Source organism: Eleutherodactylus coqui, chromosome 2, assembly GCF_035609145.1.
Source record: "Eleutherodactylus coqui strain aEleCoq1 chromosome 2, aEleCoq1.hap1, whole genome shotgun sequence".
Taxonomy (NCBI): domain Eukaryota; kingdom Metazoa; phylum Chordata; class Amphibia; order Anura; family Eleutherodactylidae; genus Eleutherodactylus; species Eleutherodactylus coqui.
Genome location: NC_089838.1, coordinates 29,558,978 through 29,631,066, shown reverse-complemented (window position 1 = coordinate 29,631,066; position 72,089 = coordinate 29,558,978). Strand labels below are relative to the sequence as shown.

Sequence of the window (72,089 nt, the reverse complement as noted above, 5' to 3'; positions counted from 1 at the left end):
GGGAGACAGAAGAGTTGGCTGTCATCTCAACTATTGTATGGTCAGATATTTTAATTGATCATTTGGAATTAGTGCCCCCTGTAGGTACAAGTCCCAAAAATCAGTTAAAGTGGGGAGGTGAGAGCAGGGGCTATGCATTTAAAGTTGGGGAGAAGTGAGCATGAGCTACTCATTTTTATGACGTTCTCCGTGAATCTAACTACACTGATGTGCCAAAAGTCATGGAATAGCAGTATGTAAATTGAATATAAAGTGGTGTTACTTCAGGGAACGGCTTGGGAACGCCCACACCTGTATACGTTTTTAGGTGTTATTTTGTGAGGTACTCTGGTCAGTGAGCTCATGGCAAGGTAATCTGAATTCTCAGAGTTCGAACGAGGCATAAAAAGTGGGTGCCAGATATGGGACATTCCATTTCTGAAGTTGGGCGGGCATTTAATATTCCTTGATCCACAGTGTCACATGTGTACCAGCAAAACCTCATTGAAAGCATTACCACCCACAGTGAGCAGAGTAGTGACCGCCCAGGGGTGCTTAATGATCCTGATTGGAGGGGTCTGGCTAGAATTGTCCGTGCGAACAGAGAAGGAGAAATCACATCCCTATTCAATGCAAAAGGTACCACGTGCATATCCGGCAGGTCAATGTAGCGTTCTTTAGCTTTCATGAAATATGGGGGCAGAAGACCACTTAGAGCACCTCTGTTATTATCACAATCGACACAGCGCCTCACCTGGGCTCATGAGGTTGCTAAATGGACCCAGACAACTGACAACATGTGGTGTGGTTGAATGAGTCACAGTACCAATTGTTCTGGGCTGAGGGTAGGGTTCATGTTTGGCGCAGACCTCATGAAGTCATGGACCCCACTTGGCAACAAGGCACTGTGCAGGCTGGTGGTGGTTCCATACTGGTATGTGGTGTGTCCTCATGGCATGGGTTCGGTCCACTGGTCCACCTAAACACGTCATTGACTGATGCCTGCTACATTTCACTGCTTGGTCACCTTTTGCAGCCCTTCATGGACTTCATATGCCTCTACTATGATGGGATATTCCAGCGGGATAATTCTCTGTGCCATCAGACCCAGGTTATCCACAATTGGTTTGAGGAGCATTAAAAAAATGGCTGCTGTAACTTGGCTTCTTCCTGAACTCATCTACGAGGGGCTGCTGATAAGTCTATGGCTTTGTGTTCTTTTTTTGTTTCTATGGTAATGAATGTTACATCACATGAAAGCCTTATGTGTCTAATATATGTTTTTTGTGTTTGTAGCTTATGGCAACAGTGATCTAGGCACGCGAGAAAACAAAATGGGGGAGCTAAGGCGATATTCACAGCAAATGAGAGCAGAGGAGTGATAAAATTCTTGTTTCTGCAAGGAAAGTCCGCGAAGGATATTCATGGTGATATGTCGCAGACATTGGGGGATCAATGCCCTTCATATTCTACAGTTAAGAACTGGGTTGCCAAATTTAAAGTGGGCCACTTCAGCACCAATGATGAGGAACGTCCTGGACGACCGAGAGAGGTTGTTGTTCCGGAGGTCGTCGATGCTGTGCACAACCTCATACTGGAGAATCGGCCAATTTCAGCTAAAGGAATAGCAGTCATCATGGGGATTTCTCGTTAACGTGTTTATGTCATGATTCATGAACATTTAAACATGAATCAGCTATCTGCAAAGTGGGTCCCCCAATGTTTGACAACAGATCAGAAAAGCATCGAGTGAAAACTTCCCGGTCCATTTGTCAGCGTTTCCAGACTGATAAGAACTTTCTGGATCGACTGGTCACTATGGATGAGACCTGGATTTATTTGTATGACCCTGAAACCAAGGAGCAGTCAAAAGAGTGGAGGCACAGTGGTTCTCCTCACCCAAAGAAGTTCAGGGTGCAAAAATCAGCCACTAAGGTGATGGCGTCTGTGTTCTGGGATAAGGACCGCGGCAAAACTGGTGGAGCTAGGCTTCTAACTGGTAGACCACCCACCTTATTCACCAGATCTAGCTCCCTCCGACTATCATCTGTTTCCAAACCTGAAACACCTCAAGGGTACCAAATTTCACACCATTTCTGATGCCATGGCTGCTACGGATGACTAGTTTGAGGCACAACCGAAATCCTTCTTTTTGCAAGGCTTACAGAACTTAGAATACCAATGTAAGAAGTGTGTTGACATCAGTGGAGAGTTTCTTTCTGGGTAAAGCCAAAGACTTATCAGCAGCCCCTGTACAAGAGGAGGAAGATGTTAGAAGCATAAGTAGATGACAACAGAAGATGCCACCGCATAGATAAAAGAGTTAAGTGTTGGGTATCCGAATGAATGCATTTTAAAGACTTTTATGCCAAAATGTCATATATTTACGTCCCATCACCTTGGATCTACTTGGAGTGCAGATTCCAGTAGAGGGAATCATTGCCCATGTCTTAAGTTCAGTGAGTAGACTGTGTAGTTGCAGCTGCGCACGTATACTCATTGCCTGACTGTCGGTCACCGTAAATATCCCAGACATATAAATCACTCTACAAAAACCAACAAACTGGACTTCTTTTTTTTTTTTTTTATTCAAGGAAGCGTATTATCTGGGGATCTTGGGTACAATAAGGATTTCCTGTAATGCTCATTAACCTTAGTGTTGGGATGTGAAGCAATGACATTAGTGACAATAATGTAGGCAGACTAAGAGACTCTTAATATTTGGAGTAAGAGACCCAATTCCCCCCGCAGCACACTTTATGTATCGTTTGGCTAATAAAATCTGACCCAACTACTGGAATTGTTTCCCAAGAGGTTGGCTGACAATGGGCTGCTCTTGGTGGAGTCAGCTAAGTCTGGACTGATCTGGCTGAAATAAAGGTATTTAGAGGAATCTCGGAGCCTTTAATGGGCCAGTCAGCGACTTCGGGTCACAAATACAGCCTCCCTTGCTAACAGGAAGCCATTGCTGTCTCATATGTGCATGTTGCTCAATGTTCTTAAAGGCGGAAATAAAGTCCATTATAAGGTACAGTAGCATTCGTCTGTTTCTTTTAATCTGCCGTACATGAGTGGTTATAATATTTTTTATATGTAATATTCCATATATATTTCTCTTGACTATCAGGAATGGGATCAGCCATATTTTTTCCTTTACGGAAGGTAAGTATGACAGCCCTTCGCATATAGCAGCAGCGCCACTTACATGGTCACAGCAATTTAGATGACCATGCAGTGAAAGGTTCTCTTGTAATATAACGTTCACTTATTAAAGAGCACCTTCAGTTTCGAGGGGGGTCATAAAATATTAGGAGATTGCAACTAGGGGGACAGAACAACTACTGGGAGGAATCACAACTAGAGATGAGCGAGCATACTCGCTAAGGGCAATTTGCTCGGGAGCAAAGATTCGGCTGCCGGCGGTGGGCGGGGAGCAGCGGGGGAGAGCGGAGAGGAACAGAGGGGAGATCTCTCTCTTCTTCTCTCCCCCCGCTCCCCCCTGCTCATGGCCGCAACTCACCTGTCACCCGCGCCGGCAGCCGAACCTTCTCTGCCGAGCGGTGAGATACTCGCTAAGGACAATGCTCGATCGAGTAATTGTCCTTAGCGAGTATGCTCGCTCATCTCTAATCACAACCCTTCCATGGTAAACAGTAAAGCTTCGGCATTCCGGAGTTCAGGACTTGGTTGCTCATTTCTAGCAGACAGGTAATGCCTGCCCCACTATTATCTCAAATCAGGGGTGTACACAGAATCCTATGGCCCTATAGGAAAGTCTAGATTGGGCCTCACATTAAATTTACTCTCCACTATTGTGTTTTTAGGTCCAAAATTCATTATTGACTCATTTCATCATATATCTTTATAGAGAGTTTTGTTTTCTGACTTGAAGGTTTATATTATTCTGGTTGCCTGCAGCCACCACTAGGGGGAGCTAAGTGTGTGCAAATGCATCTAACTAAAGATGAACTTGCTGGAAACTGTATGTCAGGGGCTCCTTCTAGTGGAGACTACAGGTTGCCACTGTGACAATATGCATCCTTTGTGGCTCCATAGCTGTTACATGCCACATCCATAGACACATGACCATAGACACCATGACATAGATGACTTGGTTGTGATTTACTGTCATACTCTGTTAGGAACTAAATTTACATTTTTTTATTTCACCATTATAAGAAGGGGTCTTCTATAAATAAAGCTAAATCCTTCTATAAAGTTTTGCAACTTTCTAATAAAATTAGGGCCCATTCACCCAGGCGAATTTTCTGTCTATAGTCAGTTGGCATGTTTACTGGCTGAATACGGCTCTACTGGATTAACCCTTAGTGACAGGCCTGTTTTGCTCTTTAATGAACAAGATATTTTCATTGTCACATTGTAAGAGCTAGAACATATTTATTTTCTCGTCAACAGAACCAGATGAGGGCTTGTTTTTTATGTGACAAATTGTATTTTTGTAATGCAGCTACTTTGGGGTTGGTAGAATGTCTTGTAGAACATATTCATTTTTTTTTGGGGGGGGGGGGGGGGTTGAGAGGGTGTGATGTGTGTGTGTGTGCAATGTCAGGAGACCCGGCTGTCAGAAGTCCCGGGGGGAGGGGGGGGGGTGCTGTTAGTGTACTTGTGTGTGGGCACTGTAAAGGGGGACTCTGTGGGGGAGGTCACAGGGGGGGCACTGTATAGGGACGCTGTGGATGGGTGCGGAGGGCACTGTGGGGGGGGGGGGGGAATACTGGGGGGGGGCGCTGTTGAGGGGGGACTGTGGAGAATGCTGTGGTTGGGGGGAATGAGGAGGGCTACTTTGGAGGGCACTGTAGGGGTGACACTGGGGGGCATGTGTAGGGGGTACTGTAGAGGGCACTGTTTGTGGCACTGTGGGGGATCATTAGGGGGGCACTGTGGGAGAGTGCACTGTGGGGGGGGGGTCATTGTGAGGGGGGGTCGCTGTGGGAGGGGCACTATGAGGGCATGTGAGTGTGGGGAAATGTTTTGTTTCACTTTAGCAGGGTGGGGGGGGGGCAGTAGGTAGCCTTGTAGTGGGGGGCTGCAGGAGAGTTCTCTCTCGGCTCTCCCGCGCCCCTCTCCATTCACTATACACAGTAATGCTGTTTACACTCATGCCAGGATTTTATCCTGACATGAGTGTATAACGCAGTCTCCCCTGGCCACACCCCCTCTGATTATAGTATGCAGTAGGGGGCGGGGCCTGGGCGGGGAGAGACTGTAGAGCAGTTCAATAGAGGTGGGCGTGTCGTGGGCAGGGCTAGGGCTGGGGGAAATCCTGCCTTTTCATGTCTCTTACTGCCATCGAGAGCGTGCACACAGAAGAGGGAGAGCGCAGAGCATGTGAGAAGGCAGCACAGAGGCGCCATCTTTGAAAGCTGCAGTGAAGATCAGAATCTAAGGTAAGAAACTGACATTGCAGCTGATCTGCCGGCCAGTTTGAGCTCCTGTATGCTGTGTGTTACTATCCTTACTGAAAGGAAAGCAGCAGCATTATAAAAATTTTTACCCTGTGTGGCCGGACAACCCCTTTAATTGAACTTTTTTTATTTTTATTTTCTCAAAGGAACTTGAAGGGGGTAATCATTTGATTGCTAGCACAGTACACTGCATTACTTCTGCAATGCAGTATATTGTGCATATGCTATCAGCCTATCAGACACTGCTGGAAGCAGGGTCTGATTGGCTGAACCACAAGGCAGACATGGAAACGTTTCTGGTGCTGATGGGTGACGGCAGGAGCCCTCCCCCCCACTGTCATCTCTTTACATGCCTCAATTGCTACTGATTGTGGCATGGAAGGGAAGAATTAAAAGGTTGGGAGCTGAGGTTCTTTAATTGTTTTCTGTGGGATGTGACTACACTGGCATCAGTTGAGCCTTCTTGCGTTCTTATATTTGCATGCATGAAAAGTGCAGTGAACAGGAAAACAACACGGACTACTTGGACTTCACACATACGCACCAACACCCCCCCCCCCCCCCCGCGCAAATATGCATTGAAAATGGTGCGTTTTATAATTCTGCGTTTTCTCTCGCTCTCACATTGCGCAATTTTATCGCAAATGTGCAGGCACTCTTATTTGAAGCCAGTTTTACTGGGAGCTACACTGGCATTATTTTGGACAAATTTGTTAAATGTCACATGCTGATGAGAAATTAGTTGCATCTTCAAATAGGTCTAGCAATGCGCAGTTACTTTTTATACCACCCAGCTACTGGAGTGAGATTGCAACAACTTTTGTGGCTTTAAAAAAAAGTCACATTCCTTAATTCTATGTAAAAACCTCCCAACTCAAACCACGCTCCCTTTTCAAGTTGCACAGAATTGATTAGCAAAGTGTAGTCAGAGGGGGACAACAGTAAAAAGTCACAAAACATTTGAGCAGAATCCTACTTGTACAACCGCAATTCCAAAAAAAGTTGTGATTCTGTGTTAAATGTAAAGAAAAAAAATTGCAGTAATTTCTTGCTTAAATATGAAACTTTTCTTGAAAGATGTTGTCTGGATGGGAGTATGTGATGTTCTAAAACCTCTATACACTGCTCAGCATTGATAGTGTCTTTCAATATGTGTTAGCTATCTATGCCATAGGCTTTAATGCAACTATAGTGACCCAGTACATCATCCTTGTCCCCTCCATAAATGTCATGTATGTCTTATGTTGATGCATACCTGTCTTGTCATTCCTAGTACCGTATGTGTCTTGCACAGCTGTGGTGCTTGAGAGGTAAAATCCAAAGTCTGTATGTAAATGTATCAAGTCTGTCATGTCATGTGGTATGAGAGGAGGTTATAAGGCCTCATGTCCACTAGGAAATTCGGGCCTGCGCGGATTCGCCATGCAGAATCCCGCAGCGGGTCCCTCCTTTCCCGCGGACATGGGCCTAAAAATTGAATTCACTTACCTGTACGGATGCAGCGGATCTTCCCTCCGTCGTGGCTGGATCGTCTTTCTTCGGCCTGGCGGATGTGCTCGGTACGCCGGAAGCGTGCCGCGCGCATGCGCCGTGCACTTTTTTTCTTTTGAACTCCTGCTCTCCAACGCCGGAGAGCAGAAATTCAGTTGCAGGTGTGCCGCGGATACAGACGGCTTCCATAGGCTTCTATGGAAGCCTGTGGGAGACCCGCAGAAAATGGGGCATGCTGCGGGTGTTTTCCCGCACGTGCGATCCGCGTGGCAGGGAAAATTGACATCCGCAGGTATTTACTTACCTGCGGGTGTCCAATGCCTCCCTATGGGCGCGGATCACGCGTGTGGGACACCCGCGCGGATTTGGTAATTCTATTTATCCAGTGGATATGAGGCCTAAATGTGAGTGTTTGAGAGCGGGAAAGGGTCCATGTCTTCAGGAGTTTGGTGGTCCAGGTGGTCCAGGTACATGGGGGCACCTTCAGCCCTCAGGTACTGAAGCTTGGAAGAGAAGGAGAGATTTCCCATTCTGCATGTGATTGGATGTTAATGGAGTGAGCCCCAGGAGTGCGAGAGAGAGAGTCTGTGAGTAACAACTTTCCTTCAAGGCCAGTGCAGAGGTACTATCTAATCTTCTGCTTTTCCTACGCCTCCGTCTGAAGTCTGGATGAAGCTGGGTGGAGGTGCTACAAGATAATAAGCTCTGTTCACACATGTGCGTCTTTGAGCCTGTAAGAGCCGTGTGGAGGTACTACGTTCTGAAGTCTATTCATTTGCCTGCACTGTGAAGTCTACAATTGACCTGCCTTGTATTATCTGTTTGCAAGTTTCAAGTAAAGTTTATGCCAGTCTCTAACCGTTCCTAGAGACCCGTGGTACTTAAGAACTGTCTGTGGCTAAATTTCTTATCCGCCGAGGGTCATACCAGTGTGTGTAGGAACGGTGGCGTCACGCGTGACAATTTACATCCTGTTCTTCAGTTTTGTGGGCATTCCCTATCCTAGGGGTGTCCTAGGTGGACTGCAGTGCTACTCTGGCCTTGGCTGCGTGTGTCCTTCTGGGAAGGAACATGGTAAGTACCACCATGACAAGTCAGCACTCTATCCTTCCAGTTCCCCATGTATGTCAGTTGTCCAGGGTCTCCCTATGGGAAGCTGCACAACCCCAAATTATCTTCCTCTCAAGTCTGCAGGACACGGCCTCAATGGTATCCAAAAAGAGTTTAACATTTTGATTCATCTGACTACACAAGTTTTCCATTTTGCCTCAGTCCATTTTAAATGAGCCTTGGCCCACAGAAGATGCTGGCGTTTCTGGATTTGTTTTTATATGGCTTCTTCTTTGCATGGTACAGCTTTAACTTGTATTTGTCGATTGTATGGAGACCTGTGTTCACAGGCAATGATTTCTGGAAGAATTCCCGACCCCATGCAGTGATTTGCATTACAGAATAATGCCTGTTCTCAATGAAGTGCCGCTTGTGGACCCATAGCATCCAATATTGACCATTAGTCTGGTCCCTTGTGCACATGATCGTCTCCAGATTCTCTGAATCTTTTGATATTATGTGCTGTAGATGGTGGGATGTTTCAAGTATTTGCAATTTTACATTGGAGGGACATTTTTCTGATATTGTTCCACACTTCTAGATGCAGTTTTTTTTTTACTGATTGGTGAACCTCTGACCATCTTTGCTTCTGAGAGACTCTGCCTCTCTAACATGCTCTTCTTATACACAGTCATGAATTAGTAGAAAGTTGACCCTCCAGCTGTTTTTCATTAGTGCCACTTACTTTTCCAGCCTTTTGTTAACCCTTTCCCAACCTTTGATAAGATGTGTTGCTGCCATCAATTTCTAAATGTGCTAATTTTTTTAATGAAATGGAAAAAGGTCTCCCTTCCACCTTCTGGTGTATTCTATTGTGTATACACTAGGGTCTTCTGAGATTTCCAAATGACTGCATTCTTTTTTTTTTTTACATTTATTTAAATACAGCGTATTTACAATACATTTATTGAACAGCGTTCATCTTCTTTGACAGAACTCGCCAGCTATTTGCATGAAGGGAATACTAGCGGAATAAGTTATATATAGTTTCAATGCATTTCCCAGCCTTAAGATCTTCATGTGGCAGTTCTATGGTTGATGCTCAGCTGCTGCACTGTGTAGATCAGGCGCAATATCCAGATACATTTCACTGTATCTGCAGTTCTCATTCTCCTCTTTGAGAATATTGAGAGTTTTTAGGGCATTAGAGAGGAAAATGATGAGATATGACCAGATTGTATTTCCTGGGGGGCAGCAAAAGGGCATTTGCTCTGTTGAAATGTCTGGATTGTCATGTAAAGCCGCCATTCACAGCTCTGGGCAGTGCCACATTCATCTTCTCAGAGTAATGTCCTTGATCTGTCACATTTTGGTCAATCTACCACACACTGCAGTATATGGGGGAACCAATCAGAAGCTCCAGCTGCAGATCAGCGAACAATAGAGGCTCATGAAAAGAACGGCGAATAATTGAGCTTTTGGGGGGAAACCAGCAGGGGGGCACAGCACGCCAGGGAAATTTACATTTTTTGGACATAATCCCTTTCACATTTTTTTTTTCTACATTTCATAATGTGCGTGTCAGCTTAACTAGTGAATGGCAGAGGTTAGATCACTGGCCACCGGGATATTGTCCATACTAATATAGATGACATCATCAGTCACCATTCCAGGAAGTTCTCACGTTTTTGTTTTTCTGTAAAAGACGAGCATTTGAAGTGGTTGTAGAGATTTAGTTTCTAAGTTTCACCTATGCTGACCAATCTTTCTTTTCTACATTTCAGCTGCTAACAGACCCCTTGTGAGAAGTGGCATTACCCTGTAAGTCATTAAGGTAGTATGTTGTACCCATGCTAAACGGGGTTGCATGAGAAAGGGCTACTGCCCACGGCCGTATATTTTCTGCAGAATCCACATTAAAGGAGTTGTCCCGCGCCGAAACGTTTTTTTTTTTATTCAATAGGCCCCCCGTTCGGTGCGAGACAAACCCGATGCACGAGTTAAAAAAACAACAAAACGGATAGTACTTACCCGAATCCCCGCGCTGCGGCGACTTCTTACTTACCTTAGTAAGATGGCCGCCGGGATCTTCACCCACGGTGGACCGCAGGTCTTCTCCCATGGTGCACCGTGGGCTCTGTGCGTTCCATTGCCAATTCCAGCCTCCTGATTGGCTGGAATCGGCACACGTGATGGGGCGGAGCTACGAGGAGCAGCTCTCTGGCACGAGCGGCCCCATTCAACACGGAGAAGACCGGACTGCGCAAGCGCGTCTAATCGGGCGATTAGACGCTGAAATTAGACGGCTCCATGGAGACGGGGACGCCAGCAACGGAACAGGTAAGTGAATAACTTCTGTATGGCTCATAATTAATGCACAATGTATATTACAGAAGTGCTTAACCCCACTTGCTTTCGCGGGACAACCCCTTTAAATAGCACCCATAGCATGCTATGGGAAATCGATTCTTCCTCCAGACTTGCGGAACCAAATTGCAGTTTCTGCAAGTGGAGGAAAATCACAACATGCTCCATTTTTTTCATGGAATCTGTGTGGATGGCTTCCACTGAAGTCAATAGAAGCAGTCCATTCCACGCCCCTTCGGCAATGACATTGCTGAAAGGTTGCGAATTCTGCAGTCAGCCTACTAACAACGGTGTTTTCCCAAAAATAAGACACAGTCTTATATTAAATTTTGCCTCAAAAGAAACAGTGTCTTATTTTCGTCTACTAATACTTGCCTACCAGCCGACGTTCGGGTCCCTCACGATGGCTGGCAGATCTACTGCAGGCTGCCGTGTCCTCCTGCACGCCGACAGAGCAGTTCTTTCTAGAAGCAGGGCTTAAATATCCCGCCTCCAGCAAGATAATGCTCTGCTTGGTTAATCGAGCGCCACGTCAGCCAATAACTGCCAGCGCTCCATTAACCAATCACAGCTATTCATTAAATGACATCATTGAATGGCTGTGACTGGTTAATCCAGCGCCGGCTTTTATTGGCTGACGTGGCGCTCGATTAACCAATCAGAGCATTATCTTGCTGGAGGTGGGGTATTCAAGCCCCGCTTCCAGGAAGAACTGCTCTGTCGGTGTGTCAGAGGACATGGAAGCCTGCAGCAGCGCGAGGGACCGGAACGCTGGCTGCTAGGTGAATTTTTTTTTTTACATGCAGCCTAGCTAGGGCTTATTTTCAGGGGGCTTATATTTCAAGCCCCCCTCTAAAAATGGGGTAGGGCTTATTATTGGGGAAACACGGTAGCTGCAACGACCAATGACAGCGCTCAGCAATCAACACTGAAAGCTGTCATTGGCTGCTGCTGCAGGTCAATGAGGTCACAGAAGCCAGTAAACAAAGACACTCGCTTGCAGACTTGCATAAACCCCTTGCATCCCACTTGCAAACACATATATATCACAGAGTCACATGACATACAGCAGGATACATTTCTCAGACATAACACAGACAGACATTCACTCATTCAGTGCTGCAAAGGTGCAATACACTTCAAACGTACACTACATGTAAGACACTGACAATACAATAAGCGTGAGACAAACATTTAACATTATGGAGGGGCACATGACCGCCGCTCTATTCATACAGTCATCCTGTTTTCATGATCGTGGTGGTCCCAGTAGTTGTACCTGCTCTGATTTTTGTGAAACAACCACTTAAAGGGGTTCTTCAGTTGTAAACTACTTGCAGCCTATCCTTTGAATAGGCCATCTTTGGGGTCTGCCGACAGGGATGCATGACGATCAGCTGTTTGCTGGACTGGTGTGCTCATGCACTGAACTGATTTCTGTAAGAAGAAGACAGCTTCTGTTCCCACTGCAGTGGCCAGGCTTGGTATTGCAGCCATAGTTCCCATTCACTTCAATGCCTGTAAAATCAAACATGGCCACTGTTGATAAAAAAAAAACAAAAAAAAAAAAACTGATGCAGTAAACGGAGCAGGAGGGTCATAACATATTCCTCTAAATATATTAGGTGTGGGTCAGGGAAAACCACCGATGTGTTGGTGCGACCTTTCAGACACGTAAGCAGTGGTTTGTGTTTTTAAAGGAGTATCTCTTTATGCGCCTATTCCTCAGTCTTACTGCAGACACAAAGCCGATAGGGTAGGCTAGCAGAAGGCTCGTGTCTGGGAGGAGGGGGAGAGAGAGAGAAATGTGGAACGGCCAATTATGTGGAAAGGATGTCGGCTCGTTCAGGGAATTGTCAAATATATTAAGACATTATGGTCCTCTAAATTGGCTTTTCTAAAGTCAACTAGCAAAGCGATGCTCATGACCGGTCAAAGGTTTAACTACATGACCATCAACTAAAGAGTTCACCATTTGCCAATTATATCAGACTTGGCCTCTAAGCCACACTAATTCCCTTGCGAGCAGTAACCTCTTTGGGCCAGATTTTATTAGGGGAGTCAAGGGCAGGTACACAGCTGAAAAATCCCTTGCGAAACTCTAAAGTCTTCTTTTTGAAAGAAGCCTACCTTAGATCATTACAGAACCACCACACCCGTCGCATTCCTGTATCACTCAGTGCGAAGGTAGGTCATCAGACCATTCAGACCATAAATGTGATGGAAAACAGGTTCAAAGAGTCTCCAGAGCCTAGATCCCGTTCTAGAGAAGACTTTGGTTCAGGGGAGAATATCTCGCAGGAGGGACAAAAAGGATGGATGTCACACCGTTCCCTAGCAAAATTGGAGCAATTAATAAGGAAACGTTTACACGTAGTGGAATAATCTGCATCAAAATCCACAGCATTGGTGCAGATCTGCAGCAGACTTCACCGAAAATCCACAGCATTTCCAGTAGGTGTAAACGTAGCTTAAACAAGTTTTTAAAGCCAAAAAGGAAGGTATTTCAGAACTCTGTTCCCACTAGCCGAGGGATGTGTTCCTCATAAAAGGTGGCCTTGAAAGATGCGCTCCCCACCATCTCTATACCCTACAAACACGGACACCTGCTCCAGTTCAGATGGCGGAGCAGGCTCTACCGATAGACCATCATGGTGCAGCCAGCCTCTCAAACGCTCCATACACATTCTTGTACGAAAGTTGATCTTCCTCTGACGATAAGGGTGGCTGCTGCCTTTACCCATCAGCTTTTGCTAGGTGCAAGCAAATATTGTTTGCCGATCAGAGATTCCTGAAAACGGCGTTTGGCCTTCGAAACCACCGCAATTCATTGCGGCATAGACTCCGCTAGATGCTTAAATCATTCTGTGGGAATGTTAGCAGATGTATCAGGAAGCTTCCGCAGTTACCGCAGATTACTGTAGATGGAGGTATTGGCATGCTCTGAACAGCTGACAGGAAGGGTTGTTCGATTAATGCTGCTTGCACCAGTTCCTGACCCACAGCACAGGCCTCTTGCTAGCCAAGCCAGAAACCTACTACAGACTGATGAGGGGAAAATACCCCAAAACAGCTGTCTGTGTATGGATTGTGGCTTGGATTTTAGTTCCCCGTCATTGTTACAAGGCTTGTATATAGAGAGTCTAACATTGGCTTGCAGGAATGCTGCCTTCCAATAGGTGGGGCTGCAGAGGTATTGTTCCATCTCCATTATTTGCATATTACCCAGAGGAGCATGAATGCCCTTATAAGTCTCCTCAGTCACTCACCTTCTATTACTACTGGGGCCACTGTGGGTGGGGTGGGGTGTCGTCATTACTACTAGGGCCACTATGAGGGGTCACTATTACTACTAGAGCTACGGTGGAGGACACTTACTACTGGGGCCAACACAAGGGACGCTATTACTACTGGGGCCAATATAGGGGATGCTATTATTACTAAGGCCAGTATAGGGGGTCACTAGGACTACTGGAGCCAACATAGAGGGTCACTATTACTACATTTGCTGTGGAATTCACAGTAGTATGTAGCAGCAAAGTGGATGACATTTTGAAAATCTCATCCACACATTGTAGAAAAAATCTGCACAAAACCCGTGCGTATATTGACATGTGGTGCGGGATGTAATTTCGCAGCATGTTAATTTTAAATATAATGTATATCAATAGCCCCTCCAGCGTTCCTCCGTTTTTTTTCTTTTTAAACGGCCCTGTCCTTTTTCTAACGATGGAGGTAAAAATAACAAGTTGTGATAAGCCCCACCCCTAACCCCTCCCCTGACCACACCCTCTGTCTCGCTTTGGGACTCCATGAGAAACTTTTCCTTCAAAAAAGACTCCATGGCTGAAAAAGTTTGGGAACCATGCCTTAGAGCAAAAATAATACTTTTGTACATAACTATCAGGGGTGTTAAATTATTGGGTTAGCAAATAATGTACTTTTGACATTTGTCGGCCGGGTGATTTTATTTAACTATAAATAGAAAAGAAACAAAGACTTAATTAGCAAAATTACCAAATTTGCTAAAACTATATAACAATATTCAGAAAAAACCTGGATAAAATCAGAATTGAAGAGTCCTGAATAGAAGCTGCTGTGCCAATTCCGTAGATGAAAGGGGCCCGCACTCCCCCGCATGTTATCTTTCCTCTGTGACACCAGGCATCCTATAGTCCTATCTATAAATATTGTGCAGGGGTGGCGATTCAGCCACCGGTCACTAGAGCCATATATCAGCAGGATATAAATGCTTCTGGTTGAAGGGACTGTTTTAGCATCCCATAATTCTTATTTACCCACAGAGCCAAGATTGGAGGAGTGCAGGCAAATTTATGAAAATATCAATTTCACATCCTTAAATACATCTTCTAAAATGAAGATTAAAAAAAAACAAAAAAAAAACAAAACGCACAGTTCTGAAGACAAAGATAGAAGGAAACAGGATTATGTACAATATCTGGAGATTTCCTAGGTTATACATCCACATCTGTAGTAATAAGGCAAGAGGAGGACGGATTGACTTAAAGAAGGGTTATCACACTAAAGTAAGTTATTCCCCATCTATAGGCTAGGGGATAACTTACTGATCGGTGGGGGTCCAACCACCAATCTCAAGAGCGGGCATTCAGAACATCTCTAAATGAACAGAGCGGTGGTCGTACATGTGCCGGCATTAGTTTCAGTGGGACTGCTGGAGAAAGTCGAGTGCTTGAACTCTGTTATCTCTTGTAATCCATTTGAAATAAATGGAGCATTAGTGCACAGTTGCGACCACCACTCCGTCCATTCTAGGTCAATCTGGATGACCGTTCTCAGGACTGATGGGGGTCCCAGCGGTCAGACCTCCAATGATGAATAAGTCCTCCTCAATCCTGTGGATAAGGGTTAACTTACTTTGATTCTCCCACCATGCCTTTTTCACAGCCACCAAACACCTTCTGTGCTGGGTGGCAAACATTTGGAGCACAACGTTGCCCTGTCTATGTACTTCACTGTGTGCAAGAACTATTCCTCCATCATGTTTTGATAGCATAGCCTCAGCTGTTTATCCAATAGAGGACACTAAAAAGCCAGCTTTTGCCATTTATTGGATAAGAGCCAATTTGCATACCCTTTTTCCCAGGGAGCATTGCCTGGCCTACAAGACTTCCTATGTCAATTTGGTGGTCTCCACAAGGAGAAAATGTACTTCCCCACAGCTACAGACATTTATCCAGAATTTCATATAGAGAGATGTACACAATGAAAACATATAAATCACATAAGAGGGTTTCGGTTTGACTATTCCATTCAGAGAAATGAATAAAAACCCGAAAAGAGGAGTTTGCTAGTTCCCAGGGAGCATGTGGAGACGATCCTGCCCCCATATCTCAAGAGATGCATCCAGTGTGGCTTAGACAACCTAAAATACAACGCTCATCGGTTTTAGGATATGCTTGGCCTTCAATCTTCTCACTCATCGTATCTGTACAGCAAGGAGGAACATGGAATAATGATAGTCTATATGATCAATCATTTTTATGGAATGTTTATTAGTATTTTATATCACCATATACATGTGGACCACACTGTGCGCCAGTGGCGCCTACTAGTGCCCATGCTGGCAACTAAGTTTAGAATCCCACCAGGTTGTCTATTCTGCTTTCCCATATCCCTATGTCCTGGGAACTTTGTCACATCCTTGAGATAAATAGGAGCAGATCACCACCGATGACTGCACTGTCCTTATTCCAAAAGGACTACTTCCAGATGGGCCATAACATTTCACAAAGACCACGTCTTATCCGTAGCTTCAGCGTTTAGAAGTCAGGGTGAGTGTGGACGAGACTCTGAAGATCTGAGGAAGCATGTTGCTCAGCTGGTAGAACATTTCTTCGGAGATGTTCTGTAGATAAAGAAGTGGATAGTCAAATCAACATTTTTGAAGACACGATGATATTATGGAGGTCCAATTTTGATCTTAAAGGGCTCCTTCACACGGGCGTATTTGTGCGTGCCACGTTCAGAGAATAGAACCCACTGATTACAATGGGTTCATACAAATTTCTGTATTTTGTGCTTGCAAACGAACATGCCCTGTCGGTGCAAAGGGTACAGTAAAATAAGCAGATGTGCGCTCAAAAAAGATTTCTTCACGGCGCAAAAACGTTGTGCTCAGGTGTGCGCAAACCTGTGTGAAGCCATCTGGTCCAGCAAATCCCCTTCCCCTGAAGAAGTTGCAGGGCCAATCTCACATTTCAGAAATTTTCACTACTGAACGGCAGACGACTGCTGCAGCTTCTCCTGGGATTGGAGGTGCAGACACTGGAGGCAGGAAGGGGTCTTTGGGAGGCGAGTAGGACTTATTTTTTCCATCATTTCCTGTCCAACTGAATTATATTTTTTATTCCCAGAAAACCCCTTTAAAGATTTAGAAATTAAAATATTTCAGAAATAGCAAAAGTCACCAATAATTAATGCCTTAATATACCATTTTGGACTTTGGAGACTCAGTCTTTATCATACTGCAGCTCCGCTGTTTCACATTGGCTCCTGTGTATAAGCAAAAGCCCAGCACATATCTAGGAGGAAATCTGCTTTAATTAAGGGGGTTGGGGAAGCCGCCTCCCACCACAATGTGAAAGGGTGACCACGGAAGACATGATCACTACAGATGAGCGAACCTACTCGGCCACGCCCCTTTTTCACCCGAGCGCCGCGATTTTCGAGTACTTCCGTACTCGGGCGAAAAGATTCGGGGGGCGCCGTGGGTGAGTGGGGGGTTGCAGCGGGGAGTGGGGGGGGGGGGGGGGGGGGGAGAGGGAGAGAGCTCCCCCCTGTTCCCCGCTGCTACCCCCGCTCCTCCCCCGGCGCCCTCCGAATCTTTTCACCCGAGTAGTAAAGTACTCGAAAATCGCGGTGCTCAATCGAGTAATTACTTGAAACGAGTACGTTCGCTCATCTCTAATGATCACCCTTTACAGACATAGTGACCGATGACCAATCTGATGCCTCATCCTTGTGATTGGATATCTGATACATCTGGGTGACTATTTAAGGGCAACTAATTGAACAATCAGTATTTCCCTGATGAAGCTGACCTAGAGCAGAGGTACACATGGGTGGTTCCCGAATACCTTGTGATGGTTGTATTTTGGCGCATCTATCCTTATTTCTATGGATGGGTACCTTGCTAATATCACTTTGATAAAAATACTTGTAACATTGTAACTTTGTGGTTTGGCTTGGTTACTCCCTGGTTTCTACTTTGACTTTGGAATCTTTTCTGAGGGACGATTATCTAAGACCGCTTTCACACCAGTATTAGGACTCAGTTCAGGGTTTCCATCTCTCTGCTTCTTTTTCAGTTTCTCTCCTCAACAAAAAAAAAACATGGAAAACAATGGATCAGTTTTTTTCCCCGTTGATTTAATGGGGTTTCAAAAAATAAAAAAAAACAAGAAAAAACCAAACAAAATACTGAAAAGCAAACTGAAAGGCTTCACTTTGCTTCCGTTCCTTCAGGTTTTCGTTTTTTTCGAACAAAAAATAGCGCAGTCTGCAGCGTAATTTTTCCCCCCTCTGTGCTCCTGCTCCTCTCCCCCAAACAATGGTGCTCTGGGCTGGTTTCCCTTTCCAAACAATAGTAGTCCTGTGTGCTCCTGCACCCCCAGTGATGATGGTCATGAGTGTTCCTGCTTTCTTCCAGTAAACATGGTCCTCTGTGCCCCTGCTTCTTTCTCCATTCCCCGTTAGAACGGTGGCACCCTTACCCCTGCGCCGCAACTCAAGGTCTTCACTCACCGCTTCCTTCTCTCAGAGTGCTGCGGAGCGGCCCGCTCCTCCCCGCCGTCTCCTGTTCTCAGTACAATGTGAGCTGGAGAAGGAATGGGCCACTCAGCCAGCAGCACTGTATCAGTGAAGGAAGGAAGTTGTGAGTGAAGACATTCAGTTGCGGAGCACATGTTTGGGTCTTCCTGGTGAAGGGGCACTCTCTAGCACAGTGGCGAAGGGGCCCGGTTGCAGCTGCGACCCCTATAGCTATTCCACTGGTCATGGAGGGCATCCTCTATGATGTCTATATGCCCGAATACGCAAATGAAAGATTCTCATCATCAGGCAAGTCCTTTTGCTCATTCACATTGGCGCTTTTGGGTTCAGTTTTCCTGCTCCATCATGGAACAGACAAATGGCACATCATATGACGGACATGAACAGATCCTATAGAATATAATGGTATCCATTCAGTTTCAGGCTGGGCTTCAAGTATTTTAGATGTCAAAATAGTGCAGCATATTGCGCCATTTCAGCACTTATTCTTTATAGGTCGCCGGCTCATATAGACATAGATGATGATTTGAAAATATAACATGAAGGTACTTCTATATGTTCGGGCCACTGCTAGAGCTGCGCAACCACCAGGTAGTATACTGTCCGCTGATCCATTTATGCATTTACCGCTATATGACACCAACATAATCTGTAACGCTGTTCACAGATGGCAATCACTAACATAAGTCTTCAGCAGAGCTTACAATCTAATTTCCCTATGCATACACATGGCTGGCGGATTTTTATGTACAGTCATCACTTCCATCATATCCCGAGTGCTGAGACCCCTAAGGGTTAATCCCCCCCTGTAAGAATACGTGTCATTGTGTCACACGTCTCTGAAATGACTTTTCCTGTTAATATAGATGATCCCACTAGACAAAGGCATAGCGGCACATTGTGACAAGAGGTTTTCCTTTTCATCTTCGGCACCGTGTCGCCTGCTAGTAACATAATGACCGCTGTGGGAACAGATAGGACCGGTCGCACCAAACCAAATGCTTGACACTTATGTGGAGACGATGGCTTTCAAGACGCTAAACAAATACTTATTGTATAAATATAAGATGATGATCAGACCACCAATAAGATGTGACACATTGGGTGCAGTCATGAAGGGTTCAGAACTTCAGCCGCATGCGACGAACCCCGTAGGGGAACTAATCGGACACCTCTATTGAGATTTTCTAATAGGAATAACGCCACCCTGCAGCAGTTGGCAGTGTTACAACCTGTATAGTAACATTATCTACATAGGATATCAGTATGTAACCACCGAGAGGCGAGTCATCGCGATCAGCTGCAGGTATGTGGCCCTTTATTGCAGTATGGGCACAGCATGCATTCATGTGCCCGTCATCTGGTACTGCAGCTCAGCGCCATTTACTTGATATGACCGGCATTGTGATTTGCAGTATCTAGTGATCAAAGGGAGCTCCACATATCCCTATGAGTATATGCAGAGCAGACTGACGCACTGATGATTTGGAGGTGGATGGTTCGATCACCCCCCCCCCCCCCTCCTTCTTAAGTCATTTAGGACCTTAATCTATGGTCGATCGTAAAAATACGGCATGCAATCTAGCTGGAAGAGGTCGAGTGCTCAGCTGCCAAACACAGCCGAGGACCCAGAGGAGAAGATGAGAAGGCAGAAGTGGTTTAGAAATGGTTCAGCATTTTTTCTCCATCCTATATAGCACTCAATGAGTGCTATGTGGTGAATAGAGGAAGGAGCAGAGCCAATTCCTCTACTGGACCTGGCAATCAAATGATCACAGGCAAACTGGCATGGGAGAGCTGCTGGACCCAAATCAGTTCTGGCAGTGACTACTGTAACATTAGTGAGGTTTCCCCCTATAACTGGGGCTTATATGGATGCTGCCACTATGGATGCCCCAGTTACAGTGGAAAACTGTGAAATTGACAAATCTGAAAAATTACATTGTGAATGTCTCCCAGAGGTCTTACACAGTATGACATCATGGGGAACATAAATGTAAAAAAAGGAAGAAAACAGAAAAAAATCTGAGCAAAGGGCATTTTAAAAAGCAGCCGTATATATGACACAGGGGGTGGGGTGGGGGCGGGGAAACCTTCGACAAAAATACATTTTGATAGCTTAAAGGAGATGTCTCGAGAAAGCAGTTAAATTTTTTTTTTGCCCAGTCCCCCCCATTAAGTACACATTACTAAGCCCCCCTGTAAATGACATTTCTAGCTGGTTCGTACTTACCGTTCCAGCGTTTCAGCAACTTATAAAAGTTTTCTCAAGATGGCCGCCGGCTCTTTCCCCGTCGCTCGCTGCAGCCCGACGTGCGCGCTCCCGAGACGCCGCCAGCTGTGTCTCCATGGCAACCGGACGCATCGCAGCCGCCGACCAGACGCCCCGCAGCCGCCGACCAGACGCCCACCGCCAGGCAGCAGGTAAGGCGCTAGCCCCCGGCTCCCCAGCGCTAGACCCTCAGCCCAGGTGAAGGCCCCGGAGCCCAGCGCTAGGTTCCGGAGCCCAGCGCTAGTTCCCCCGGCCTAGCGGCGGCCCCCCCCCGGCCTAGCGACAGCCCCCCCCCGGCCTAGCGGCGGCCCCCCCCCCGGCCTAGCGGCAGCCCCCCCCGGCCTAGCGGCAGCCCCCCCCGGCCTAGCGACAGCCCCCCCGGCCTAGCGACAGCCCCCCCGGCCTAGCGACAGCCCCCCCGGCCTAGCGCTAGTTCCCCCATCGCAGCGACAGCCCCCCCCCCCGGCGCAGCGCTAGTTCCCCCCCGACCCATCACTTACCTGGGAGGCTTCTCGGGGCTGCTGGGCTGGGCTGGGCTGGGCTTCTCCGCTGGGCAGCTCCAGTTTCTGCACCTTCCTCTAACAGAGGAAGGTGCAGAATGGCCGCTGCAGCGCGCTCCCGAGCAGTGACAGCTCGTCTGCGCATGCGCAGAAGAGCTGTAGCGGGGAGCACACTGAAGCGGCTCGTGCTGAATAGAGAAGACCGGACTGCGCAAGCGCGTCTAAAAAAGCAAGCTGCCAGCGAATTTAGACGGAACCATGGAGACGAGGACGCTAGCAACGGAGCAGGTAAGTGGAATAACTTCTGTATGGCTCATATTTAATGCACGATGTATATTACAAAGTGCATTAATATGGCCATACGGAAGTGTATAACCCCACTTGGTTTCGCGAGACCACCCCTTTAAGAAAATAGGGCCATAAAACCACCATATGCCTAAAAATCACTAAAAAGTGTCGGCTCTTTAGGACCGAAATACTCTTAAAGGGGTTGTCTCGCGAAAGCAGGTGGGGTTCAGCACTTCTGTATGGCCATATTAATGCACTTTGTAATATACATCGTGCATTAAATATGAGCCATACAGAAGTTATTCACTTACCTTCCCTGCGCTGGCGTCCCCGTCTCCATGGCTCCGTCTAACTTCAGCGTCTAATCTCCCGATTAGACGCGCTTGCGCAGAAGGGTCTTCTGCCTTCGGGTCTGCCCGGCAGCAGCGGTGTTCTGGCTCCGCCCCCTTCTACGCGTCATCGCGTAGCTCCGCCCCATCATGTGTGCCGATTCCAGCCTCCTGATTGGCTGGAATCGGCACACGTGACGGGGCAGAGCTACGCGATGACGCGTAAAAGGGGGCGGAGCCAGAACGCCGCTGCTGCTGAACCGAGCCGAAGGCAGAAGACCCTTCTGCGCAAGCGCGTCTAATCGGGCGATTAGACGCTGAAGTTAGACGGAGCCATGGAGACGGGGACGCCAGCGCAGGGAAGGTAAGTGAATATCTTCTGTATGGCTCATATTTAATGCACGATGTACATTACAAAGTGCATTAATATGGCCATACAGAAGTGTATAACCCCACTTGCTTTCGCGAGACAACCCCTTTAAGTTAGGGGTTAGGTTTACCTGAGGCACAAGAAATTGCACCGTTCTCGAAACGCCTCCATCCCAGGAAACCATTTCCATCATAAAACCTACAACAAGAACAAAAAAAACAGACATTCCATTACTTTACATAAAGAGATTCTGGCCCTCAAGCTTGTAATCTATAAAAGGTGGCCACATGCGTGAAATGACTAGCCAAGAGTTGCCATCATCCAGAAGTGTAACTTGAAGTTCCTGGCCCTAGTGCAAAGCTTGTATCAGGGCCCCAACCTAGCAGGCTTCATTTATAATGTGCAGGAAGGCTGTTAGACCCGAGTAGGACGGTGGTTTCACTAGGGATCAGTGAGTCCGGGAGGAGGGTGGTTTCACTAGGGATCAGTGAGTCCGGGAGGAGGGTGGTTTCACTAGGGATCAGTGAGTCCGGGAGGAGGGTGGTTTCACTAGGGATCAGTGAGTCCGGGAGGAGGGTGGTTTCACTAGGGATCAGTCAGTCCGGGAACGTTTGTTGCTGGCAACTGTACCATTATTGTATGATGTGTAATATGTATAGCATTGGCTACCGACCTGGGGCTCTCCATCCGGCACGGCCTGACTGTCACTACAGCTCCCACAGTGCTTATCATCTACCCCTTCCTGGTTGTGAAATGATACCTCCCTGCTACATGAATAAGCAGGAGTACCATTTAGGAGTTGGGTGAAGCTGGACAGTAACTATACTGAAAGTTCTATATGGTGGCCATAGACATTGAATGGCTACTTTACTAGGGGCCGCATCCAGTAGCGTATTGGACCCTTCTTTGGCCTTCGGAACTGCAAAAATTCATTGTCCAACAGGTGTTGAGATAGTTCTGCTAGATACTGGCCCACGTGGACAGGAAGCCTCTTGTAGTTGCCGCCAATTAGATACAGGTACTGATATGCGCTGAACAGCTGACCACCTATTTCTAGATATTTATCTATATGGGATGTAGAATTGCCATTGGATTTTCACTCTAGCTGATGCCCCTCTGAGAACCACAGATATCAAACTGGCATGTCTTAGCCTTGGCAATGGTAGCAAGATTTGTAGAGCTTCCCTTGTGCCACAATAACAAACCATGGCTTACAAGAACTCCAGGCTGTTAACACCTAATCCTGAGAGGTCGAAAACAAGTGAACTCTAGGAGACCCCTATGAAGTTCGATTAGGTCAAGAATCACATTGATTCATGTCAATGTTTAGTGAAGGCTGTGCAAGAGTATCTTGATGCATCGGGTCCTCACAGACAGGACATTACAAATCTATTCCTTATTTCGAGACACTCTTATTGGATGACCTTCAATAATACTATTATTAACTGGATGCCATTTGCCATGAAGACACCACAATCTTCTGCACTCACTCCATCAGAAGCTTCTCGTGTGGCGGCTAAAGGAGTGTCCTTCCCGACTATCCTTACAGAAGTTTGATGGCCGTCTCAGAGAGCATTTGTTAAATTTTACTGGTGCCTGTCTGAAGCCGAATGCCTAGAATTTATGAAGGCTGCCACCAGATGTGTGCTACCCTACTCTGGACAGCTGACTGGAAGGGGTCATCTATTCACGCTCCCTGCAACAAATTCTGACCTCTCATGCATTTCCAATAGAAATCTGGATTCATCTAACAAGACAATCTTTTTCAGCGGCTCATTGATCCAATTTTTGCACTTTTTTGGCCACTGGAGTCTTGCCTTTCTCTTTGACAACAATGGCACTGGTCATCTGCTGTTATAGCCCATCCGTGTTAAGGAACGACGACTTGTACATTTGGACACATTTGTTGGGAAAGCAGTGTTAAACAATGGGACCCAGCTGCTACATAACTGGGCACTGCCTGTTCAAGAACAATTCTTGACATCCTTCTCTGACCCCTTTCATCTAGAAGTTGTTTACATCCACAGGAGACCCTTTTGCTGGACGTTCACACCGTTATCAGTATATTCTCCAAACAACTGCATGAGAAACATGGCAGTGTATAAAATCCTGGCCCTGACTAGTCTAGTACCAATGACCCGGCCTCAAGGGAAGTTACTAAGACTGCTCGATTTTTCCATTCTAATGTGAACATTGTAGCTGATCAACCACAAACAACTTGCTTACTTGATTTTATGCTGCCCTCTGGGGGTCACGCAACAAAATTCCAAATAGGAAAGCTCCAATCATGAAAGGGCCATAGTCTCTAATCAAGTGGCCATTTAGTGTATATTTTCACCCAGATTTCCAAGAAATGTGTGAAAAAGAATTTTAACTGCTTCAAGCAAGGGGGTCTATGAAGCCCACTCCATATGTGGCAGGTACCGCTTGTCTTTGACACCTGGCTGCAGCATCCTTGATCAGAGATAACTCTGATCACGACTATTAATCATTTAGATTCTAACAGCAGCTTTTAAATTAGATGACAGAGGGAGGGAGCTCCCTCTGTCTCCCAAACAGCCTCGCTGCAATAAGATCACCTGGTGCTATTCGGGTATCATGGCAGCCTGGGGCTTTGTGAAGGCCAGTGAGGGCTGCCATGCATTTTTGCCTATTGTGAAATACAATATACTACAATACTGTAGTATTGCAGTATAAGTTCACTAGTTCAAGTCAGGAAAAAAAAAAAATACACAACTCCAAAACTGCACTTTTTTTAGTCACACATAAAGTGATCAAAAAGTTGTATGCACCACAAAATGGTACCAACAGAAACTGTAGGTTGTCCTGCAAAAACAAGCGTTAAATACAAGACCCTCCCTAAAATGGCAAAAACTTATATTCCCCCCCCCCCCACACACACACTTTGCCCCAAGTTGTATTTTTCAATGGTACCATTTAACCCTTTCCAATCCAATTTGTATTCTGGTTTTCCTAGGGGGCTTACTCTTTTTCTGCTGTTATACAACGGCGCTATCTGCTGGCTAAAGCCAGTACTGCATGAGGTGACACATTGGATAGGCTCTGACAGCAGAGAGGCTGGCAATATTACAGTAAGAGAACCCAGACGGACGTCTTCCAACATCGGAGCTGTCCACCTATAAATCATAATGTCTTCACACGTCAGACAGTGGATTGGAAAGGGTTAATAAAAATAAAGGAGGTTAAAATTTGTTGAAAGCAGGGAGGTAAAAACTAAAATGAAAAAAAAAAAAAAAAATGGCTTGGGAGTTGAAGAAGTTAATCATAAAGAACCCCAACTAAACAGACCCTATATCAACAAACGGTGCTCCCCCATTGGCCATGGGGTACAATCATCAACCTCATCTGACCTGGCTGTACGCAAACAACCTACGGTACTAGATGTCCACAGGAAAGCTGGAGGAGTCGGCGATGCGGCCAGCATTCTACAGCTGACTACGCTGCTTACGTGAGCTTCGCTGAACAGATTCAGGAGGAAACCTTCCCAGTTTCATTGCTTGGAGCCAGAATGTGATTTCTCAACTTATAAAATATGCCTGGATTGTAGAGGGGAACAATGGGACCCAGAGACGTGTACACTACGAGGTCGCACGTGTCGTTACCTTTCACACACTTAAACACCAGCTCGGCTCTCTTCAGGCACCATGGTATAGTCATTTCCTAAATAGACACAAGAAAAGCCGTCAGGAAGCGCTCACTATTATTATAAGGTCGCGCGTGTACGTGTGGTTGTGCAGGTGACTTGTAGTAGAATGGATCACACAGGTCAGTGAAACGAAAGAGCAAGAATGGAAAGGATTTTCTGATTCGCAAACTGCATGCATTCTTATGGGTCACAGTCTGTGGCGATTTCACAATGCAAAGTTGTTTTTAACTCTTAAAGAGACAGCAAAAATGCATGCGATTTTCTACGATGGCATACTGAATAAATAGGACATTCTGACTACAGGCTGCATGTGATCCATCACTGTGGAGCCATGACTTTAGGGGGGGAATGAAAAAATATTGCCTGCAGTTCGCGATCATACAGACGTTCCGTTTGTTAGAAGGTGACTGATAAATGTACTGCGACGAGCTGAGCACCTGTGTACCCATTATATGGACAGGACAGATTTATATCTTGGGAGCAGTCAAAATGGATATCCACATCATCAGGGGCACGTTGCATAACTTTTCATTATATAAAAGAGTAACATTTATTTTCTCAAACTGGAAAACTATAAATCCTTTGTAAATGCATAGCATTACTTATCCTGTACTGGTCCTGAGTTACATTCTGTATTATACTCCAGAGCTGCACTCACTATTCTGCTGGTGGAGTCACTGTGTACATACATTACTTATCCTGTACTGATCCTGAGTTACATCCTGTATTATACCCCAGAGCTGTACTCATTATTCTGCTGGTGGAGTCACTGTGTACATACATTACTTATCCTGTACTGATCCTGAGTTACATCTTGTATTATACTCAAGAGCTGCACTCACTATTCTGCTGGTGGAGTCACTGAGTACATACATTACTTATCCTGTACTACTCCTGATTTACATCCTGTATTATACTCCAGAGCTGCACTCACTATTCTGCTGGTGGAGTCACTGAGTACATACATTACTTATCCTGTACTACTCCTGATTTACATCCTGTATTATACTCCAGAGCTGCACTCACTATTCTGCTGGTGGAGTCACTGTGTACATACATTACTTATCCTGTACTGATCCTAAGTTACTTCCTGTATTATACTCCAGAGCTGCACTCACTATTCTGCTGGTAGAGTCACTGTGTACATACATTACTTATCCTGTACTGATCCTGAGTTACATCCTGTATTATACTCCAGAGCTGCACCCACTATTCTGCTGGTGGAGTTACTGTGTACATACATTACTTATCCTGTACTGGTCCTGAGTTACATTATGTATTTTACTTCAGAGCTGCACTCACTATTCTGCTGGTGGAGTCACTGTGTACATACATTACTTATCCTGTACTGACCCCGAGTTACATCCTGTATTATACTCCAGAGCTGTACTCACTATTCTGCTGGTGGAGTCACTGTGTACATACATTACTTATCCTGTACTGACCCCGAGTTACATCCTGTATTATACTCCAGAGCTGTACTCACTATTCTGCTGGTGGAGTCACTGTGTACATACATTACTTATCCTGTACTGATCCTGAGTTACATCCTGTATTATACTCCAGAGCTGCATTTCTACAGGCTTTAGAGCTAAAATCTATAGCATCCCCTGCTTGTCCAGTGTATAAACAGAGCTTGCTTGGGTTGCTAGAATACAACGGACCCGTCCCCGTGCAGTAATAACCTACCCGTCTTCCCTGCAGGACAAAAACGCTGCATCCAAATGTTACTTTAAATTCTGGAGTCAAATATGAAAAAGGCGTCAGGTTCCCTTTAAGTAAATGAAAGCTGTGCTGAATTTGGTTGCTATGGGCGACACGGCCAATTTCAATTTTCCAGCATGTTCATCCCTCAGATTTTTCACGTCGTTTCCATGCTGAAATCAGCTTGAAGTGCGCCTTTTCAATGGGAATCCCCACTATAGTACATCAGAGCTCTGTCCTGCATGGTGTAATCTACATATGCAGGACAGCCTCCCACATTAGAGCTCTGTTCTGCCCGACATAAGAGATATGCAGGGAAATCTGAATGTAGGACGAGGTCCCACACTGGATTGGAAATGGTTAAATCTGCATCGTGCAGGAAAACAAAATAACTGGCATATCAATTCTTACCGCGGAAACAACAAAGTGTGGTGGCGATTGAATGGGGCCAAATCAGTGTGTGGATCTCTGGTATGTCCTACTACCAATTCAAGCCAGAAATCCAAGGGTCAGCCTCGGATTTCTGATACCAATAGAACAATCATCTGGGTGCGCATGCCCTTAACCCTTTGCAATCCAATTTTGGATTCAGGGTTTCCTAGGGGGCTTTCTCTTCTGCCATTATACAATGGCCATCTGCTGGCTAGAGCCAGTACTGCAGTATGGGACATGCTGGAGAGTCCCCCGACAACAGAGTGGCCAGTAATATACAGTAAGAATACCCTGCCGGACGTCTTCCAAGATCGGAGCTGTACAGCCTTCAATCAGAATGTCTTCAGATGTCAGACAGTGGATCGGAAAGGGTTAAGACCGTTTTGATAAATACGTTGACTAGATCAGCCCTGCGGATCCAGACCGGATATAGATGACGCGCTAGGTCCCCCAGAGTGAGAGCCACCTGTTGCATCGGCTACCAGTCTAATTAATAGAAAGGGGTGTCGAAAAGAGAACCCCTTCCATGAGGTCCATATTGCCTAGAAGGACGTATGAAAATGTTGTCTTGTAGAAATGACCCCGTTAATGAGCAAACAAATAACAATTATTGATAATCTTCCGTTGTTGGATGACACATGGCTATTGCCATGTCCATGTCACCCAATCTTCTGGCCACTCATCTTCTGCCGTGTGACCAGTGATGCATATAATTACATATGGATGATGAGAACATTATTCTTGTAACATGGAAACTCCACATTGGGAACATCCTTGTTGATATGTCTTTAAAAGCCAATTTTGGAGAAATAAGTGCTTAGAGAATCCCTGGAGGCCAAGAGACCCATAATTCTGGGAGCGATATTGCTGAGAAGCCGGGCATCATCGTAATTTATCTGCCTACACGGAACACAATCGTACATTTCATGCTGTCAACAGTAGTGTAGGCGTCTTGACAGTGGTTTCAGCCCTGTGTTTTGGATAATGATTACAACCCATCTCCTAAAACTAAAAAGAACAGCCCTTTGTATATCTTCCGCTCATTCGTGAAGCGCCGGAGATGTACTCATGTCATCTGTCAAGGTAAGCAAGTTCACTTACGACCATTGAGGCCGAGTTTACACATCGCGGAATGGCTACGAAATTTCAGCTGTGGAATAGGAGGAGATGAAATTCTGCATGAATGTTCAGTACAATGGAAATCGATGAGGTTTTATCAAATCCCATTCACTTCTAGCAGAAAAAGAAGTGCAGCAGAACATGGGCAATTGTCATGGTGGGATTCGTTTACAGCAGTGCAATGTAGTGAACGTATTCCTGCACCAAAAATGTAGATTCTTTCTGGGATGTGCGATTGTAGCCCTGAGTAAAAAGGACCTCTGTCACCAAGACAGACCCCTCTCAAGTAGACATTACCTTAGTTGGTCCATGTGAGATAAAGACTTCCAGTCCTTCGCTCCAAATATAAATTCTCATGACATTATCTTTGTCCATAATAAGGTCGACTATTTTAGCTGCGCGGTTTTGGCTTGGTTTTACCAAATCCCGTAGTATGGACTCACTTTGTGCCCATTAGGTCATTGAAGGGGACTGAGTATTACATGTATCTTAATAACTAAGGGAACAGCCCTCATCATTGATGTGATGGGCACAGAGAACAGTGTCCATACCACATGACAGTGTCAGACCTGGTCAGGAAGGGGAGGTTTCTACTTCATAGGTCCAGGTAAGGATTCAGCTTCCCTGGAGAACCCCTCTAAAAGGGGTTCTCCAGGCATAAATACTAATGATGACCTATCCTGAGGATCGGCCGAGGTCTGCCAGTTGGGAACCTGGACGATCAGCTGAGCAGACGCATGCTGTCAGCGCCACTACACACAGGAGCGGACCGCAAGAGGACCCGCTCCCCTTTCCTCTCTAAGGATAGCAAAAGGGCAAAAAGTTACAAATTATTGCATAACTGTGGAGTCATAGCTTTCAACTTTTTATCACACAACTGTGGCTCATAGCCCTTGCGTTAATTCTCCCCATTGCCTTCAAAAGGCTTATCCCATCAAAATAAATTTATCACCTATCCATAGGACAGGTGATAACGGATTGATCAGAAGGGTTCGACCATTGAGATCCACAGGAATAACAAGAGCGGTACACCCAGAGTCCACTAGGTGAATATTGTAGCAATGTCCACTCCATTTCTATGGGACTGACAGAGATAGCCATCACACTGATAGGTCATTTCCATAGACAGTGAATGAGGGGTGCTCATGTATGTATATCACCGCTCTATTTACTAGGGGGATTCGTGGTGCGCACTTTTCGTAATCTTTGGGGGTTCCAGGAGACAAACCCCAGCAATCAATCATTTGGCACTTTATCCTGAAAATAGGTGATATATGACTTTAGTGGACTAATCCCTTTATGTCTAGCTGTTTAATAATAGCTATAGGCCACAAACCGTTCCACTCCTGAGGCCACAAACTGTATTATTGACTTCAACTAGTCAAAAGAGCTATAAAGTTTCCGTTTCACTAGGTTTCTGTTCAGGTCTGTTATTTCTGGAGGACAGGATAGCATAGTTGAGTACACTATTCTACCCTCCAAAAGCAATGGAAACAAAAAGGAAACCCAAAATGGAAAGACCGAGCTTGCAGTGTGGATCCAGCCTTACTCTTCTAGGACTCCTGTTTTGGCAAAATCCTCATACAGGTCTTGGGTTGATGTGACATATGAGTTCCTGACATGAAATCCCATCATCTCTTTGATTCCCAAGAACTCTTGAGAGATAGGGCATCCATCAGCATGCAGAACCCTGCAAAGAATTATAGAATGGTAGAGTTGGAAGGGTCCTTCAGGGTCATCGGGTCCAACCCCCTGCTCAGTGCAGGATTCACTAAATCATCCCAGACAGATATTTGTCCAACCTTTGTTTGAACACTTCCATTGAAGGAGAACTTAGCACCTTCCGTGGTAACCTGTTCCACTCAGGAGATGGTGAGCATAAGCAGTGTTCCCATGGTGGACCAACATAGTGTACACTGGCATTAAGATTTATAGTCAACTTGGCCATATTAAAACTGCACTTGAGTCGTACTACTAAAGGCCTCCATATGCATTAGATTTTAAAAAGAGAGCACAATCTTCCAACTGTCTCATGTACGAGATGCATTAAAGTTCTCGGGTCTCCTAAACACTTTCTACAAAAACTACTGTCCTCTTGATGTACACATTTTTCAAAACATTGACATGACTGCATGGCTGTGCAAAAGCTTCTTTAGGGGTCTGTTTGGCCCACGTGAAAATCACTGATGCAAAAACGTGCATCTGTAGAGAGCACTGGAAAAAGTAAAAAAGTGCTAGATGCTAGGTCAGGCGGGTATGGAACATGATGAACCACTTCAAAAGTTGTCGTCATGAAGAAACCCCTAAATAAGAGCCGACCGATGAGCAGACCACACATGCAGTCTTTTCCATCCGGTTTTGTTTGCAATGTAGGATGGATGTTCTTCTTCAAAATATCTTCGTAGCATGCAGCCATCATAGCTGTGCCCTTTGGAACACAACAAGTAAGGAATTATGCCTTTGCTGTCCCAAAGTAAGCCCACCATAATTTTCTTCACACTGGTGGTAACCCAGAATGTCTTCGGTGGCGGTAAGTCAGTGTGCCTCCATTGCACAGACTGCTGTTTGGCCTCATGATTGAAAAAGGTCATCCACGTCTCATCCATTGTGACAACTGACGGAATGAAGGCACCATTCATGCAGTCATCACGTGTCATGGTTGCCTAATCCATTATCCCGCAGGCTGTCTTATGATCATCAGTCAATATTCACATCACCCACCTGAAGGAAGCTTTTTGCATCTCAAGGTCTTCATGCATGATGGTGTGCACATATACTACAGAAATGCCAACTTTACGGGCAATCTCTTCTATAGTCAATTGGTGGTCTTCCATAGCCACTTGACCTACTGTTGTTGAACTTGCTGGTACAGGGCTGAGGCTTCTTCTTTGGTTCGTTCAACATTCATCAGCCTTTGAATTGTTGCGTCCACGAACACACATTTGTTTTTTATGCCCATGACACTTTCACTGCGTGTCTCACTCAACCACCAATGAATGATCATGGGTGAAATTCCACACCAAGTAAAGAAATTGACTGATTAAACTCTGTTCTAGGAAAGTGAACGTTGCCATTTGAAGTACTGAAGCCACCTCTAACTCCAGCCGCTGTTACGTGAGGTCCTGTGCACTGGACAATGCTGCCATCTGTCCCCTTCATCCCCGTAGAATGACCGCATCATCTAAAATGTGTCCCATGCTTCTATTTGCTCCTATTCCCGAGAAAAAAAAATATGGAGGCTTTAGAACTTGTGCACATCATATGGTGGGCTTCCAGAACCCCAAGGCATCCAGTTTTAAAAAGGTTCTCCGAATTCCTCTTGTTAAAAGGGTCTCTTGAAAATAACCTGATCACAAAGTGTCCACCAGCTAAGACCTCCAGTTGTAATCTTTGAGGAAACCTAACAGTAACTGTTCAGTTTCCCCACAGCGCCTTCACAGGGGAAATTAAGTATTACACAATGCCAGATCAAATCAGTAGGTTGTCTGCTTAATACGAGACAGAAAAGGTCCTCAAGAATGGCAGACGTTAGCTAAGAGACAAGGATCCTGGACAGAGGACCTCCTCTATAAACTCAGAATTAACTAACAGTGTATCTGAAAATGGGTTTTCTAATCTCGACAAGACTTTTAAGGGCTAGTGTGCATTTCTGTCTAAACATCTGAATTAGACTCTTACTAAACTTACTCTGTTGACCCCAGCAACCTACTAATAGGGTTTTCTGAAGATCACTAGACTGAAATTTATGATCTTGAACCATTTGGATGCCCAACATTTGGGAAGGGAGCTGTAGGTTCATGCAGAACACTACCATTAAATGGCCATAAACCATTGGGACATCCTTGTCCAGGTCATGGAGTTTCTGTGTACAGGCTACGTGCAGGATCACCTCCTACACATCCTTCCTTACGAAACACTTTGGTTTCACATTTGGCATCTTCCAACGCTCCTTTTTGGCTTTGCAGGGAAAAGTGATTTAAATTGCGGTGCTGGTGCTGAAGTGAGGGGGGCAATAAATTAAACAGCTCAAATCCATATGTTGCTAGAAACACTGCTGCTCTCTTTATAACACCCTGTAATAGAAGGCTTCTCTGCTTGCCTGGTGTAAATATCAAGTTCAGCCACAAAAGAACACTTGCAGCAGTCAACCATTAAGGAACCAATTATCACCCTATTACAAGTTAATTAAAAGAAAGAAATTTACCAAAAATAAGTTAAATTTAATCAATTCTTAACGAAGTGCAAATGTTTTTCTATGGCTGTTAACAATTACTGTACAGATGTTGCCTACCAGCAATGCAAATACGAATGCTACCGAAAAAAGTGGGTGCTACATATTAATTAAAAACATACAATCAAATCTACCTAAAGTTGTGCTTATATCTCCTGTTCCCTCTCCGTAGTTAATGGGGTTATTCTATCAGTTCCATCATTGTCCATATACCCTGAGAACATCATAGAATGGGGTCTTAGGCGCAAGACTGCCCTCGCGAAGCCGGAGCTGAGGACTGTACTCATTTGAATGGCTGCATGTAATACTCTATTCCCCCTCTAGTTGGCCACTGTAGGAGAATTGGGTAGTCAAGGACAACTTCTCTGTTAAAATCAGCTGTTTGTCGGGGGTCTTGTGAACTTTTGCAGATTTCATGTTAAAGGGTTAATATGTGATTAGACAAGCCCTTTAATAAAAAGTTCTGACAGGATGAAAACATGTCTACTGCCCATGGGTATAACATGAAGATTCTGGGCCCCGATACAAAGTCTGTAATGGGCCTCCACCTACCATATGCCGCTTATAATACTGGGCTCTTTTGATGTGGGAGAGGGGCCCGTAGATCTGTCAGTCATAGGGGCTCGGGTGAACTGCTACCTCTTTGTACCGCTTATTGCTGCATCCCCGATCTTGTCAGCCCATACGTTATCCAAGGTCATGGAAAATCCCTTTAAGAAGATTTAAAGTGACCCTCTAGTTTTGGGACAAAACAGGAGGAGGAGGAGTATATTACCTGCAATTGCTCTTCTTGGATGTCACTTCAATCGGTCGGTTTTGGGCCCCATTTACAAATGACGAATGGCTGAGGCAGTTTTCGAACTACCTAATGCGCACTGTTCACTGCTCTCTGATTGTCAGGTGCTGATCATGTGAGCGGCCCTGGCCAATCAGACAGCAGGTATAGTGTATGAGGAGTCTAACACTACCAAGGCACGGTGGGGATTAGGCGGTCAAAATACTTTGTCAGCCATCTTGGATGGCCCAAAAAGGGACTTAGAAGCAGCGGATTGGAGGGACAGAAAAGAAGAACAAATGCCACTAATAAAAGCTATCCCCCACCTCTGGTCATTGGTCAGAAGTTTGTCCTGAAGCCGGGTGACTTTAAGGAACAGCCTGATGTCTATGGAGATAACAGGACAAAATGAGGTCTGGATAAGTTGGATTTTTAGCTGTCCAATCCTTTGTTTCCCTATGATAAGAGGTGCCTGACAGAAGCTGATCTTCCTTCCCCATAGAGAACAGGACCATTGGGCTGTGTTGAATGGGTAAGTTAATGGAGGATTCAAAAAATAAAATAAAATAAGTGTAAGCCATATGATCATTTATCTTAAATTAATGCTAAGCTTTAAATGGGTGGAACGGCATTAGAAAAAACATGGTTGCTTTCTTAAAGTAACAGCGCTGTACCTATGCATAGGTTGAGCCCGGTATTGCAGTTCAGTTCCATTGAAGTGAATGGAGCCAAGCTGCAATACCACATACCAACCAATGAATAGGAATGACACTTTTTGGAATGGAGCAGCCATGTTTTTCCGATCTCGTAAAACCTGTTTAAAAGGCGCTGTCCAACCAAAAGAAGTTATCCTCTAGCCACAGCATAAGGGGATACAAATTCGATTGGTGGTGATCTGATCTCTGATCATGCATTGAACAGTGATTCTGAAGGTCCCCCTATGAATGGAGCGGCGGCCAAGCATACTTGACTTGCTACATTCGAGGACCTTCTGGACCCTATTCTCATGGTCAGTGAGACTCCAACCAATCAGATAATTACCCCGCTATCTGTGGATAAGGGGGGTATTTCTTTTGGTGGGACGAACTTTTTAAAGCTAGAAGCAGACAGAGCATCAGAGTCTATGCAAACACAGGAGTAAGATAGGTGAGCGCATTCGGGGTGTACACAGAAATGAGGGGGCTTCATAGTAATAATCAAGGACCCTCATGGTCCATATTCACACCATCACACCCTTACATCCTCCATTCTTCCTCTTCCTTGAAAAAGATGAGAAAGATGAAAGTAGAAAGTTAAATCCCAGTGCGGGTCCTCAGTGCCGAGGGATAGAGGGCTACCCTGGGCCGGAGCCCCTTTCCACTGAGCCCTGCAGCTGCTGCCTATATAGCACATGCAGTAATGGTTAGTAAAGGTGTAAGTAGACACGCTCCTACCTCAGACATTTCATGGACGAGCAGCAGAGGGATATTGATAGTAGTGACATCGTGGGTACAGCACACCTTCAGGATATTTCGTAAGCCCATAATTGCTGGATCGCGGGCAGTTATATTACCACTTCTTACGTTATCGTCCACACAGAGGTGAAAAACCACATGAGTTTCAGAAAGGTTCGAGTGCCTCGTCACATAAAATTCCCCTGGAAGAAATGCAGTTTTAAAAAGCCTCAGTGACAACCACTAAGGAATCTAAAGAAAGCCGCCGTTACATCATCCGATGAGATAGCAGCCAATTACCTTACTACTTATATGAGGCCAATGTATCAATGTGGGCAGCAAAAATCTATGCCATGTGCAATTCAGCTGGTTACTCACACAGAGGGCACTAACTAAAGTCCCTGCATGTACCCCAGCAAAACATTAACTGAGCCTTGAGTGTTAAGGCAGCAGGAATTATATATTTAGTTTATATTTTTGTATTGCTGCAGCTTTTTTATTGCTTGTATTAGAAAGGAGATACCTTGGATTTCCCTGATGAACTTGCATAATTAAAGGGGTTTTCTGGGCAAAGGCTATTGATGGCCTATCTTAAAGGGGTTGTCCCATGCTGAAACGGTTTTTTTTTTTTTTTTGCATAGGCCCCCCGTTCAGCGCAGGACAAACCCAAGGGATGTGTTGAAATTAAAAAAAAAAAAAATTTACTTACCCAAATCCCCTCTCTGCAACTTCTTCCTTCTTTTCCTCCAAGATGGCCACCGGGATCTTCACCCACGATGCACCGCGGGTCTTCTCCCATGGTGCACCGTGGGCTCTGTGCGGTCCATTGCCGATTCCAGCCTCCTGATTGGCTGGAGTCGGCACACGTGACGGGGCGGAGCTGCGCGATGACGCGTAGAAGGGGGTGGAGCCAGAACACAGCTCGTGTCCGGACCGACCAGAAGGGAAAAGACCCTTCTGCGCAAGTGCGTCTAATCGGGCGATTAGACGCTGAAATTAGACGGCACCATGGAGACGGGGACGCGAGACGGGGACGCCAGCGCAGGGAAGGTGAGTATATAACTTCTGTATGGCTCATATTTCATGTACGACGTATATTACAAAGTGCATGTATATGGCCATACAGAAGTGCTTAACTTAACTTGTCATCGCGGGACAACCCCTTTAAATAAACAAATCAATAAATCTTGTTATTTGTATAGCGCCAACTTATTCTGCAGCGCTTTCAGGTAATTTAGCGCTTTCAGCGCTTTCAATCCCTGAACCATGCAGGGATTGAACTTGCAACCTTCAGGTCGTGAGCGAGAGCTTAGGACTGCATTTCTGCTGCCATAACACTCTGCGCCACGCGACTTATCTTCAGGACAGGTCATCAATAGTTGATTGATGTGAACCCTGGCAAGTAGCTGATCACCTGTCCTGCTGTTAATGCAGCAGATCAGATAAGGTCATCGGGGTCAGAGGCAGAAGTTTCATAGAGGGCTTCACTTCCATTGAAATCAATGGGAGAGCTGCCTTCTATTACACTTCCGCGGCCCGCCACAGTGTCGTAGCCGGAAGTGCAACAGGAGGTTTCAACTCCCATTGATTTCAATGGAAGTGAAGCCTTCTAGGAAGCTTTCTTCTCCGATGACTACATCCACCCTCGCTGCACTGACAGCAGGCAGGGCGATCACTCGATCACCAGGAAAACAGATCGGCTGGTCTCCAGAAATCAACTATTGATGACCTATCCCAAGGATAGGTCATCAATAATATTTAAAAAAAAAATATATATATATATATATTTTTTTTTTTCACAGGAACTACTTTTCCCAGAATTAGGCCAAGATACAAGAGCCTGTGGGTATATCAAGATCTGTTGTGTATCACTTTACCCACACTGAATGGCCACTTTATTAGAGACACCGATACTTTCACAATTGGAGCTTGTCGGTATGGATATCAGACCAGTGACCCCGGGGTGCAGCAGAAAATCAAGTGAGCATTTTTACTGTTGATCAGTTTCAGTGTGGAATCCACATTAGATGGGAAACTGAGCGATCTGAGAGGCTTCCAACGAGGCCCGGTCATTGGCGCTAGACCACCCAGGGCCAGGATTTCTTATACTGCCAGCCTTGAGGGGTTTTCTCATATAACGGTGTAGAGAATATTTAGAGAATGGTACGATTAAGGAAAAAAATCCAGTGAAAGGGGATCCTGTGGACGTAAACAAGTCGTCAATGAAAGGGGTCAGAGGAGGATGTCAAGAATTGAAGAATTGTTCTTACGACCAGGCAGAGCACAGTCTAGTAGATTGCAGCTCAATACAACACTGGTGATCAAACATTGGCTTTTTGAGTTCCATTTTTATGCTCCATTACTGGAGCAGGAAAACAGAACCCACCGGTCAATTGGATCTATCTTATGAAGAAACTGAGCAGTGCCGACAGACCCCCACTGACTATATTGGGGCCAATATTTTAAGAGAGGCTCAGAATGGATCCGACACGGACGTGAACCAGGCCTAACGTGTCTGAATGAACAACTGGTCATTCCCCAGCATGGATGGGAGATAGCGGCAAACAGTTCCAGCTCCACTGCCTGTGTAAGAGAAACAGAAAAGAGGGACTCCGGGGCGCAAAAATGGATCACTGAGACGTGAAAAAGCGTCACCAGAATTTGGCGCAAACAGCAATGATTTCAACATCTAGTGGAACCTATGCCATGACATACTGCTGCAGTTCTGAAGGCCAAAGGAGGGACAACGCCCTACTGGAGGTGGGTGTCTCTAATAAAGTGCCCATTCCGTATATAATGTGTGGACTCACCTGGTAATAAGTTAGACTGGTTGCGCTCGGCATTTTTCACCTTGTCGCTGCGTCCTTCACTCCCATTAGTCGTCTCTGATTACAAAGAATAAATAAGAAAATAGTTAAATACTATTTTTTCATCGATGTCGCTGTATGAGGGCTTGTTGTTTTTTGCAGGACAAGTTGTATTTTTCAATGGTGCGATTTAATGTACCATATAATGCACTAAAAACCTTAAAAAAATTTCGAGTAAAATGAAAAAAAAACCAAAATGCACTTCTGTCGGTGCATCTTGTTTCTACAGCGGACAAACCTTTATTCTATGGGTCGGTACAATTACTACGATACCAAACTTGCATATTTTTTATGTACTATTTCTTTTTATTATTTTTTGCCGCTATCTTCTGCACGCAATAACTTTTTTATTTTTCTGTCAACATAGTTGTGTGAGGGCTCATTTTTTGCAGGACGTCCTGTAGTTTGCAAAGGTACCATTTTGGAGTACATACGACATTTTGATCGCTTTCTATTGCATTTTTTCTTGGAGACAGAGTGACCAAAAAAAGTGCATTTCTGGCGTTTCCCCCCCCCCCCTTTTATGGTGACGTGCATCGTGTGGGGTAAAAAATGCATAATAGATTGGACTTTTACGGACGCAGCGATACCAAATAGTATGATGTAATGCCATAGCAGGTAGTCTATCAAGCCACCCCAAGGGACAAGACAACCCTGAGGCCTTTCAGAAGGCACCCGGCTGCCATGACACGTGAACGGCTCCCTGCGATCCCCTCGCAGGGGGTGGTACAGGTCCCCCAAACATTGTTCGGGGGATTTAAATGCCCCTGTCAGAATTGACAGCAGCATTTAAATGGTTAACAGCGCTGATCAGCCTCGCGACTGAGTGGGGCTGTTGCAACTGGGTGTCGGCTGTATGAAGGTAGGTCGCCCCGCAATCATCCTTCATACATACACGACCCCGCAGGACGTAACTGTATGTCCTATAGTGGGAAGGGGTTAGGAATGATTTTGAAATCTTATCAAACCATATATGATACACAATAGAACATAGAAGAGCGAGTGAAAAATGTATTTGTTTAGAAATTGATGGCAGCAGCACATCTCACAAAAGTAGGGCGGGGCCGTGACTACCGCTGTGCGGCATCCCCTCTATTTACAACAGTCTGTAAATGTCTGGGAAGTGAGGAGAACAATTGCTGGAGTTTTGGGAGAGAAATGCTGTCCCATTCTTTCTGATGTAGGATTCCAGCTGCTCAACAGTCTTGTGTCTTTCTTGTGAGACTTTTTGTTTCATAATGGCCAAATGTTTTCTATTGGTGAAAGGTCTGGATTCTCCTTCTGTGAAGCCATACGGTTGTGATGGATGCAGTATGTGGTTTAGCAATGCCCTGCTGAAATGTGCAAGGCCTGCCCTGTTGTCTGGATCGGCGCATATGTTGTTCTAAAACTTATATATACTCCTCAGTATTGATAGTGCCTTTCAAAATGCGTGAACTGCTCATGCCAGAGGAACTAATGCAACCCCGTACCATCAGGGATGCAGGAATTTAAACACTCCTTGAGTCAGCAGGACTCCCTCGTGGTTCCCAAAAAGGATTTCTAATTTTGATTCATCTGACTACAAAACAGTTGTCTATTGTGCCTCAGTCCATTCTAAATGAGCTTTGGCCCAGAGAAGACGCCGGCGTTTCTGGATTGAGTAGATGTATAGCTTCTTCTTTGTACGATACAGATTTAACTTGTATGTGTGGGTTGGCCGGCGGTCTGTGTTCACAGACTATGAATTCTGGAAGAATTCCTGAGCCCATGCAGTGATTTGTTTTACAGAATCATGACTGTTTTTAATGCAGTGGCGCCTGAGGGCCTGTAGATCTCGAGTGTCTAATACTGCCCATCCGCCTTGTTCCTTGTACACATACATTTCTCCACATTCCCTGAATCTTTTGATATCATGTTCTGCAGATGGTGAAATATTCAAAGCCTTCACAATTTTACATTCAGGAACATGTTTTTGAAATTGTTCCACAATTTTTAGATGCAGTTTCTCACTGATTGGTCAAACTCTGACCATCTTTGCCCCTGAGAGACTCTGCCTCTCTAACATGCTCTTTTTATACACATTCATGTGAATTAATAGAAAGTTGACTCTCCAGCTGTTTTGCATTTGTACCACTTACTTTTCCAGCCCTTTGTTACTCCTGTCCCAACTTTTGTGAGATGTGTTGCTGCCATCAATTTCTAAAGGAGGTAATTTTTGCGCTTTCACCTTCTGATGTGTTCAATGTTCTATTGTCAATAACATATGGTTATAGGAGATTTCCAAATCATTGCATTTTTTTTTTTAAATTTAACAATTATTTACATTTTAGACAGCGTCCAAACTTTTTTGGACTAATAGAATGGGGTCCACTGACACTTTTTGTTTCCTATGTTCAGTAAGTTTTATCAACATTAAAAGGGTTGTCAGAGTTACATTTTTTTTGAAGTAACTGTTCCCCGCGTTAAAACATAATAAAATGTAATATTCTATACTCACCTCTTAAGGCTCCCCACATAGCTTATTGCTGTCTCTTTCTCCTCCGTGTTGGGTTTGTTCCGATAGGCTGCAGTCAGCCTGTGTATAGGTTGCTACAGGCTGCTGCAGCCAATCAATGGGCTCAGTATCTGAGCACTGAGGCCTGTGATTATGGGGCATCACAGGCTGCTGCAGCCTGTAAACACAACATCACATGGGAGGCACAGAGCAGCTGACAAAGGACATGCGGGGAGCCAGGATAGACTGCGGGCCATTTTATTACGTCTTGGCACAGAAAAAAAGATGAAAATTTACAAAAAAAAAACAAAAAACCAACTCTGACAACCCCTTTAAAAAAGACCCGTTATCTGACAGTTGCTAAAAAGCATAGAAAACCCACTTTGAAGAGTAGAAAGATTTTAGGCAGAATATGCAAAGTAAACACAAAATATGCAACTATAACTTATTTTGCTGTGCTGTCTCTCTGTTATTCCTCCTGGAAATGCAAGAATAAATGGACATTAGTGTTCCTATCCAACATTTCCATAGGACATGTGGCTATACAAACTGACATTGTCAGCTGCATAAGGACACACCCTATTAACAAGGGGGATGGTAACAGCAAGTTGTCAACTTAGTCATACATTTCCAGGAGGAATAACAGAGGAATCGTACAATGTAGAGTTCTAGAAAAAGATGCTCCAGAATTGTTATTTCATAGGGGATACAAGCATTTACAAAAACAGACATATTAGAAGTGGGGAGCGGTCCGATATGATTTACACTGTGCCTGTCAGCGTTGCCTAAGACGCGGTGTTCGTTTTAGATGCGAGTAACACTTATTTTGGACACATGACTTTGGGCATTATTAAACGCCTGTCATCAGCCCAGGGAAATTCCTCCGAATTGACAAACGGGTGGAAAGGTCTTCATAACGACAGAAGCCTCCAACATCTCCGTGCGGATGAGGGATTGTAGCGCTCCAATCTGTCTTCGGGTCGCAGAACACCATGGAACACCATCACTAATAGAAATGAAAATGTATCATCGGATGTGCAAGAAGGTCCTCTGGTGCTCTATAAGAGGATCAGACTGATAAAGTTACTCGCTTGGCACCCGCCGCACGCTCTCCATAACCCTTAATGGTGCATGAAGCGCTCTTAGGGTCCATTTGGAATAATTGTATTTTTGAGTAGTGGGGTTAGGTTACTCTTGCAAGCTCTGCTTATCCCTGAGGTATGGGGCGGGTGAGGAGGTTGTAGCAGGACATGAGCTAAAGGAGGACAAGCAGAAAACACCAACCATCCCTGCTATGTGCTGGGTGAATCCTGCCCATCAGATACGCATGCAGATGGATTACTAACAATATATCAAGGCAAACTATTACCTTAAAGTGAACCTGATTTTTTGGGAGGGCTTGAAATATAAGCCCTGCCCCAAAAATAAGCCCTAGCTACACTACATTAAGAAAAAAAAAAAAGGACTACATTACCTAGTAGCTCGGTCCGGATCCCTCACACCGGTCTTCGGGGGTCCGCGCTATTCCCGCAGTACTCAGCTTGGCTAGCCAATTCATAAATCCCACCTCTAAAACGCAATGGCTGTTGATTGGTTCTTCGAGCGCTGCGGCTCAGCTAAGCAATGCAGACTGGATGAACCAATGCGATGGCTGTGATTGGTTCATTAAGCGCTGCATTGACTGGCTGAGTCGCAGCACTTGAGAACCAATCAAAGCCATCGTTTCTTGGAGGCAGGATTTATGAATCCCATAACCAGGAAGTGAGGTTGTGCAAGCGGCTGAGGACCGAAGAATAGTGCAGACCTCTGGAGAGCGGCGTGAGAAACGTGGACCGAGCCTGCTGTTTAAGTAAAATAAGACATTCCTCGAAAATAAGACCTAGTGTGTCTTTTGGGGCAAATTTTAAAATAAGACAGGGTCTTATTTTTGGGGAAACATGGTAGAAACTAATGTATGAAATATCCAATCATAAGGATAGGATGACAGATTGCTTGAATATTTATTTATTTTTTGAAACCAAGATTGAACTTTTTGGCCTTCATTGTAAGTGCTATGTCTGGAGGAATCCAGGACTGCTCATCTCCTGCCCAATACTATCCCTACAATGACATGGAGGTGGCGAAATCATACTGTGGGGTGTTTTTCAGCGGCTGGGACAGGGAGACTGGTCAGGGTAGATGGAAAGCTGCATGAAGCAAAGTACAGAGATATTCTTAATGAAACCTGATCCAAAGCGCCCGGAACCTCAGACTGGGCAGAAGGGTCACCTCCCAACAAGACAATGACCCTAAGATCACAGGGAAGGCAACACAGGAGGGGCGAAGGGGTAATTTTGTGAATGTCCTTGAGTTGCCCCGCCAGAGCCCTGAAATAAACCCAATCGAATATCTCTGGAGAGACCTGAAAATGGCCTCCACAGCAGGCCCCCATTCAACCTGACAGAGCCTGAGAGGATCAGCTGAGAAGAATGGCACCAAATCCAGGTGAGTAAACCTTGTAGCATCAGACCCAAGAAGGTTGGAGGCTGTAATTGCTGCCAAAGGTGCTTCAACCAAATACAGAGTATGAATACCTATGTCAATGCAAAATGGTAGTTTTTCATTTTTCAAAAATTTACACAATTTTTTTAAACATTCTGTTTTCACTTTGTCATTATGGGGTGTTGAGTGCAGAATTATGGGGGTTAAATTTTTATATATTTTTTTATTTGCACAAGGCCACAACATAGGTAGAGAGTTCAATAATACAAATAGAGTCACCTGCGTCCACCTCTAGAGGGAGCTCTGGAGCTTACTGTATACATATCAATGGCAGAGTTCACTGTATAAGCATTATGCCGTTAGCATCTAAGCTCCCTCTAGTGGTGGCTGCAGGTAGCCAGAACTTTTTTACTTTTTATGTTTTTTTATTTCTATGTCTATGCAGGGGATATTGAGCTCTTTATCAGAAAAATGGTGCTCAACCAAGATAGTTAAACAGGTTATCCAGGACTTCTTATATTGATGACCTACCCTTAGGATAGTTGATCAATATAAGATCAGTGGGTGTCCCCAGGCACCCCCATTAATTAGCTGTTTCAAGGGGGCCATGGTGTTTGGGAAAATACCAGGTAAAACACTGTACACTGTAGCGGCTCTGCCGGGTGTTACTGCCCAATCCCATTTACTTGAATGGGACAGAACTGCAAAGAGTCCATGTGACTAACGAACATCACAGCACAGGCTGTAGCTGAGGCTGCAGTGCTAGCCCTAGCGCCACAGACCCTTCAAACAACAGATCTGTAGGGGTGCTAGGAGCCAGACCCCACCAATCTGATACTGAGGACATATCTTAAAGATACACACACCGATCAGACGATTCCTGGCACCGCTGTTAGTACGGACAGCGAAGGAAGCAGATCGCCGACTGTAATACACCTGCCTGGGTTGGTATTGCAAGCACAGCTCCCACTAAATTCAATGGGAGGTATGCCTGCAATACCAAACCGGGCTACTGTAATGTTGACAGCACTATCCGCCTTGACAGGAGTGCCTGGAAGCAGCCGATTGGCGGGGATCCTGAGCAGCGGATCCCTGCTAGTCATCTACGGATGACCTATCCTGAAGATAGGTGATCAATAGAAAAAAAGAATGCCCAAAGTCCCAGACAACCCCCTTTAAGGAGTTAAACAACTGAATGGCACTGATCTGACACGGATGACCTATCCTAAGGATAAGTCATCAATATGTCAGTCCCATGTAACAAATATATGACAGAGGAGCCTGATATAAAGGTAATTAAGAAAAACGTAGCTAATTAGGAACACGGTGAACACATTCCGGAACGCTCTGTGAAAGGTTTCTTTTGGATGTCATGAAACCCAAGCCCCGGCGTATGTTTTAGCTGCTTTAGGCAGTAATTTAGCAGTATATTTCGGTGACCTTAGTATGATGACAGCAGGATAATTAGAGAAACAGCCCCGGCTTTGGGGATTTAGATGAACAGAATTTTTTATAATCTTATTTTTGTGAGTCATACGACACCACAGGTTCCTCACATGCCATAAAGAGACCGTAAATACCCACAGCGAAGGTTAAATGGAGGCATATCAGAAGAGACCACGAACAATGACTGCCCAGTGTGCCAAGTCAGGGACTCGTTGGTCTATATGGGCATGAGCGCTCTCACTTCTCATCCAGAAACACCTTATACTGGCCAGGTACGCTAAGAGGACAAGAAAAAGTTTGTGTAAGAGGGGGGCAGAGTAGTTTCCATACCCTTCACCATTGTGTGTTCAAAGTTAGGTAGACCCCTCCTTCCCCATTACATGCACAAAGCCCCCATAAGACTATAAGCCAAAGTAACACTACTGACCAGTCAGTGCCCCCATAATAAAGACAGCTTCAATAAAAGATAGCCGTGCCATCCATTGATGTGGCCGCAGTGCCCCAGCAGTCATATGTTTATGCCACTACCACAATGCCCCTATGTATGGCGCACATACATACGGCCAGCGACAGGGCATTCAGCAAGAAGTTGCTCCGCTTGTCGCTAGTCGTTCCGTTTCAGTTCTCGCTCTGTGTAAACTAGAGTCGCCCAATATATGAGCGATGGCCTGTTTACAGTGAATGAAGGTGGGTGGGCTGAAACAATCCCCGACCCGCTATGCCTACAATCACTTGAACGGCTATTGCTCCTGTGTAAAATACAGGAGTGATAGTCGCTGGTATGGCTGTTGGGCCCTTATGCATCCAACAGTCATACCATATAAAGGTACCTTTACCCCTCGAATGAAGAGGTGCAAACCAGTCAAAGTTGGCACTGCCCCAAAGGTCAGAATTACGACATTTTGGATTGGTGAGCAGAAGGCCACATACTGGCCCATTGGATCTATGGCACCGGTAATATAACTACTCACTTGAATCTTGCCTGACATTATAGAGGTTGTCCAGTTGTAAACTATTGGTGGCCTATCTGCAGGATAGGTCATCCATAGTAAAATCGGCAGGGATCCTGGGGGTGAGCTGTTTGCCGGGCGATGCACTTGTATACAGAGACAATTTCTGCAGGAGGAAGACAGCTCAGTTCCTATAGCAGTGGCCAGGCTTGGTATTACAAGCAAAGTTCTAATTGAAATGAGTGGGAAGTTGGCTTGTAAGACCAAGCTTGGCCACTGCAGTAAGAACAGAGCAGTCTACTTCCTGTAAAAATCAGTGAGCATATCCACCCAGAGAACAAATGATTTTGGGTTTCCGGGCAACAGCCCATCAATAGTTTACAACTTAACAACCCCTTTAAACTGACCAACAATCCTATGTCTATGGGAGACAGTCCAAGTCCAACCAGATAAGCTCTGTCGAAGGAGACAGGGATCAAAAGGGTCGCATTATAACTTTTCAACATAGAGGTAAGTGGTGGCAGAGGTGTTTGGGAGCCGCTTGTCTTTAGATCCCTTTATATGGGGCGATTATTGCCTAAATAATCGTTGGAAACAGCGAATTCAAGCAATAGTCGCCCCGTGTACACATGGCCGCCAACAGGGCACTTAAATTGACCATCGGTCAGTGTATACAGGCAGTCATATATTTGTGAACGACGGCTTGTTTGCAGTAAATGGAGGAGCATGGCCAAAGGAGAACCCGGCGCAGCGGAATAAGCCGCAGGACTTCAGCTATTGAAATCTTGCGGAATTTCCCCGCAGTCCCGCTGCAGACATTCCGCGAGATTCCCGCCCCGTGTGAACCCAGCCTAAAGTTACTTTTATGTACCACTGGTGAAGCAACATGCCGGTTCAGCTTAGGGGAAATCAAAAAGATATTCACCATCAAATGACGCCTGAGCACTCGATGTTTCCGAATTCTCTTGGTCTACAGCTGCTTGCTTTCCAAGGGCGACAGTTACTAATGGCATCTACTAGGTAGCACCCAGCTTCACCCAACTCCTGGATGACTTAGTTGGCACAGTTATGTAGATTTACTACCCACATCCCCACTTCCTAACTTCTATTCATTCGTTTCTGTGGAAATGTATCATACTAAGGAACCAGGAAGCTCAGGATGAGCAGAGCCACAGAACCCTTATGGGGTTTATAGCTCAGAATTCTTTCACCTTCCAAAGGCCCTTGAGGTTATTAAACCCCTTTGCATGAAGATTTCTATGGGTCCTGTACGTTCCTCTTGGTGCCAAATTATTGAAATCGTCATGCCGACCATTTTTTTCTTCCTTGATATTACTTAGTAAAAGCCGCTGGCTCTATTTAGGAGTGTCCGAGCAGCACTTCAATTTATAGAGCAGGCGAGAGCAGATGACACGCCAAATACAGACACGGATAAATATAGATGTGTGTTCATTTTGTTATGTGCTGATATATATTCACGTCATGAGTCTGAGCTGTTTACAACCCTCCGGATTTAAAGGAACATATAGGGATAAAGAAAAAAAAAAGTGCGCGAAACTGGGGTAGACCGTGGATGAGGCGCGCTCGGGACTTCAATAGATCAGACAATGAATTCTGGGAAATCAGAATATATACTAAAGATATTTAGAAAGGGGGCTTTTAGAAAGATGGTTGCCCATAGCAACCAGGCGGGAGGGGTCAACGGTCTAAAAGAGAAACTGTACTTATAGGCTGTAGTAGCCAATCACAGTGCAGCTTTCATTATTCAAGAGTCAACCATGACTGGGTCTACTGCTAACATGGCTAGCGTCTATGTCATGCCAGCCCTACATGCCTACAGAGCGAACAGTAATCCTAATACTCACCTACCTCCGATCAGCGCAGCGTCCTCTATCCTTCCTGCACTGTTGCCCGAGGTGCAATGTAGATATCAAGGCATCACACATGGCAGGTGCCGTCCATTTTTAACAGCTGACACCTGCCTGCAACAGCTGTGATTAGTGCAAGCAATCGTGGCTGTTAATCCTTTAAATGGTGCTGTAAATTCTGATAAAAACATTTAAATGCCCCGCTTGGTGTTCAGGGGTCTCGAACCGACCACTCATGATGTAGTGAGGTGCTATTCGGTTGCCATGGCAGCCCAGGGCCTTCTGAAAGCCTCCAAGGCGGCCATGAATTATGAGTGTCTTGATAGCTTGACAGCCAGAATACAGTATAATGCAATTCTACAGTACTGCATTAGACTGTATGAATGATCAAACCATTGCAAGTTCAAATCCCCTATGGGAACTAAAATAAATAAATAAAAAATAAATGTGAAAAAATTTTTTTCCATTATTTTAATAAATAAAAGGATATTAAAAGTCTCTCTCACCTTTTTCCCCATATTTAAAATAATTTTAAAAAAAAATAAATCAAAAAACATATAATTAGTATTGCTTCATTTATAACAATCTGATCTATCAAAATAACGCACCATTTATCCTGATCGGGGAACGTGGTCAGAAAAAATAAATACACCAGAATTGTGCTTTTTATGGTCACCCTGTCTCAATTTTTTTTTTTGTAAAGCAATCAAAAAGTCATGGGCCATGGTACCGATAGAAGCCACACAGCACTGTGGACAAAAAGGTAAAAGTAGTTTTGGTTTTCAGAAAATGGTGACAGAAATATTATTTGGTTTATTTAAGAGATCCTATTTTTTTTTTTAATGAGTTCAGAAAAAAAAACAAAAGCCTAAAGAACCCCTGTATATTAGTTTGGTATCATCATAATCGTACCGACCCACAGACTAAAGTTATGTCATTTCTGCCGGAGTGTGTACAACGTAAAAATAATAACTCCAGCCCCCCCTCCCACCCAAAGATGGCAAAACTGCATTTTTTTCCATTTCACTCCACTTCGAAATTTTTTTAAAAAGTTTTTTTGTACCTTATATACAATTGAAAAATACAACTAGTACTGCAAAAATCGAACCCTCAGACAGCTTAAATTGATGAAATATACAAAAAAAACCACTTATTTTCTGAAAGTGGGGAGGAGAAAACCAAGAATCGAATAAGAAAAAAGGGCTGCATGAACAAGCCCTCAGATGGCTAGATCAATAGAAAAAAAAAAACACTGATTTTTATTTATTGGGGGGAGGAGAAAACAAAAATAATAAAAAGTGGTGTCCTCAAACGTTACCTGACGTTATAAGTCACCCAAAAGTTAATATAGCCCCTGTTTAACATACATGTTCTTCTGCAATGACTCCATCTTTCTAGTATTCTGGCGTATAGCAGCCAAATGGAGGCCAAAAACATGGAGCCCTACGGACGTGTTTAGTGTGTACATTGGGGGCTCTCCCAGGATACATATATGAACAGCCCCAAAACTATAAAGGTCTGACTGGTGGGATCCAATAGCTGGACCCCCCCACCACTCCAAGAACGGTGGAGAGGTGGCTCCACAGGTTTATTGGCCAATGCAGAGAATAGGAGATACATAACTAGCCTTATGTCGTACCTTAGCCATGAGACGTGACTGCAGAGAGAAGGCCCAAGTAATGGTGACAAGCTACTCGCATTAGGCAACTGTTGGCCAAGTGATCATTGGTCAAGTATCAACCCCCTAAATTCGGAAGGGAAGATCAGTGGCGGACGTAGACTTAACTTAGTGGAAAGAACGAGGCCAGATAACAGGACCCATTCTATCGGATAGCCATCAGGTGAGGATTTGGGTGAGTCTATATATAATCCTGGGTGGGGCAGGGAGCCCGAGTTATGAAGTGTAGACAGTAGTGGCCAGTTTAGATGGCAGTACGGTACTGTATCATACAGCGTGTATTGCTGAGGTCCTATGGACATCTATGATGTCACCATTGTCAACCGTACATTACCCACATGAACCCACTGACCTTGTTGGTGTTTTGCCTTCTGGTTCCGCTGAGCTCTGGCATATAGCACCACCTGCTGCACCACATCCAACTGTACCTGGAGCTGCGGGAAATGGAAGTCCGTGCACTCCTGGCCGACTGTGGCAAAATCTGGGCAAGAGAATGGCAAAGCACAAAAGTTCATGATGAGTAAATAATACAAGGCTGTAGTCATATGGTCCATTTTCTAGTGCGAGTCCTGTCTGATTCTGAAGTGGACAGAACTGGCACACGAAAAGAACGCAATCACTTAACGCTTGTTACTACGAAAAGCACAAGAAAAACAAACAAAAAAAAGAGAGTGCAGAGCAGTGAAAAATGTATGTAAAACGGAGGCAGATCACATGTGAAAAAAAAAAAATTCTCGCAAGCACACGCATTAAAGTCACACAGAAAACGGTCAGTTGTGGCTCAGGAATGTAACAAGGTTTCTGCTGTCAGTGCAGTCTGTGGAAGCCCATCCTGGGATGGGGGAACGCCTCTCCAGAGGAGGAAGGGGTGGGGCCAGAGTCTAACGCCACAGTGTTCAGTCCTGTTGGGCTGAACGGTAAGCCTGGCAGAAGCAGTGTGCCGTTAAGCTCTGTCCCACAGGACCCCACCCGTGTCCCCTTCAGTCTAGAGATGCATTCTCCTATTCTAGGATGGGCTTCTACAGGCTGCACAAATGGCAGCCATTGTGTTGAATTCCTGGACCACCTCTCTATTGCACCTTATAATGCATTGAGAAATGTATAAAAACTTATTAGTGAGGTTGAAAGGAAAAAAAAAAGAAAACGCACAATTCCACTATAGTTTTTTGGGGGGGGGGGGGGGTTGTTTTTACAGTGCAGTGTAAACTACTTGGGAAAGGTGGGGTGGGGGAGGGAGTTTTGAAATGTTCAATAATATATAAACATCTCATACTGTAGTAGACATGATTATTAGTTAGCATAAAATATCTATTGATTTGTAATAAACTAGATGTATTACGCAGCTGTAGTGACTTTAACTCTATAGAGGCTAATGGCTGCATAATTTCATTATGGTAATTGCTGGACAATGGCATGGTGAAAGATGTGTGGTATAATGTTAGCCTAATACAAAGTTCCACAAGCAGCCTCTAAGAGTTAAATCACAATATTATGTATACCTGTATTCATCTTGGATGTTTCCCCAGCCCTGCCCCCACACAGAAACTTCCCCTCCATACTGAAACTTCTTAAACAAAGACACGTACACTGAAATTCCTTCAGCTTGACCGCATGCTGAGGGGACAAAGTCTACACTACACTGGACTTGAGAAAAGGTGGGCAGGGAATTCTATATGACCCAGCGAATAAGAAAATATATATGTTACTGATGTAATCTGTTAAACGCCCATAAAGGGCAGGTATTATGTGTTTCAATACAAAACCTGAGGCTCTTGTAACTCGAGAGAGAGCTGGTTGAGATTCAAGGCTGATGACTTGTGTCTGACTGGTTTCTTTCATTATGTGTGCACACTATACAATTAGGAAGCTACAGAATACCCCGAAACCTGCTGGAGGAAAATATGATCCAGATGAATACATATTGTATATATTTAAGCTTTAGTCCCTTTTGTCCCTTTTTTCAGTCCCACTAGGGGACTAGAATATGCAAGCTCGTGATGGCTTGTACAACATGCTGCAATACTTCTGTACTGCAGTATATTGTGTCTGTGCTGTCATCCCTGGCTGATATTGCCAAGGGGATAAACTCAATAACACAGTATGTACCATAATACTCTCCAAGGCTCCCTCTAGTGGTGGCTATAGGCAGCCAGAAGTTCACAATTATTACTAAAAAGAATGGTGGATATCAGGTTACAAAAGGTAGACATCCAGTTTAGTGCGCCCTTGTGTAGCATTAGAGCATTGGAGTGCAGCATACCTCTTTTAATACCGCTATATGAATTAATCCGGTTGTCTACTAACAGGACCAGGCCGCACAGAGAGGTGGAATACAGGGAGAGGGCGGTTTGTAGTCTGTGCAACTTGACTCCGCTGCGGTGGTTGCGCTTGTGTCTACAGAAGTCCAGCATGTCGGCCCTTAGCAGCCTCAGGTTGTGCATGGTCTTCAGCTGAGCGCCTGGAGAGAAGGTGAAGAGGATTACACGGGGGCAGCAGCACAGAGTCAGGAGGGAGTCATTAAAGCCCTTACCCAAGTGTATGGTAAAGCTCTCCTCCAGCTGTCCGTGCTCCTCATACAGAGGCTGGCTTGAATCGGCAGATTCTTGAAAACGATTTGGTTGCACCTTAATTTCATCACTATGAAGGAGAATGTAGTGAGAAAATAAAGGAAGAGCCGAGATTACCGACATGTTACTTCTCAAATACAAATCTCTCTTGTCTCATAGCGGTTGGACTAGAGGGGTTCTCTGGGATTACGGAAAGCAAAAGCAGAATTGTCTTAACCCATTAAGGACCAAGCACAGTAAATTTATGGTGCTTGGTCCAGGGATTTAATCCGGGCCGATAGTAATAATACGGCGTGCAATTAAAGCCCCTGCTTCTGCAATCAAGCAGAAGCAGTCCGGGTTGTCAGCTGGGAAACCCGAATGAGAAGAGAGAAGCATTTTTTAACCCTTTCTGCCTTCTCCTTTCTCTAGTACACCGCGTTTAATGAACGCTACATACTAGAGAGTGAAAGTGGAAGTGTTTCTTCCACTATGCAAGCCGGCAGTCACAGCAGAGCTACAGGGTCTTAGCAGACTCTGATCAGCTCTGCCAGTGACTATTATCACTACAGGGGATGTTTTCCCTGTAACTGGGGCTCCTATGGATGCCACAGCTACAGTGGGAAAGTGTAAAATAATTAAAAAAAAAAACAACAACATGTGAATGACCACCAGAGGTCTTATATGATGTCATGGGGGACATAGATAGTAAAAAAAATAATTACATAATAAGTAAAACAAAATTACAGAATTAAAAAAAAAAAAATAAATAAAAAAAAAAAAGAGAAAAAATGTCAGTGAAAAAGATATTTAAAAAATAGCCCTATGTGTCACGTAAAAACAACAAAACAGCAAAATTAATTTTGGCAGCTGAAGAAAAAAAAAATAGGGCAGTAAAACCACCACATGGGTAAAATACCTAAAATGTATCTGGTCCTAAGGGAACAAAACAGCTTGGTCCTGAAGGGGTTAAACTGAAAAAGTAATGCAATTGTCCAATATACTTTTTTTTTTCAACTGTTCAGCATTTTCATGATCTCTGCTTGCTGTCAGTGAATGATAATATGGTTTACATTCAGATACTGACAACCTGCACTTCTCAGGTTTGATGAGCATTTGGACCAATGTATTCAGTGCAGACAACGCACCGTAAGCTTGTGCTGGGGGGGGGAGCAGCCCGGCGATTGCCTGTGGAAGCATCCATAGCCTGTAGATGCTCAGGGTGACATACACACAATCCCAGGGTTTCACATCTGCGCTCCATTCAGGGTGCAGGACAGACGAATCCCAGCGTGCGAACAGCTCCGTCTCAAGACAGAGCTGAATAGCGGCGGACGGACCGCATTGACTACAATGGGGTGGGTCTACTTTCTGCCCAGCTCTTGGACGGAAGAGTATTGCAAGCCGGATCTGTGATGGAACCTCCGGACGAAGGTTCCGATGCAGACGTGAACCAGCCTTAGACACGCCCCCTGGTTTTGCCCTACGCCAAAACCATTAGACAGTGGGTCTAGGTCTCCAGTTATTATCGTTACAGATGGCAGAGAGATTCGTGCTGCTGATGGGATATCTAGACTCAATGATGTAGCAGGAACATTTCCATTCAAGACAGCAAGCAGAGATTTTAATTTTTTTGTTTTTCCATTTTAGATTTCTCACCATTTTCAGAGTAACTGAGCAGTGGGTGTGAATATGAAGTGTGGCACCGCCAGTCTCTGTGCCCTTCACTCACTTGCAACACTAATTCCCTTTTGCCGGAGGCATCTCATAGACTCCAGTGCAACAGCGCCACCAGCTGTCAGATTTTAGACATTTCACACTCAATATCAAAAGGATGTACTTGAAGGAGCGTCAGATCCCTTTTTCCTACCGTGCAGAGAGCGGTTTCAAGCCCGTTAGTTCTCATCAGTGCAAAATACGTAAAGGGAATCCACCGCATCCCCACAGCACCGTAAACTGCGGGGACCTGAATAGGACCTTGGGTGATGTCTTTTATTCAAGCTCACCCATTCCTGCAATCCAGCACTGTCACTCTGTGAAAATTGCGTGACGCGTGAAAATCTGACTCTTTGCTTGTGCTCTCCTATAGAAGTCTATGGGAAAGTGTGCGCACGGGTACCTGAAAAAAGAGGCAGCTTTTTGTGTTGGCATGACTGCAAACACCGGGAAAAAGAAGGGGTGGTGGTTTAGAGTTCAGCGGTCAGACTGCACTACCGCACCACACCAGCAGGCAGTGCATGTCAGCCACATCAAATGAGGTGGCGGGCTGGATTTAGCCCACGGGCCTTGTGTTTGACACCTGTGCGTTAAAGTAAATGTGTTTCCTGTCTCTTTAACCCCGCAAGGACACGGCCTATTCTGGACCTGAGGACGCACCGATTTTCATCTCCACTTTTCAAAAGCCATAACTTTTTTTCCCATCGATATAACCACGAGGGCTTGTTTTGTGCCTGGTGAGCTATAGTTTTTATTGGAACTATTTGGGGGTACATACAGCTTTTTTGATTACTGTATATACTCGAGTAATTAGCCGAACCGAATATAAGCCGAGTCAGTAAGTTTTACCACAAAAAACTGGTAAAACCTTTTGACTCGAGTATAAGCCGAGCTATACTAGAGTATATACTAGGTAAAAAAAAGCAATTCTCCTTGTTGTCATCTCCCTGCTCAGCTTTGAATTCCCCCGCCGCAGCCAATCACAGCCGGCGCTCGATAAACCAATCACAGCCATTCAGTGACGTCTGAATGGCTGTGAATGATCGAGCGCCGGCTGTGATTGGCTGGCGCTTGGTCCAATCACAGCGCTTACCTACACAGCGCTGACAGTGAGGGAATTCAAAGCTGAGCAGGGAGATGACAACGAGGAGAATTCTCATGCAGCTTGCTGCACCCCCAGGGAGACCATCGCGCCGGGGACACAGACGACAGCTGGGAGGTCAGTATTGGGGTTTTTTTTTTTTTACCTCACTCGAGTATAAGCCGAGAGGGGCTTTTCCAGCATAAAAAAATGTGCTGAAAAACTAGGCTTCTACTCTAATATAGATGTTACTTTTATTGCACTTTTTGGGAGGCAAAATGAATAAAAACAAGCGTTGCAGTTCAGTTTTTTTTTCCCTTAATAGTGATTGCCAGATAAATAGCGCGCTCAATTTATTGAATGGATCGTTACGGTTGCGACAAAAAAAAAAAAAAAAAGCCACATATTTGTTAACTTTGTAAACGAAAAAGGAGAAAAGTGAGCAAAAAAAAAAAGTGGGGTTTCCTTACAACTTTTTGAGGAGCTCTTTTAAATTTGTTATATGTAAAGAGAACTAGAACCTGAAATTTCCTGATTGCTGGGATACTGCAGTGTATTATCACTATTTCCACCTGTGGCAGATTATGGCCGACCCGGACGCCATTGATTGGTGTTTGGTTGCCGAAGCAACCTATTGTCCCTCTGCAATTTCATGGTGGAGGGCCAATGACGTTGCAGCAGGAGCGCCCTCTCTCTGTTATTCTCATACATGCTGCAATCAACATGGATTGCAGCTATTTCTTTTTTATTATATAGTTCAGGATATAGAAAATGTATAAAAAAAAGAAGTCCTTTCCTAATGAAACAAAACCTCCTTTACTATACAGGAAATACAGGAACATGCGTACATGTTACAATGAGATGGCACTCCCCAAATTCCCACTCCGTGGTTTCCACATTCTGTTCCGACTAACAAAAGAGAAACACCTCAATAACGTAACAATAAATGGTTCTGTAATTCATGTCTGAACTATACACCGGCGGTTCCTAGCAGATGATAACTATATATAGGATCCATCATAGGTGGTAGTCACAGCTCACCTCATCCCCCTCCCTGCGCAATGACCTATTCACCCAGCATGAAAAGGACGTCTTTCTTTTTACTCTCACCTTATAATACTGTTGTTTGGGTTCTTGAGGTCTTGATGTAACTTTATCACCCACTCCTGATATTCTTGTTTCTGGATTGTAGATAACTGCTTCAGCTCTGTGCTCCATTTATTTTCTAGCATCTGCAAAATAAAATACGTATGGAGACCCCTTCATCAACGGTTCATAAAGGGAGTGTCTCTGTTTTACTAAGACTGTTCCTTCACATATGTTCTATGGATGTTACAGAGGGGGTCACTTGCATGAGACCCTCCTCTATGAGCTATAATGGGATGTATTAGTATCACTCTCACAGTGGCTCGCCCATCCACATAGACACATTGTCGATAACAATCCCTCCCCTAGAAGTTGTCAGAATGGAATGAAATGTTCTCTGTGTGATTGTAACGTGGATATAAGTGATTACAGTATCAGAGCAATAGGAGAATTTATTGTGGAGAACTGACCCCCTTGTAGGGAGGCTCTAGTACCCTGTTGTACCGCCTCTAGCTTGGATACAAGATGTGATACAGATGGGTATGGAGGCTCCAGTACCTTGTTGTACCGCCTCTAGCTTGGATACAAGATGTGATACGGCGATCATGGAGGCTCTAGTGCCCTGTTGTACCGCCTCTAGTTTGGATACAAGATGTGATAGAGGCGGGCATGGAGGCTCTAGTATCCTGTTGTACCGCCTCTAGCTTGGATACAAGATGTGATACGGCGAGCATGGAGGCTCTAGTATCCTGTTGTACCGCCTCTAGCTTGGATACAAGATGTGATACAGGTCGGCATGGAGGCTCTAGTATCCTGTTGTACCCCCTCTAGCTTGGATACAAGATGTGATACGGCGATCATGGAGGCTCTAGTATCCTGTTGTACCGCCTCTAGCTTGGATACAAGATGTGATACGGTGATCATGGAGGCTGTAGTACCCTGTTGTACCGCCTCTAGCTTGGATACAAGATGTAATACGGGGAGCACGGAGGCTCTAGTACCCTGTTGTACCTCCTCTAGCTTGGATACAAGATATTATATGGGCAGGCATGGAGGCTCTAGTACCCTGTTGTACCGCCTCTAGCTTAGAAGAAAAAAAAATTGCTCCTGTGTATAACCCCATTCAAAATAATGGGGTTCATATTTGTGCATCTCGCGATGTGTGAAGCCGGCCTAAGGGTCATTTCTGAGTCAAAAAACACACCGATAGTGCAGATCTGCCGCAGACTTCACTGTTGTTTAAAGTGTGAAATCAGCTGCGGGTCCGCACCAATAACTGGGTCAAAATCTGGTGTTTATATGGATTTTCCGCTACGTGTGAACATACCCTTATACTACATTTTCCCCGCAGTTACAGCAATGTCTGGCCACAACTCACCCCAGCTAATTGATTGGGTTTTCAGAAGTTGGAACCCCCAGAAGGTTGTTGGGGGAAGATGGTGGCACTTTGCTTTATGTGAAACTCACTATTACACAGAAACTAAGGAAATCAGTGGGACGCCACTTAGTATTTGGTTATGGCAAGCCCTCCATAGAGGCATGGAGTACGACTCTTTATAGCAGCTCTCTGCATAGGCTAATGTAGGGGGTGTCCTAAGTATCTGTGATCGCCACATCCCCTATCAGGACCCATGGGCAAGGGTTGTCCCCATAGACATAGAAGATACCAGGCTGATAATTACCTGCTGAAACTCAAAATGTTGAGCTGCGACTGAGTTGACATCGTGGTCACTTAGTGACTTGCCCAATTCTTGCATCACTTTATCCATCTCCAAGCCTTGCCTGTAGGGACAGGATTGAGGACTCTTAAGCATTTCAAGTAGTGATTACAACATACATCTCAGTGTATATTATGTATCCTTAAGAGCATCTCAATATATCCCATTAGCGACTACTGCTCTGTTTCTCTGATACAGAATTCACCTCCAGTATTATGGCTTCCTGCAGCACCCACTAGAGGGAGCTCACTGCATACAATAGGTCAATTATAACACTATATCCAGTGAGCTCCCTCTAGTGGTGGCTCGAGGCAGTCCGAATTTTATCATTTGACTCCCTTCTGGCTTTAGCCCCTCTGTGTCCATTAAGTGATGAGGACAGATCTTCATCCGCTGGAAGTAAAGAATGAAAGTATCTATGGAACGACAGCAAGTAGGGCAGAAAGCATATTGATACATTGTTTAACTTTCCATTATACAGTGAATATTCTTTATTTGTGGGAATCCCAGTAACCTTTAAGGAGGCACTTGTGATGGCACCCAGCATTAAGATACACCTTTACCTTTCTCGCAGCTTCTTCAGCTCCACGTCTCGCTCTCCCAGGAGCTCGGAGATGCTGACAAAGTAATTGTGCTCCAGGTTCAGAAGAGTCTCGGAGGCCGGCGAGTGGATGAGATCATGGTAAATATCGGCAAAATCCTCATCCCAGTTTGGCTCCTCCGGGCGAGCGTGTTCTAGCGTGGTCTGCAGGGGGAAAGTTTCACAGTTTAAAGGGAACCGGTTCTTTAAATACAAGGAGTAAATATGTCAGCCAGATAAACATGGAAATTGCTACCATTTGGAGACCCTCCGAAGGTCATTTTTGGATATTCAAATCCAGTTTTCAGTTCCATTACTCCTTAGCGATCTCCCATATATATTAAGGGGTCTTAACTCTTTGCAATCCAATTTTGGATTCAGGGTTTCCTAGGGGCTTTCTCTTTCTGCCATTTTACAATGGCGCCATCTGCTGGCTAGAGCCAGTACTGCAGCATGTGACATGCCGGAGAGGGCCCCGACAACAGAGCGGCCAGTAATATACAGTGAGAATACCCTGCCGGACGTATTCCAATATCAGAGCTGCACAGGCTTCAATCAGGATGTTGTCAGACAGTGGATTGTGCAAGTTTAACCCTTTCCAATCTCCTTTTTACGGAGGTGCTGGTTTAAGCTGGCACAGGTTTCAGCTGTCCGATGACAGCTGGGATTCATCTGTAGGGGCGGAAGCAGAGAAACTTCCGTTCCCGACTATTTAACCAAATCAATAGTGATCGCAGCATGTAAACAGGTGACATGGTGACGGGGCGCCCCCTATTACCTATCCGCACCCCATGACGCCAGAGTAAGATACTGATGGGTTTCCAAAGCAGCAAGAGGTCTGATAAAAGCGCCTCTGGCAGAGACTTATAGGTGACAGTACATGTATAGTACATTGCATTACAGAAGTAATGCAGTGAACTATGCTAGCGATCGAATGATTGCATCTTCAAGTCCTCCAGGACTGAAGAAAAAAAGAATTAAAAATATAATATATATTTTTTACCCCCCACAAAACACTTTTAGAAGTAAAAAAAACAATCCACAGATTGTATGGTCATTATGGGCATTGCCGGGCATTGCCACGCCCATAATGACCTGAACCCTTAAAATATTTAATGAGGACCTGTAGATCTCCTGACATGTTTAAGTAAATACTTGTATTCCCTATGAGAGAACAATTCTGAAGCCTCTTTTCTTAGAATTCTGCAGTGCGTTGACCCTCTGTTGTTCCTCCTGGAAATGTAAGGGTAAGGGTCCTTTTACACGGCATAAGCCGTCGATCAAATGATGCCTGACAGCTCGTCCCAGTGATGCTGTTACATGGAGGCAGAGTTGGCAGGAGAGCGCTCTCCCGGCGCCAGCTCGTTCACAGCAGGCAGACAGTGGATCAGAAGTGAACGACTGCAGCTTGCACTGAACGACAGGTCATCGGTTTTCTGCATGCAGTAAAGACCCCGCCAAAGAGGATGACGAGTGCTGATGGTGCCCTCTAGTGACCGAGGGGTGACGGTGAGTAACCAGCTGTCACTTACAGAGACACTCTATATATGTATAGTCTGTCCGTGTTACATCACAGACCAATGATCCCACTCGCTGTGTATAATAACGAGGACAGTCCTCCAAGTCAGACATAGGATGCAAGGTCTTTGCAAAGGAGGGTTTGAAGGATGGAGCAATGGTGCCCTCTGGTGGTCAATGGATAGAAGCAGACAGTGAATGTTGGTTTTGGAGAGGCACAGCATATATATGCAGATTGCTGTGCTGTATAGCACAGATGATTAGTCGCACCCTCCGATGCAACTGTTCAGAGTTTAGAGCAAGAGCGGCCAGCAATGATAAAGCTGGAAGGTAGTCGGCTTGCACCTTCTGCCCGATATGGTGCACTGTCCGAGCCGCAGCGTTCCGCGGCGTGGTCTCAGAGGTCTTTATTCAGCAGGGCAGGCCGGTATGTAGCAGGCCAATGCAACATGGCGGCCACATGCTTCTCCAGGTTGCCCGGCTCCGCCACAGGCTCTATCCATCCTGTGATGCCAGCAGACATGCCCCAGGAGGCCATGGCTGCACTTGGTGTTCCTGTGGTCAAGGCATTAGAATCGGGTCCTGGCCTTCCACAATCTGTCTGCGGGGCTACTGGCCATTCTGCTCCTAAGTGTCAGACCAAAAGGGCTGCTCATCGGACGGCGTCTGCGGCCACAAAAGTATCTTCTACAGCGGTGTGTTGTCCGCGACCGCGTTGCACGCATGAGGTTTTCCAAATTTCGACCACTTTGCTGCTACTGTAAATGCTGCAGAATTTCCGTGCGGAGGGTCTGCACGGAGATTCCATGGCAAATCTGCCCCATGTGACCCCAGCATACATACCTGATCACCACTCCCTTCATTCAGAGACGCTTGGGACCTCCATTCTAATGATCGTGGGGATCCCATTGGTCAGATCCTACTGAGCAGATACTATTCCCCTATGGACAGGTGATAAGTTGTTTTGGTGGGGCAACCCTCCAAGCAGAGACATTCTGAAGGGGTTGCACAGGATTTGAAATGCATAGCTGCTTACTTCCAGAAACAGCACCACACCCGTTCGCAGGTTGTGTGTGGTATTGCAGCCCAATTTCATTCACTTCAATGGAGCTAAGCAACAGTACCAAACAAAACAGGTGGGGTGCTGGAAGACAGCAGCCAAAATGTAGTGACTTTTCTTGGAACTAGCCAGTTTTAAAAAGTACAGAGATTATACTAGACGGCCGTTTAAGTGAGGACAGGTGATGCTCACGGCCATTCTGCAGTCCGCACCTCTGTGTAGGCTGTCATCCAGGTATTGGCCAAAGATCCAACATCCACCTGACCCAAATTCACCGCCTCCAGCGCCTGCTCCGCTTCACGGTCAAAGTCTTTAATGGTTTCCTCCTTGACAAACTGGTTCAGGGATTTCTTTAAGTCTGTTGCAAAGAGAACAATAAAAAGAGAGGGTCAATGGATGGTTAATGTAAGAACCGCGACCTTCCATAGGATGGTAACCGCGATGTAACCTTTATGTGAGTGCGCACAATCATCTGACTGCTCATGGAAACACGCTGCTTAATTAAAGGGGTTGTCCCGCGAAACAAAAGTTGGGGTATACACTTCTGTATGGCCATATTAATGCACTTTGTAATGTACATTGTGCATTAATTATGAGCCATACAGAAGTTATTCACTTACCTGTTCCGTTGCTGGCGTCCCCGTCTCCATGGTGCCGTCTAATTTTCAGCGTCTAATCGCCCGATTAGACGCGCTTGCGCAGTCCGGTCTTCTCCGTGTTGAATGGGGCTGCTCGTGCTGGAGAGCTGCTCCTCGTAGCTCCGCCCCGTCACGTGTGCCGATTCCAGCCAATCAGGAGGCTGGAATCGGCAATGGACCGCACAGAAGACCTGCGGTCCACCGAGGGTGAAGATCCCGGCGGCCATCTTCGCAAGGTAAGTAAGAAGTCACCGGAGCGCGGGGATTCGGGTAAGTACTATCCGTTTTTTTTTTTAAAACCCCTGCATCGGGTTTGTCTCGCGCCGAACGGGGGGGCTATTGAAAAAAAAAAAAATCCGTTTCGGCGCGGGACAACCCCTTTAAGACGATTATTCCGGCTCTGCAATTTAGGAAATAACTGAAAAGTCAGAGGCGCCATAATGACAGGTTATGAATAGCAGGCGTCCACCTTACTACAACAGCATGTGGATGGCAGCGCTTGTTACCATGTGGGCAGGACTTACCAAGTTATCGGTGTCGGCTTTTACCCTATTAGTTTAGTGGGTTTATATACATAAAGTATCCATAATGCTCCCAAATAATAGCGCAACAGAGTGCACACGTAAGGCTGCTACAATGTATCAAATACTACTGTAGCACAATAGATTACACACATAATATAGCTTTAGAGTTCAACGTCCTACTTGCATGCAGTGCCCACATAATGTGACCGTATAGTACCAATATAATACTGTCATATAGCGCATCTACAGAATTCCCCATACAAATAACACACTAAAGTACCTTCATAATACTACCGTAGAACATCTACCACGTCCCCCTGAAAATAAGACTCTGTCTCATATTCATTTTTGCCTCAAAAGAGGCACTAGGTCTTATTTTCGGGGGCGTCTAAATTCTGCCTCCACAATGTGATGGCTCCGATTGGTTCATTCAGCGCTGCACAACCAATCAGAGCCATCGCTGCCTGGAGGTGGGGGTTTATGAATCCCGTAACCAGGAAGTGATTTTTTGTGGGCTACCGAGAGCTGCAGTACAGAAGTAGGAAGACCCAGCACGTGCCTGCTAGGCAATTTTTTTAATGTAATGCAGCTAGGGCTTATTTTTGTGGTAGGGTTTATATTTTAAGCCTCCCCCGAAAAACCTGAAAAATTAGGGTAGGGCTTATTTTCAGTGTAGGTCTTATTTTTGGAGAAGCAGGGTATTTACTACTTCCATGCAGTGCCAAAATAACACCATACAGTCCCTATATAACACAGTCCGGAGGTTCCTACATAATACCCAGGGCTCCAGCCAATGTGACCAAGAATTTGCAAATGATATGTTTTTCAGTCTTGTTGCCATTTGATAATAGCCCCACTGTCGCTTGGAGGAAAACTAATTCTCCCTGTATCTAGCAGAGGCGCTGCCCACTAGATATGTCTGCTAGAAGTTAGCACCCCAGATGCCCGTGGCCCGCCAGGGAGTGCCTGGAGCAGCAGGCTCCATTAGGGACCTTTCACATAGGCAAAATTTTTCTGCCAGGATGCACCACAAGACGCAGCGCACGGCGCCGCTGCAGAATCAGCGCCGCAATCTGCAGGTTTAACTGCATGTTGTGGGCCATTCCCGCCCGTGTGAAAGATCCTGATTGCGATTGACAGTGCTCTGTGCTTATTTCGCCACTTCAGAAAGCGTATACACTGAATGCAATTACTGCAGGACGCTGGCATGGAGTGATGCTGCAGGGAGGTTGGATGACTATACTGCAGCAGGGCAGGGGTTAATATCGGATAGGATTATACATTATGTTGGGGGAGTTCTGGTTGTGATCATACTGTGTGGGAGGGGATTGCAATGTATGTATGGTGGGGTTGCAGCTTTAGATGTGATTTTGCAGGGAGGGGGAAGAGCTCTGAATTTAATTATACTTCAAGGGGCGTTCTTGACGTGGTTATACTGCGTCAGGAAGAAATGGTGAAGCACTGGATGTGATCAGGGGGTTCTGGACGTAATTATACCGTGGGGGAAATCTGTGGTTCTACTGCGAGCCGAGTGCCCTGCGTGTGAGTATACTGAGGGGGTAAAAGCTCTGGATGTGATAGTGCTGGGGGAGCTCTAGATGTGAGTACATTGCAAGGGCTGCTCTAAGTGAGAGTATACTGTGATGGGGGGCAATGGGTCCGATTATACTGCAAGGGGCACGAATATAATATACTAGGGGGTGTCTCACCCTGGATGTGTAATGAAGAAGAACTTTGGATGTTTTGTGTCGGTTAGGCCATTTTCACACGGCTGAGAAAAAAAGATCACCAGCATCACATGGCCAAAGAGTAATAGCTCTGATGTCTACCTAATACCATCATATAGTGTCAGTGCCTACATAAAAGGGTCATATAGTATCTACATAACAGGGCCACGCACTTTCTAAATAGCAATGCCCTAGGTCTCATGCCCATGGGCAGGTCGGATTCCACTGGTGGGAGCCCTGCAGTGGCAGCTGACCCTGGCAGCAACCAAGGTCATTTTATCTGTCCGGATCTTCTGCGGACCTGTCAGGGTTTACTCCCTCCAGTCCAGATCTTTCTTCTGCACTGCGGATGCTTGTGGGCACGCCAGCCGCCACACCTCACGAGCATGCGAGAATCGGAGAAGCCGTCCGTGTTGGATCCGCAGCAAAATGGAGCATGAATAATACCGCCATATTGTATTGACATAATGCTGCCACACTGTCTACACTACATTACTTAATTTAACAGTCACTAACTTTTAAAGAGACGTACGCCTATGTGATAACCAGTAAGAGTGAATATCACTTTATTTACCTTTAATGATCGTCTTGTGTTAAAAACTCCCTCTACGGTGCTAGGGGTTTCCCTTCCTTCTAACTTACTGTCCACTGCCTGTTGTCATGTGAAATCCATCTCTAGAAACCGAGACATCAAGACGAACACAAGACATGTGGAAGGGGGTAATGACTCATGCTGCCTATAGAAGTTTATGGAGAGAGAAATGGGTGGAGAAAGGAGCTGAAGGAGAGAGAGGCAGAAAGACTCACACAGACGCTGCTGCAGCTCCTAGTAAGTGATTTACTGTCTCACAGTTACTGAAAATACATCTGTACTGCTCAGTACTGCAGTGTATTGTCCTCCGTGATCGTGTTACTTTTGAAGGAGCAGATATCCTGCTTCATGGGAGACATAGCAGTTAGTCTCCATCCACACGCTCAGGGAAAGCTGAAAATTAGAGATGGAAGCTACAGAGTGATAAATGCTATATACAAGCCATATAATAGCCTTAATGGCAGCTTATTCCAATATGTCACCTGAAAGTGCGGGAACACTTCAAACAATAAGACCACATAATACTGCCACAGTGTGTCTACACATTAGTCCTATACAGTCCCCAAATAATACCGCATCCAGGGCCATGGTGTAAATGAATAACAACCCCACAGGATAGAAAGTGGGACGTATGTGAAGGAAGAGAAGGGAGGATCGGGGCAAACAGCGGTACTATAATCCGGCCCCGTATGTCTATGGGACCTGTTAGTGCTCAGATATATTTGCTAGTCCGTGCCGTGTAGGTAACAGGTTATATATAAGTGATATACACCAGCTAACGCGGGTGCGGAGGGCGTCTGTCATGAGTCCGGTGCTCGGCCAGCTGTCAGGGTCACGGTCACACTGACGAGCTCATTAACTGCGAGCAACAGCATCTCCTGTGAAATTCCCAGCGTGGCAGCGGCCCGTCTGCCCATCGTGTTTACTGGGTGAACTTCTACACACCAGCTGAGTTCAATCTGTCACTCTGCTACCAGCATGGCATTGCATCACCCGGGAGAACTACAAGTCCCAGCAGACTCCGCATGCTTAGACTTCGCCACTCACTGAAAAAAATAAAGTTTGAATTAAAGGAACACTCCTGGTAAAACGGCCTCGTGTCTAAGCCGCATGCACATGGGCAGGTCTGATTCCACATGCGGGCGCCCACAGCGGAATCCGACCCTGTGCCCAGCCGGCATCCGCACGTACCTTTATTTTCTTCTTCTCTGTACAGCAGATGGTCCGCACGGCTCGCTGTTGGACATGCGCAGTATAGTTTTTTTTTCCTAAACTCCAGCTTTCCCGCAGAATCCGCAGTCCGTCTGCAATATCAATTGCGGGTGTGCCACGGGTTGTATGGCTTCCATTGACTTCAATGGAAGCTGTCCATGCAGGATCTACAGGAAAGCGGAACATGTTGCGATTTTTCATCCGCGAGCAGAAACCGCAAGTGGCATGAAGAATCGTTTTTGAGTTGCATACTATGGACGGCATTTGCTTTCGGAATTGGGAGGCGGTCGCCCACTCCAGATTCCACAATTCAAATCCAACCGTGTGCATTCACCCTAATGCTGCCCCCCTCTGGCCAGGCGCAACAGTTATAACTACTGCTCTATATACAAGAAGCAGGCGGCTCAGGATGAGCAGCGAGGAGATCAATAAGTAATATGGACTAATGCCGCACCCTGGGATGAGGAACGGCGTGGGGCGAGTGTTGGAAGGAGGTTTTAGAGCCGTTTTTTCATGACGTCCATTTTTTCCCCATAACCCGGGTTACAGGCCGGCGCTGCATGAACTACGGAGGAGACTCCCAGGGAACGAGGCGGGATAGTAAAATAACAGGGCTTCTGGCACACATGCACTCCGGCGGATACATAGCTGTCCTACTGCCCCTAGTACCATTTCCCTCCGTGTTCACCTCTGCATTCTAGTTTCTGTTCCTGAAGGGGTTTAGCGAGTTATTTATTTTATGTAGTTTTGGACCCCCGTGCTAAAAACTATATAAAAGTCATATACAGTCTGACTAGCACCATGTCTGAGGTCCTCAAAAAACTCCTTTAGGCCTCATGTCCACGGGGAAAAGAAGAATTAAAATCCGCAGCGGATCACCCGCACGCGGATCCGCACCCCGTAGGGATGCATTGACCACCCGCGGGTAGATAAATACCCGCGGATGGTCAATAAAAGTGAATTAAAAAAATTCTGGAGCATGAAAAAAAATGGACACGCTGCATTTAGGTGCGGGTCTCCCGCGGGGACGGCTCCCGCAGGCTTCTATGGAAGCCGTCCGGATCCGCAGGAGACCCGCGCCTGAATTAAACTCAACCGCTCCCTCGGATGTGCCCGGCGCATTCGCGTGTCACGCAGCCAGCGTGCCGAGCACATCCGCCGGGCCGAAGAAAGAAGATCCAGCCGCAAAGAAGGGAAGACGTGCCCGGCCCGTTAATTCTTATTTTCAGCCCTCATGTCCGCGGGGCAGGAGGGACCCGCTACGGATTCTCCATGGAGAATCCGTAGTGGGCCTGATTTTCTCCGTGGACATGAGGCCTTAGGGTGAAACCCACTTGCGTTGTTTTCCCGCGATTGTCAGCGGGACTTTCTAATGTCAAAAACGCATTGAACAAAAATCAAAAAGCGCCAACTCGTGATGCGGTTTTAACATTAGAAAGTCCCATTGACAATCGCATTTTAAAAAATGCAACGATATCACAGCATTAAAAAAAGGCAAGTGGGTGTTCACCCTTAAAGGGGTTGTCCCGCGCCGAAACGTTTTTTTTTTTTTTTAACCCCCCCCCCGTTCGGCGCGAGACAACCCCGATGCAGGGGTTAAAAAAACAAACCGGAGAGTGCTTACCTGAATCCCGGTGGTCCGGCGTCTTCATACTCACCTGCTGAAGATGGCTGCCGGGGTCTGCTCCCTCCGTGGACCGCAGCTCTTCTGTGCGGTCCATTGCCGATTCCAGCCTCCTGATTGGCTGGAATCGGCACGTGACGGGGCGGAGCTACACGGAGCCGGCATTCTGCACGAGCGGCCCCATTGAAGACAGCAGAAGACCCGGACTGCGCAAGCGCGGCTAATTTGGCCATTAGAGGCCGAAAATTAGACGGCAACCATGGAGACGAGGACGCTAGCAACGGAGCAGGTAAGTGAAAAACTTTTGATAACTTCTGTATGGCTCATAATTAATGCACAATGTACATTACAAAGTGCATTAATATGGCCATACAGAAGTGTATACCCCCACTTGCTGCCGCGGGACAACCCCTTTAAGGGGCATTCACTGCGTTTTTTGCGTGCAGAAAAAGAAGTTACTTTTTTTTTTTCCTCTTTACACCGTCCGCTGAAGTCTCGTTCGCACGGGCGACAAAGTCGTGCAATTTTCCTGCATTGCTATGATGCTACAAACCGCATGTATGTGAAGCCCATGCTTTCCTATGGGTTCCTTCACATTTGCGATGTTTTGTAGCATGCGACATCCCGACACAAAAACCTTGCGATACGCATGTGACCTGCAAGGTTTTGCAGCCCATGTTTCCCCGTGAGCTTTTCTTTGTTGCATCGCATGAAATCCTAGTGTCAAAGCCATAACCTAACCCCTAACTGCAGCCCTCAGCCAATCAGAGCCAGCTCTTGATGAATCAATCACAGGCAATGAATGTCTGCGACTGGTTCATTGAGCGCTGGCACTAATTGGCTGAGCCTCACAGAGCTCAGCTAATCAGAAGGAGCGCTTCCTGGAGGCGGGGATTTTCCACTCCCCGGCCAGAAGAGATGCTGAAGAACAGTGTTAGGGAGAAGATGCAGCAGAGCTGAACAGCGCTGGACAGGTGATGTATGTGGTTTTTAATTATTTTTTTTTAATGCAGCTAGGGCTTATTTTCAGAGTATGGCTTATATTTCAAGCCCTACCCTTAAAATCCTCGCACATGGTGGTACAAAGTCACGCCACAAAATTGAAATATCGCATGGACCACCGATGTGATTTTCTCGTATTGAAATCGTGTGTGGAGGGCTAACTTAAAAAAAAAATGTAGTGACAACGCATGTAATGTGTATTCGCTGCGTGTTTTTTTTTTTTGTTTTTTTTATATAAACACTCCCATAGACTATTTTGATCCATGTACACAGACCAAGATAAGACACGCTACAATTCATTTTTTGGCCTATTATCCTTCGGAGTATGCGCAAAATAAAAAAACATCAATTTTACGGAATGATTAACCCCTTCCCGCCCCATGACGTAAGGGTATATCATGGGAGCAGGGTACTTCCCGCAAAATGACGTACCCTTTCATCATTGGGATAGCGTGAGATCATGACAGACCTTACACTATCCGGCAGCGGCAGCCGGCTATCACTGATAGCTGGGCTCCCGCTGCAACTGCGGGGGCGCATCGGAGATGTGCCCCCCCGCTGTTAACCCCTTCCCTGCCGCGATCTAAGTAGATCACGGCAGCGAAAGGGTTCACAGAGGGAGCGCTCTCCCTTTGTGACTTCAGCCGGCTCTAGCGATGTTATCGCAGAGAGCCCGGCTGGTTGCCATGGCAACATGACGCCAGATACCGGTGTCCTGTATTGCCGTTGTCAATGATTGCTGTAATAAGCGATAATGCATTGCAGGAGAGAAGTCCTGCAATGCCTTATCATAGCGGTCATCGGTGGCATGGTGTAAGTCCCTCAGAGGGACACAGACTGTGTAAAAAAAATAAATAATAATAATGTACAAAAATAAAAAGGTAAAAAAAAAGAAAGTAAAAAAAAAACAAAACACCCTTTTTTATGCTTTTTCTCATATTAGCATGGAAAAATTAAGAAACCTCAAAGAAACGCATATTTGGTATTGTCGTGTCCGTAAAAAGACACATACAATAAATCGAAGACGCTTTTTATCCTGCACGTCAAAAAGCATTTTTTTAAAAACGCTAAAAAACTGAGGCAAAATGCTACTTTTTAGCATTTTGCCTCCCAAAAAAACGCAATAAAAGTGATTAAAAAAAAGTATGTACCCCAAAATGGTACCAATAAAAGCTACAGCTCGTCTCGCAAAAAATAAGACCTCCCAGAGCTTCGTCCATGGAAAAGTAAATAAGTTACAGGACTTTGAATGCAGCGATTTAGGAGAAAAAAAAAGGACTTCCAAAAAAGGGTTTTTATTACAGAAAAGTGGAAAAACCTAAAAAAAACTCCAAAAAAGTAGGAATTTTGGTATCGTTGTAATCATACTGGCCCGCAGAAAAAAATGTATTGTGTCATTTATTAATCATGGCTACATGATTAAAAAAATCTATGGCAGAATTGATGCGTTTTCTCTCCCTGCTATCATAAAAAAAATAATAAAAGTTTTACAATAAAGTCAATGTACCCAAAAATGGAAACATCAAAAAACTACAGTTCGCCACGCAAAAAACAAGCCCTTATACGGCCGCATCGACAGAAAAATAAAAAAGTTATGGCTTTTGAAAATGGAGATGACAATCCGCCAAAAATCGTTTGGTCCTCAACGCCAAAATAGGCCGTGTCATTAAGGGGTTAACCGATACAAACAGAAAGCATTTTGTTTGTATCAGTTCTCTATTGACAACAATGTGAAAAAAAAGGAAGACTACTTTTCCATCAGAACAGACACAAATTGCGATGGGGAACCCAAAAAACTCAGATGCCAGAATTTGGCAAATCCAGGTCTGACGCACAGGAGAGGCGACAGACTGCGCCGATGCAGCAGCGTGCAGCACATCACAGGCAGAGTGTAAGCTCCCGCCCCCTGCAGGCAGCGGCAGAGACGATTGGTTGAGGAGATCTTACATGGAGTTCCTGTAGGCATATAATCACCTTGCTCTATGAAGCAGGGCAGGTCGTGCAGCAGCATCAGACGGCCGTGCAAGTGATCCAGGTTCTCTTGGACGGGAAACTGGAGAGGGACTGCGAGGACGAAGCTCTGAGAGCCCACATGGAAGCTGTACACAAAGTCCCGCTCCGTGTAACAGGGCTTCCCTTTTCCAGGCTTCATTGTGTCTCCAGCTGGAAGAGAACCAAACACTGATCAGGAGAAACTCCTCATACAGTTCAAAATCTCTGCTTCCTGCCAGTGTATGAAAACATGAAGTGCTGCTCCCACAGCTGAGGGTTTGTTACAATGCATCAGTGCTGAGAACAGCAATCAGCCTGGAAAGATTTCTGTACGTGTGTTATGTTTAGATCACAGAAAGTTGTCAACACGGATACATAGTAACAAACAGAGCCTAATAATACAGGATGTACTGCTCCTGAGTTACATCCTGTATTATACTCCAGAGCTGCACTCACTATTCTGCTGGTGGAGTCACTATGTACATGCATTACTTATCCTGTACTGACCCCGAGTTCCATCCTGTATTATACTCCAGAGCTGCACTCACTATTCTGCTGGTGGAGTCACTATGTACATGCATTACTTATCCTGTACTGATCCTGAGTTACATCCTGTATTATACTGCAGAGCTGCACTCACTATTCTACTGCTGGAGTCACTGTGTACATACATTACTTATCCTGTACTGATCCTGATTTACATCCTGTATGATACTCCAGAGCTGCACTCACTATTCTGCTGGTGGAGTCACTGTGTACATACATTACTTATCCTGTACTGATCCTGATTTACATCCTGTATGATACACCAGAGCTGCACTCACTATTCTGCTGGTGGAGTCACTGTGTACATACATTACTTATCCTGTACTGATCCTGAGTTACATCCTGTATGATACACCAGAGCTGCACTCACTATTCTGCTGGTGGAGTCACTGTGTACATACATTACTTATCCTGTACTGATCCTGAGTTACACCCTGTATTATACTGCAGAGCTGCACTCTCTATTCTGCTGGTGGAGTCACTGTGTACATACATTCCTTATCTTGTATTATACTTCAGAGCTGCACTCAGTATTCGGCTGGTGTCACTACATACCCGCAGGGTTCGGTTGCCTGTGGCTGATGAGCACGGCTGGCAGTCACACACCGGGGATCCTTGGCTCTGCTCAGCGCCCTGTTGCACCCGGAACCTCTTCCTCCACCTTTGATTGACAGCTGGAGTTTCTGCAAAGCTACTCTAGCCTTCGGCCGCAGGACAGCGCCCTCCAGTGTTCTTCTCCTGCTGTTGCGCCGCCTATTCACCTGCAATTGACACTTTCCGGACGGATATTTTACATTGACTACATCTTCGGTAACGGCTAGAGTGGAGTGGGTAAAAGGAGGTGTGTCGTCTGTAGGTCAGGTGACATTCACCGGTCACATGACTCTAGCAGAGGAAGGCTCTGAAGAGAAAGGGTGAAAGAAGGCCTGACGTCACTCTCCGGTCACATGACTATCTAGCGAAGGCGTTTACTTCTAGATCCCACGCCTGTGTAGCTGGAAAGTCATGTGACTTGCGAACGTCACACCTCCTTCTGGCAACTCCATTTTAGCCTTTTCGATAGAGCTTGCGCGGCTGTTACCATGGAGACGATAAGGGAGGGTAGTGAATTGAGAACATGAAGCCTGGTATAATTCCAGAGCCGACCAGGTCTTATTTTAACCCCTTCCACTCCAATTCCCTGCCACCCGCTCACTCCCCAGCTCTTGGTTGCATTCAGATAACGGCGTGCCAAACTGCGACATTTTTGGGTGATTTTGCGTGGCGTTTTCGAATACATGTTACAGCATTTTTTAATGCACCCCATGACAGTGACGTGTGATGAGGCGCATTAAAAAGCGCAAAAATAGAGCAGACAGCGTTTGAAAATCGCGGAGTTAGACACGAGTCCTGGTCTGCGAGGTCCCATTTAAATCAATGGCAGCGTTGTACTGCTAATCGCGGTAAACAGCGGAGAGTGAGAGACCGGCCTTTGGCTAATCTTACACTAGACCGCAAAAACGTGCGAGGTATCTGCGGATTCGAGATGTTTTTGTGCCAAAAATGGCTGCCATCACTTCAGTACAGTTGTAATCCTGAAATTTGCGCTGGAGGTACGGCCAGAGTTTTCATTGGGAAACCGTGCATCACTCTCGCAGGAACGTCGCACGCCGTACAATTTGTTTTTTAACCCCATTGAGAACGGCGTGGTGTTCCGAGGGAGTGCCCAAAAAATAGGACAACATCACCGCTACTTTCCTGGCAACGGCGCTCATATCCTGATGATGGCGTCACGATGGCATGGAGTCGGGGAATGTGACGCTGCAGCGGTCACCTGACCTACAGTAATGTCAGCTGTCACACAGATGCTGGGATGACTGCCGGGCTGGACAACTCCTTTAACGTCCGGGGTAGACAACCCCCTTTAACGTCCGGGA

General features: G+C 45.5%; 1 protein-coding gene across 1 annotated transcript; it reads right to left on the bottom strand.

Annotated features, from left to right (window-relative positions):
* Positions 1-15,827: 15,827 nt before the first annotated feature.
* On the bottom strand, positions 15,828-71,039 carry FERRY3 (FERRY endosomal RAB5 effector complex subunit 3). Its single transcript, XM_066590537.1, has 14 exons — positions 70,729-71,039; positions 69,610-69,798; positions 60,529-60,674; positions 57,722-57,903; positions 57,123-57,222; positions 55,465-55,586; positions 51,542-51,648; positions 51,272-51,469; positions 49,364-49,492; positions 38,056-38,130; positions 35,246-35,448; positions 25,508-25,565; positions 22,015-22,082; positions 15,828-16,200 (listed from the first exon to the last, which is right to left on the bottom strand). Exons 2-14 carry the CDS (start codon positions 69,785-69,787, stop codon positions 16,108-16,110), a joined length of 1,659 nt encoding a protein of 552 aa, XP_066446634.1. The 5' UTR covers positions 69,788-69,798; positions 70,729-71,039; the 3' UTR covers positions 15,828-16,107.
* Positions 71,040-72,089: the final 1,050 nt, after the last annotated feature.

Excerpts from the sequence above, each read along its gene's own strand:
- FERRY3 (XM_066590537.1), bottom strand. The coding sequence starts at position 69,787 with ATGAAGCCTGGAAAAGGGAAGCCCTGTTACACGGAGCGGGACTTTGTG. Across the intron at positions 35,449-38,055 it reads CCAGTCTAACTTATTACCAG|GGGAATTTTATGTGACGAGG; the intron begins GTGAGTCCACAC and ends CATTTCTTCCAG. Across the intron at positions 25,566-35,245 it reads TCGTCCATGAAATGTCTGAG|GAAATGACTATACCATGGTG; the intron begins GTAGGAGCGTGT and ends GTGTCTATTTAG.